At 34.3% G+C, this 72089-nt stretch overlaps 4 protein-coding genes across 4 annotated transcripts; 1 reads left to right on the top strand and 3 right to left on the bottom strand.

Moving 5' to 3' along the window:
- Positions 1–12011: 12011 nt before the first annotated feature.
- Positions 12012–15111, bottom strand: LOC111879062 (cullin-3A). The gene is made up of 2 exons (XM_023875540.3): positions 14560–15111; positions 12012–14159 (listed from the first exon to the last, which is right to left on the bottom strand). The coding sequence occupies exons 1-2, from the start codon at positions 14721–14723 to the stop codon at positions 12122–12124; spliced, it is 2202 nt and encodes a 733-aa protein (XP_023731308.1). The 5' UTR covers positions 14724–15111; the 3' UTR covers positions 12012–12121.
- A 22890-nt stretch (positions 15112–38001) lies between these two features.
- On the bottom strand, positions 38002–39204 carry LOC128132777 (uncharacterized). Its single transcript, XM_052769724.1, has one exon. The coding sequence runs from the start codon at positions 39202–39204 to the stop codon at positions 38002–38004; it is 1203 nt and encodes a 400-aa protein (XP_052625684.1).
- Positions 39205–40511: 1307 nt separating this feature from the next.
- LOC128132776 (uncharacterized) lies at positions 40512–41009 on the bottom strand. Its single transcript, XM_052769723.1, has one exon. The coding sequence runs from the start codon at positions 41007–41009 to the stop codon at positions 40512–40514; it is 498 nt and encodes a 165-aa protein (XP_052625683.1).
- An 18029-nt stretch (positions 41010–59038) lies between these two features.
- LOC111879082 (glycosyltransferase BC10) lies at positions 59039–60963 on the top strand (the record flags this gene model as incomplete). Its single annotated transcript, XM_023875559.1, has 7 exons — positions 59039–59148; positions 59623–59796; positions 59870–59965; positions 60031–60102; positions 60247–60324; positions 60420–60456; positions 60928–60963. Coding segments are annotated over exons 1-7 (603 nt in total), but the record flags the coding sequence as incomplete, so codon positions are not given.
- Between the last annotated feature and the right edge of the window lie 11126 nt (positions 60964–72089).

Here is a 72089-nt window from a genome sequence, read left to right as displayed (position 1 = left end):
GAAATGAACTTGTCTTTTACAAAATCTCGAAAATATGAGAGCTTATGAGAATTTCAAAGTGTTTAAAGGTGTTTTTATTGATTCAAGTTGCTCACACTTGATTTAAAGTGTAAATAGGCTTAACAGACACCTTCAGAGACAATTAAAAAGAGTTTAGAACCCTTCAAACTCGACATCAAGGTCTAAAAACAAAAATCTTAAGAATGGTGTGCATAAGAGGCTTTTAAGTCGTTTAAAGCTTGTTTACTTGGTTCCAACAGTCTAACCAAGATCTCAAATCTTTAAGGGATTATAAAACATCTTCATCATGATAAGTAAGGGTCTAGGACTTGTCTTGAGCGACTGAAACAGGTTGGAGCCATAAATCCTGAAACTTGGGATTTTCCGGCAAGATAGAGGTCGCCGGAGGCGGCTCCGACCTCCTCAACTACAGGGAAGGTTCGAGGGACAAGTTGAAAGTGAGTGGAATCTAGCTCATACCGTGGGATTTTCGGAAAAACATGGAAAATAGCTTAGCAGCCCTCACCTTGTAACATCCCAAAAATACTAAGTAGAAATTTTTATTTTTAATTCAACCAAACCATCAATCATTCATTTCATAAATCAATAAAAGTGTGAAAATATAGAAAATAGTTATCAGAGTATAAATCAAGATCATCAAATGTAGAACACTGGTGGATACAGTGTGATCATGTCGGGTCCTTACCTTTCGAACCAGAGGTACCTGAAACCATAAACATAAATTGTAAGCACAAAGCATAGCAAGTTCCCCCAAAATACCACATGCCATACATACATCGGCCACCACCCGACATCAGGTCCCGCCCGATACATAGCTATCAGTAACATGTGGCGGGCCTCGCTCAACACATTCATCAGGCCCCGCCCGGTATACATAAAAACACATGCAAGAGCCACACATATAGCTAGCATCCTATAAACATAAACTAATGGGATGACATTGGTGCATTCGACCCACAAATACTATGAAGAGAATCGCCTCAATCTGAAGAGAACTGAATCTCACACACACTGCTGCCACAAAAGTTCCTCAAACTGATCATATCAAAACAAACCCTAATTAATAATTAGGGTATTAACCCATAATCAAGGTCCAATTCATATTCTCTATCATTAAGGGTAAAAGACCATTTTACCCTTCCAAGGCTAAACCCACCCAACTTGGCCCAAAGCCCAAAAATGACTTATTCCTTCTTCTGGGAGTACGACATGCGTACTCTTTCACTACGCCCTACGTACCGAGTTTCTACAGAAAAGAAAACGAGGCAAGTCTTGTTACGCACTCAGTACTCTACGGTTATGCCTTGCTTAATCCTCTGCTTCGTAAACTTCTTTCTTAAGTCCTTAATTCATGAAGACTAAACGTACAACACTCAGATCTGACTCTTATGGACGTCTAAAGTCATAAAGTTCCTGACTTTAAGACTTTGCATGGCTTAATGGAGACCAAAACCAAACCCTAGTTCCTTAACATCTTCTAATGACTCCAAACCCTTTCATGGGTGAAAGCAACCTTCAAGATCCCATTTTTACGACTTCAAATGCTCAGAAATGACAAGATATGACAATCAAAAGCTCTGAGTAGCTTCTACTCACAAGAACCAAAACTATGGGACCAAAAGCATGGAAAACACTAAGCTAGTATAGATCTACACCAAGGAATCATAGAGGTTTAGGCTTTATACCTTCTGAGACTTGCAAATGGGATGGAAGTTCTAGATCTTATAGCTCCAAGCTCAATAATGCTTCTATAGTGGATTCCTTCTTCACAAAACACACAAAAACTCACTCAACATTCTCAAGATCTTCACAAAGTTGCTATGTTTTCGAAATGACTGCTTTTGGGAGAGTGGACTTTGAACATGAAGAGGCCTAAAGGGACTTAAGGTGCTTAAATAGGGTCTCAACCCTAAAATTTAGGGTTTTGGGATCAACGTGAGTACGCCCTACGTAATCATTATGTACTCCCAACGTACTCAAAAAGGTCCCCGCCATTCTTTAATGACTTACGCCCATCTTACGCCTTAAGTACGCCCAATGTAAGGGCCAAATTTGCAAGAAATTGTTATTTTAAGCTGAAAATGAAAATATCTAGAACACGGATGTTACACACCTTCTCCCTGAAAACCCTAAACTGCCAGCACCATAACACTCTCGATTTTGCATCGATATCAACGACAAATAGGGTGTCATTGATTAAAAAAGTCAAAGGGGAAGTATTTAAGGCTTTATAATCTATAACTTTCGAGGAGGGAATATATATTTGCTGGTGTGGAAGTAGAAATGAGACCTCAACAGCCTCCAGTGTGTCGCAAGTCCAGAACGCGTGAACAAGACAACCCAAATTTTGATCTTGTCAAAAATGGTCCCTCGGGTTTGGAATATTCATAGATCCTAAGCTCGATTCCCTTTAACAATAATGGTTTTCAAAAATTACAATCTAACCCTATACTAAATATATCCAATTAGTTTTTAATAAAGTGTTTTATTATTATTATTGTTATTATTATTTATTATTATTATTATTATTATTGTTGTTGTTGTTGTTGTTGTTGTTGTTGTTGTTGTTGTTGTTGTTGTTGTTGTTGTTGTTGTTAATCAATCTTTTAATTTAATGAATCTCATTTCAACTAATCTAATTCATCTCATTCGGTCTATAAATGTGTTTTACTTATTAAGTCCACTTATTTCACCTTACAAGTTTTCCTTGAATGAAATCATTATCCAAATTATTTAATAACCCTATTTTAAAATAGCTAGAAAGGAAACGAGGTGTTACACATATGGACCTAAATCAGAGCCGATGACATTTATAAGGAAGGTTTTCGGGTCCCATTTACGATGTAACGTCTCAAAATTTTCATTTTAATAATAATAAAACCATCATCCAAAATGTTTTCATAAAACCATAGTGAAATTGAGTATGTCAATAATCATCCAAATACGTCAAGTCAACAAAATGCAAAACAATATGGTGTGTGTGCGATGCGATCATCCCGAGCTCTTCCCCTTCGATCCGGAAGTAACTGAAACATAAAATGAAAACCGTAAGCATGAAGCTTAGTGAGTTCCCTAAAATACCTAATACCATACATATCAAACATACAACAGTCCATGCCCAAAAACCATCGGGTCCCGCCCGACATCAAGCCTCGCTCGAAACTGATCTGTCAGTAAATTACATACAGTACACTTATCAAGCCTTGCCTGACATCAGACCTCGTCCGATATACATATCACATACTACACATGCATGTGTCACACAAAAAACTAGCATCCTAATCATAATAAATCATGAGACGACATTGGTGCCTTCAACCCGTCAAACACAATGAGGAGACTCACCTCAAATGGCTGAAAATCAGATAAATGCTCGGACTGTTGATTTGAAAAATCGCCACACTAAACAATCAAACAATATCCTAATTAACAATTAGGTCAAATTCATAACCGGGGTCCACGACCCAACACCCTCGATCTCAAGGGTGAAAGACTATTCTACCTTTTCCCCTTATTGAGCCCAACTAGCTTTACCCAATAACCCTATAATGGTCCAAGGCCCAACATTGGCCCAACCCATAACCTAAGGTCTAACTGTGACCCAACAGATATAAAGCCCAAAATCCAGCTAAGGCATAAAGTCCAATGGGAGTCCAAGTCCAAAAAAAGGCCCAAAACAAAAGAGGCCCAACCATAGCGTACACCCTATGTACTCTTCGTACGCACCGTGTACGCGCGATGACCCATCCTACAGCTTGCTGACTCAGTACACACAACGTACTATGGAGTACGCTTGACATACCGACCAGAGTCCCAAATTCCAACTTAAGGTCTTATTCCCTTAAGGCCATTTCGTTCAACTTCAGATCTAAGTCTTGTGGAATGTCTTAATCCATAAAGTCATGAACTTGGAGCCTTTGCATGGCTCAAAAGAACCCAAACCTTACTTTAGCATTCTACTTTCACCAAATGGACCTAAACACATACATGGTTGATCCACAAACCATCAAGCTGCTAACTTTATGGATTAGGGACCTCAAAAACATCAAGAGAAGAAACTCCTAACTTCTGGAGTGGAAGAAAACCACTAGATCTCATCATATGACCAAAAAGGGACCAAAACTTCATAAAGACTAGATCTAACCATATAAGGAGCAAGTTCGAAGCTTTATACCTCAATGAAGCTGGAAATGGCGTGTGAAATCTGTATCTACAAGTTCTTCTTTGATCAAGGCTCCATATTCCAAGATCTTCTTCCTCAAATCTCACCAACACACACTAAAAACACACACAAGATGTTCAAATCTCTTCAAGAGGGGTTAGGGTTTCGAAATGGGACTCAAAAGGCTATGAAGGCTGAGAAATGAGAGGATCATGGGTCATTAAGTTGTTTATATAGGGTCCAAGCCCTAAAAATTTAGGGTTTGACCCCTGTATGCATACGCCCCATGTATGAAAAGTACGCCCTGCATACTCCCAAGATTTTTGAAATTGGTAAAACTGCCCCTAGGGACCAAATTTGCAAAATATTTACATACCAAGGGTCAAATATGAAAATACCTTGAATCGGGTGTTACATACGAATAAAAATATATCACCCGCTCATCCTTTCTAAAACATGGTACAATAAAATTCCATTGTCAAATTTAAAGAACACTTCATCATTGATAAATATATCCAATTCCCATATTTTTCCACATGTTAAATGCATGGTAGTTGAAAATATGAAAGTATAAGTGTTTTCCGACAAAATAACCATATAAAGTGCGTGAGTATAAAGTACTACCTCTTTCTAAAAATTCCAAAGGAATAACCAAAGATTTATCATCAATCCAAATTAAGTCGAATAAATTCAAGTTTTAAAGTTAGGAATCGATAACCTTATCATTTGTAGTGTTATTAAAAACCGTATGATCTCTCAGAAAAAACAAAAGTGTTGATATTAACATGTTTATAAAATATTACACATATTATATTTTCATGAGTGACATTTTATTAGAAAAATTCATTAGAATATTTTATTTGATATTAAAAATACCTAAAACTAAAGCGTTATAATTTTTCCATTTTTTCGAAATTTGTTTCTGTTTTTATATTTTTTTGTAAGAGATAATGACTTAAAAGGTTAATATATACTTTTTGATTTGTACACATTTGGTCACTAAGTTTTTTTCTATCAATATTTGACCATTTAACTTGTTTTTTTTTTTGTCCATATTCAGTCATTTTAAAAGGCTACTCCAGGTTAAGTCAGAAAAAATGACTTAATAGGGTAATATATTTTTCAGTTTACACACATTTAGTCCTTAATGTTTTATACACATTTAGTCCTTATGACCAGTTTTTTACAATTTTTTCTTACGACATCCTACGTGGGATAATCATTAATGAGGTGTTCTCATACGTGACTCTTCTGTAACGCTCATAAGATAAGGCTAGATGATTAAAGAATAATTGGATAATTATTCATCACGGTGAGAAATAGTTGTTTTCAATAAAAGATTATTTACGAAAAATAATCTAAACGAAAGTCGTAGTAGTCGTAAAACCGAAAGCATGCATAAAAAGAACACCTAAATCTGACTTCGCATGAACAAGTTATGATTTTTAAAAGTCTCGACACAACAATATGCCACATAGAAACCGAGATTAAGATAAGTCGATTGTTAGAAAAAATAATCTACACAAGAGTTGAAGATCTCGTCAAGACAGTCGAGAACAAAGGTTGTATGAAAAAGTTATGATTTTTATACGGACTTTAACAGTCCAAGCCTATAAAATATTACTTTAAAAATAAACTGAGAATTAGCCGAAAAAGTCTAAAGAAAAGCTATAGATCTCATCGATAGCTACGCGTGGATATAAATAACGTTGAAAACGGAGCTCGTATGAGAAGTTACGAAATTTAGAAAATTCACATTTTGCATGGCGCGTGCATACATACAACGCACACTTCTAAAGGGTTCTATGTTGAACCAGTCCGAGCATGCCATGTGTCCCAAGGCGAGAGGAATGACATGTCTTGAGTGCATGACACGCACCTTGAAATGCCCGACGCGCATATGCAAAATCCGCCTATATATAACATGCAACCCTCATTCATTCCTCACACCTCCAACTCTTTCTCTCTGAACTCTCTAGAGCCAAAATCTTGATATTTCCTTAGGATTTAGGGTATTCAGCTAGGCTATGAAGTATTTAAGATCCTGATAAGTATAATCTCTCGAGTCGGAGTTCTGATAATGCTATCTCTCGGTTTTCACTAGAAAATCTATATAAGTTAAGCTACACTTATATTGATTTTTATGTAACTTATATTTATATTCATAATCGTTGTTATGAATTTATAAATAAGATATGTCAGTGATTCCTAGTCATATTACTGATTGATATACTTACGAGGATGATGTCTACTCTACATTTAGTGAGGTGTTTAAAGTGTGATTTCCAAACAGTATATTATGTATACTAAACAGACCATACCTCGGATATGATCTTACCTGGTTACTCCTTATCAACTATAGATCAGTAGACATTAGGATCATTGAGGAATCTAAACTATCATTAGTTACGAGGAATATTAGACTAAAACCTAGTGATAATTAAACCTATGTCATATCAAGGGAAAAGCTAAGTGCTAAGGCGAAACGCTGTCCAAATTTTGAGGCATCCACTTTTAACAAGTGAGTGCATAGTTACTTTCAACTTACACATAGATATCAAGTATTCAATTTGATTAGATTCCCTATGTGCTTGTTATTCGTGTACCTGATATTTGTGCTAAATGAGATAATGATTTCTACTCGTAATAAATTATATATATGTATTTTATTATACTGATATTGTATCGGGTAAAAAGGGTAGAGAGAGAAAGAGATGAGATAATAGAGAAAGACTATGCCACAGATAAAATAGTGATGAGATACCATACCAGAGATAATATAATGGTGACAGACCATACCAGAGATAATATAATGGTGAGAGACCATGCCCAACTAAGAGTAGTCATCTAGTAGAGTATTGATGACGACTATAAATTTTTCTAGACAGTCTAGTGGAACACTAGTAGATTCGCAATCTGTAGGTGTTAATGAATCATACTATCCGGGAGTATGGACTGTGTCTTCATTCAAGTACTCTATCCCCCTCACGATAGCCTTACTGACATATATTGCTAAGGAATCCCTGAGGCAGTGTTGTTTACTCGTTACATAGATCCTTTAGGATAGGTCCCTTGAGATTATAATTTTAGGATCAAAGAGTGAGAATAACGGTAATGAGTAATTGGGATTAATCTATTTGGTATGATATATTTACTTAAAACAATATAATAAAAATATTACGGGATGGAAACCTTATGTGCTCACCAGACTCCAAGCATGACCCACTCAATTTCTTTGTATCACAGCTAGCGGTACAAAGGTAGACACATAGTGATTTACAGAAAGATTCAAGAAGATATAAGTCATAGTATAATAAGATATTGTAAGACCTGTAATGACTATGTTTATGTTTATGTTTTTTTGTATAAGTTATGACATCCTAAGTTTTAATAATCAATGAAAAACATTTATTCGAAAATACTTTTTTATGGGACAAATTCTATAGTTATAAATAAATTCTGTTTTAAAATAAGCATAACTAAAGATGTATATTTTGGTTGTAATATTTGGGAATTTCACATCTTCCAAGACAAAATATTTGTTATGAAAATAGATGTAACCAAAGACGAAGACCTCTTCTGGTTGGTGAAAACTAGGGCACTAATATTATTTGACCGATTTGTGAATTATGTTACTGATATAAGTGAAAGACGAGTTGAGATCATTAATGATTGTTCTATGTAGGATGTCGTGAGTAAAATCTGAAGAAATCGATCATAAAGACTAAATGTGTACAAAACTAAAAAATATATTACCATATTAAGTCATTATTTCAGCTTAACCTGAAGTAGCTGGTTATAAGGATCACATATGAATAAAAAAACAAATTAAATGGTAAAATGTAGAAAAAAAAACGTAATATATATATATATATATATATATATATATATATATATATATATATATATATATATATATATATATATATATATATATATATATATATATATATATATAAAGACACTCAGTTGACTAAGTATGTATAACTAAAAAATGTCTATTTTTGTAACATATATATTAAAATAATATTTCAACTAAAAAATTATAATGTTTTGATTTATATTAATGTGTACATTACTTGTTAATTATTACAAATTATAAAAAACAACTCGTACGGTCGTACCTTTAATTTATCAGAATTAAAGAAAAAAGTTTTTTTCTTTTAATGATCGACTGATTTGTCCTCTATTTCTATTTATAAATCTATATATTTATTTCTTAGAACTTTAATGTCGATATTTGTTTTTTGGTCAAAGGTATGGGGGTAATTTGGGAATTGAATAATAGATGTGACATGAGTGAATAATATCTATAATATATACTTATATTATTGCTAATCTGAACTTTAAAGGCAAGTAGTATAGGACTTGTGGTCTTATTATTTAGGGGTAAATTTAATATTAGCATGGATACTTGAACCTTGCCACATTTCCATTTTTGGTTGGATGATGTGGGTGGCAACAAGATTTCATTATTATTTTATGATATTTAAATATAATTTTTATGACATGGATTTGGAATGATTAACAAGATAAGATTAGATCTAATCATACAAAACACCCATAATATATTATTCTTTTTGGGAAATTAGTTTCTCAAATTTAATCGCGAGTCATTTACTTATTATAACTGCTACACAAGTATATCTAATTTTTTATATGACACGATAAAGTAAAAAAATTAAATCAAGTTATATATATATATATATATATATATATATATATATATATATATATATATATATATATATATATATATATATATATATATATATATATATATATATATATATATAGGGTAAAGTGAATATACCTAACAACCTTATATAAACTTAGGTACCTAACCTCATCAAACTACGTCATTTTGCATTAAATTTTCATTGCAATCATCCAAGGTTCTTAAAGTTCATCCCTAAACTTGATTTACTTCAAAAAAATTTGGAAATTCATCATTATATTTCTCTTACATTCTTTCATTTGTAGCGGTAGGATATGAAGCCCATCAGGTGGTATTCGATAGAAAGACGTGATGTAAAAAAAAGATATTGTTGAAATTTCAAAGATTTTGGAAGTAATCAAATTATGGGGTTGAAGTTTAAGAACCTTAGACAATTACAATGTAAATATGATAGAAATCGATGTAGTATTATGGAGTTAGGTACCTAAGCTTATATAAGGTTGTTAGGTATATTCACTTTACCCATATATATATATATATATATATATATATATATATATATATATATATATATAATAATAATAATAATAATAAAATGAGACACTTCGTCAAATGAATAATTAGATCGAAAGTTATTATAAAAAAAATAATAATAACTAGATGGGGAACCCCCGTGTTGCGGGGGTCGAACGTGACAATTTTTTCCGTTGTTTGTTCTTTGAAAATGTTTATAGTTTGAGTTGCTCATTCCTTCCCTCTTTAACTGATCTATAAATAAATAAATAAATAAATAAGTAAATAAGAAATAAAAAACATCAATTAATCTGTAAGTAAAACTAATAAACTGACAATTAAACGAAAACATAGGAACCTATAATGCTACAAATAACCAACAGAAGTAGATGGATCAAAAAAGACAAAAAGAAAGCAACTTTAAAATGACCCAAATATAGTTGAGGGACCATTTCTGCCAAAAAAATATTAATATGACTAAATACTAATAATATGTAATAAAAGGCGAGAGTTATGAAAAATTCAAACGAAAGTGAAATGGTTGTTTGTGAACAAAAACATAAAGGTGAAGGGTGAATGTTGTAACATTAATTGAAAAAAGAAATTTCAACCAATAATTTTTCATAACTTTAATATATAATAATAATAATAATAATAATAATAATAGAAAAAAATAAAAGTTATAGACTAGATGATTTGAGTTACTAATGGAATTGGTGTAATTATATGGAATAAGTTTGTCCTTCTGAAAAGTTAACATTTTTGTATAGTGCTTGCTTTTGAATTGGTTATTGGCTAAAGATAATCTTGATGGAAAGGAATGGTTGTTCCTTTTATTTTATTTTTTTGTCCGATTTGTGGGATGGAAAATGAAGAGCTTGAATATCAAATGTGAATTGGCTAATAAAGTTTGAGAACAGTTGGTGGATAAGGTTCTCATAAATGTTATTGGTGTTTTCACTTGGATGAAGGCTCTAAGGATTTCGAAGTACAAAAAGATGACAATGGAAGCTATCATTTTTTTCACCTTTGGTGGATGTCTTGACAATAATATCGTCTTTGGGAATAAAAAGATTAAGAAAAATATGATAGTGTTGATTTTTGAGCCGTTTGTATATAGAAACAATAGTTTGCTATCAAATGGATTGATTTGATGCAAAATGCAATGCGTGTCATCTTGATGTAATTGTTTATTTTCTTTAGTCTCTTGCTTAGCTTCTTAATATAAATCTTTCAACCGTTACAAATGAGTTTTATTGACAACGATATTGTTTTTGTGTTCTTATACCTATTATAGGTTAATTTTACAAAATCATAATCAATTACAATTAATTTGATTTTTGAGCTACTAATATTTCATATGCAGTAGATAAATTAATAGACTCATTACACAATTAAAATGAATTTCAAATGGGTAAACTGAGATTGAATTTCATCCGATGTTTATTATGGCATTTAGTATGATAGAATTTATCCACTTATGTTTATATCGTGTTGACATGACATGCTCTATCGGATTTTTTTTATAGCATCCGGAAAACTTACTCATCTTTTTATATGTATCTATTTTGATAAATTGTCTAACTCGTTCATATTACACCTCTGAATAGTTCTATAAGAACTATATTAAAAAAAATGTACATAACAAAATTATAAAGATATAAGCATATTTATAATAATATAAAATTTTAATATGTTAAAGAGAAACATGAATATACACTATACAATTACAGAATTGTTGTACCCATTTGTTTAGGGCCATTTTTGATTAGGAACAGCTCAAGGTCCAAAATAGAAAAGAGATCACTTTACTGTTTGTGGCTCAACCCAATTAAAAGACTGATCCTGCACACCTTTTCAAACGAGTTAATGCTGGCTTCAACTTCATATTTAAATTGAGAAATTTATAATTTTCCTTCTTAATAAATAAATGTTTTTTTTACCATGTCCTCTTCTTTTTCATTTGGACACATGTCATTTTTTATATTTTTTGAATTTTCTATTTTTCACTTGTAATTTTATTATAATATAATTTTTATTTTATTAAATTAAAATTTCACATTTAATATGTAAGGTAATATATATGTAAGGTATTTATTAAAAATGATTTATATATGTAATGTATTCAATGTATTAAAGTCTCATTAATTTAATAATTTAAATTTTTTCTTATTTTTCTTATAAATTCAAACTTCTTAAATTGTTAAAATTTCATATTTAATTTTTTTTAAATAAAACCATGTAATACATGGGTCTCACACCTAGTTTTTTAATAACTTAACTAAAAAAATGTATAAGGTTTTGTCTACACGTATGTGGAATCGTCTTCGTGATTTTGTGCTAGTAAATTATATGCCATTTTGAATATATTATCTTCCAAAATCCTCTAGAACTTTATGGTTTTTAATCTCGCTTTCTTGTGTTCAAAACATCCCTTCATTTTTCGCTCGTATATTATCATTATATTTTTGCGCATTGCAAGTGTCGCCTCTTTACTCCTTCCAAGTTTTGAGTTATAATCGATCTCTTAACCAATATTGCTCCGTTTTCTTCATACTCATGAGTTATCATTACAAAAATTTGCTGAAATATATGTTACCGAAATTGTCAATTGACAATGTGTTTTTAAATTGTAAGTACTAAAAATAAATCATAAAAAATACCCATTAAAACTAGCAAGCTAACAAACGTAATATTTTCATCACCAAACACAAGGTACACAATTCCAACTAAAAAAAAAAAAATCATCAAGCAAGATACTGATATAACTTCCTATCCGAAGCATCTCTCTCCAAAAAATCCCTTTCAATAAGCGACTCAATCCGCTTCTTAATCTCTCCAGGATTTGCCAAAAACCTCGATTGCAACTGCTGAATCACTTCAGCAATTATATTATTATGATCCAACACTCTTCTCGCTTTCATTATCCTCACAATCGCCGCCTCTATTTGCGGTTTCCGGTCCTCCTCCACCCTCTGCCGCGTCTCCATTTTCTCCGGCTCCTCCTTCACCGCCACCACCGTCCCAATCTTCACTTTATAAAACTTACTCGCAAACTTCTCGTTCACAAAAAACACATCATCTTCCAAAATCTCCTTACTCATCGGCTCCTTCCGAATTACGTTTTTACCCTTCACACACGCCATCGACTGCAAACACCGTTTCAAATCCACCGAGGGTATTTCCGTCATTTGCTCCACCTCCTTGTAACTCAACCGCTCCGACTTATTGAACAACATCAACACACACATTTGGTATGTCGATACGGTCAACTCATGTTTTTGACTTTTACCGAAGTTCGCTTTGAGATCCGCGGTCCCCATGTTTGTTTGCCACGTCAGACGGCGCCCCGTGTGGGTCCCGAGGTAGTACGACTTGAATTTCTCGCAAATGGACGTGAGTTCACTCGGGAGGTTGCAACTCGCACCCGGTTGACTCGGCCATGAACCCGTGGTCAAGACTTGAACCGTTAGGATCGGACCCGTGGGTAAGTCCGACCCGTGGGTCGCGTAGAAACCTTGAACTGTGTCTTGTGAGGTTTTCATGTCGGTGAACATTCCTTCTAGTTTTGAAGTGAATTGGTATCCGCATTCGGTTTTAAGCTTTAAAACTAAACTTTTTTCAGCATCATCTGATGAATCTTTTCCTGATAAAAGTCTTTTAGCTAAATGTTGTTTGTAATATTTTTCGAATAAATCTTTTTCATGTAAATAACGAAATAACATCATTACTTTATCAAGAAGAATCTCAACATCTTCTTCACTAACTCCCTTCAACCCTTTTCTCAACTTATCATCCACAAACAACGAAATAAATTCGGGTGATCTTGGGTTCAAATTTATAAAAAATTCAAACGAAGAATTCAACGAATTTTGGAACGTTTTATCATTGTTGAATGAAAACCCGATGATTTTATCGAATTTATCCTTTTCATTTAATAAACTTTGCACGAATTCAACCGGATCTTTTAACTTTTCGGGATCAGTTACGAGGTTTTTCCCGGTGTCACGAAGATACGATGTCATCAATTCACGTATTGTATCGAGACCATGTGGGACCCGATGAAACAAAGTGTAAATTCTTTTTAAGTCGTCGTATTTGTCATTGACCAACATGTTGACCAAACCCGAATTCTCCATGTGAACTAATCTTGTCATGTGATTCGCGATCATTTCCTTTTCGACGACATTCGTTATCTTGATTTCGGTTTTTGGATCCAAATAATGCGACACTCGATCGATTTCTTCATTCAATCGTCTTTCTGCTTTCTGTAAATAATCCCCACATTCACAACATTCGATGAATTCCTGACTCTCGACCCGGTAAAAACCCGCGGATACTTCAAGAAATGGGGTTTCTAGATCCAATTTGTAAACAGAAGGTCCTAAATCTGTTAACATTTTGACTATGTTTCTCATGAGCCCACGGTTTATAATTTGACCCGTTCTTTCTGTGTGTATGAGTTGAAGAAGTGTGGTTTGAAGGCGGGTTTGGATTCCGGTGAGGTGGATCACATTATCCCGCCATAGATTCAGACCGAGTTCATGAACAGGGGTTTTATGGCTACTGGGGACATAAGTTCTATCCATGTACATTAATATGTCACGAATCATTTGGAGGGCTTTGTTGTGATCAGTCCATTTGTTGTTAAGTTCTTCCAAGAATGTTTCCCCATGGGTGTCTTGTATGGATTTTGACATGGAGGTTAGGTGGTGAGTCATGGTGGATACTAGTCCTGTGTAGAGTTTTTCCCCAAATTTGTGTAATACCATGTTGTATGCGTTTCTGAATTGGCATCAGGTTTTGACATCAGAAAACTTATTGGAGTATATGATCTAGAGTGTGAGAATCAGTAAGGAAAATTATGAAAAAGATAAAAGGTTATAAACAATGGATAGAGAATTCAATTGATGTATAGATTTGATATTCTTAAAAAATGGAGGACAATCAAAACAGTTGAACCCTAGCAAGATGACTATTGTTTCTGTTAATGTATTCGGTTTCTAGTAGATCATTATTCTAACACCATTAAAGCATTTATAATACATACTTACCTAGGAAGATTTATAGAGATGATTCTACTGGAAGCATTGAATAAAATGGAATGAGAAATCAAATGATGAACAAAACGAGACAACTTTCAGATTAGCATGTAATGATTCGGAAATTAACAGAGGAAACAAACCTGTAAAGCTCTTCGAAGCTAAGTCCACTGGCATTATGATTATAAATCTCATTGATGGCATGCTCGAGTAACCTCCATGTTTTATCAGCATACTTTGGATCAACAACAACTTTGTGCTTAAACGCCTCTATCTGAAAATTCCTCTTCTTGTGATTACTATTCATGTTAACGCGTTCGTAATCTCCAAACTTAAACCTCAAACTCGACAAACCCTTTATAAACAGCTGTTCAATCGATTAGAAAAATTAGACGTAGCGCATCAATCTACAGGTGTTTGGGATAGAATCTGGAGCTTAAAATAGAGATTTGGTGAGGGGATTGAATCTAAATTAAGGCGTTTTAGATAGGAAAGGCGATGAGAAGATGATTCGTTGTGTTTTAGGGTTTATGAAGGGAAGAATAAAGCGAGTGAAAGGTAAGATTGACAAGTACGTGAGACTCAAAATTGGGAAACAGCCATTGGAGGGCAAACACAAAACCCCGTAGCAAGGAAAATCTGTAGTATCGTTCCGATGGTTGCCTGCGATTTACTCTTGTCGGTGAAATTATAAAAAATGTCGCTATCAATAAAAATGAACGAGTATATTGCAGTTGCGCACAGCTGTTGCTTTTTTTTTTTGCATTTTAAAAATTGTAGTTTTTAATCATTTCACTAAAAAACAAATTATTTTGTGAAATTCTTATTATTTTATAAAAAAAAATAATAACACTTATTACATCCTAATAGCCTCATTAGACCGAGTTTTACAACACTTTTACATTTTAATAAAGTTTGAACATTGAATTGGATTAGAATTTAAATCAGTGTCAAGGTTAACATTCAACATGGTGGTAATGTCTCATGGGTAGATATATCCGAAATTCGATATTAAAATTTAAAAATATGATCCGGATTTTAAAATAAAATAAAATATGAAAAAAATAGTTTTTGGATAGATCCAACTTTTGTGTAACCTTAGCTCTGATTGTTCTAAATGCAACTCCGTGGGTTAATAGTGATAGCCCAAACTTATATACAAACATACCTTCCGGGTCCGGCCACTACTCCCACCAATGGCCCGTTTCATCGTGGATCCATCAAATAAGTAAAACATATAGACGATCTTACAATCTTCAAAATAATAATAATAATAATAATAATAATAATAATAATAATAATAATAATAATAATAATAAATAAAAATAAAACAAATTATTTTCAAATAATTGCGATTATAGGTTTTCAAGAAGTTGAAATTAGCCAAAAGATATAAATTAGACTATATGGTTTGCTTGGTTAGATCTCCAAAACTTTTTTTTTCCAACGGAATTATTATTAGTCATAGCTTTAAAAGAAACAAATCAGGACAAAAAAAAAAAACAAAACAAAACGATTAGAAGATGTTAAAGGGATTACAACACCAATCAACCCACTTACAATCGCCATAATTAGCCCTATATTTAACCAACTAAACATAATATTGAGAATGTTATACGCCAAGTTCATCGAAGATATTCACGTCTTATTGAAATTTTTGTCGTTCCTTGCTTTCTAACCATACCATAGGAAACCATAAATAATAGCAAGAAGGATTTTTCATGTTTTCGAACACCGACCCCAATGAGCAGTAAAAAGTATAAGCTCCCTAACTGAATTGAAGAGATGAAAAGAAATATTGCACCAGTTTAAAATCCATCTCAGAGTATCCATCATAAAGCAAAACCCTTTAAAATATGGTTTGTCTCTTGTCCACATGTCGCACATATGACAAGAAGTGTTCGAAACATGAATTCTTCTCCTCGCAAGGGTTGTCGACAAGGGAATTCTGTCTAACAAGCTCGCCAAACAAAACAAATAACTTTCAAGGGCACCACATGAATCCATATGGTAGGGTTACTCATTGGACGAGTCACCTTTGAATCAATCAAGACTCTAAGGTCATGCACGTAGAAGATCCCATCGGTGGGCAACTTTGAGAACAAAGAGTATGTGTCACTCGAAAGATGGACCGAAGAGACGATATCATTAAGATTATATAGCTCCATAGTTTCTAAAAGGGTCCATGTTAAACTTCTTCCAAGTCCACGTAGGGTTGCTTTGCGAAAGCCTCTCAAAGATGAAACATTTTTTTTTCCTTTTGTACAACTAAAAAAGAAAAGGGAATTTTGAAGCCATATACCCATTCTCGTACTAGTTGCCATACCATAACATAGTATTGGAACCATACCCAATACATAAACCAAAGATAAAATGCAACAAGATAACTAAATCCTCCAATTCTTGGAGAATCTTCACAATATCATACCAAATTCTAGAAAGGGTCTTCATACCCAACAACTTGAACGACTTCCTGGTCAGGTTATGAACGCCACAAACCACACGACTCCAAATGGCAGTAGGTTGTGTCTTGTATCTCCATAACCACTTAAAGAGATCCAATTCAAAGCAAACAGAGAGCCAACACCGAAGCCTCTAGATTATTTAGCACCAAGGACGATATCCCAAGCAACCCTACATATTTTGCCTTTTTCTTCACTGCCGCCCTAGAGAAATCTTATTCTAAGTTTTTCAAGATAATCTAGATTTAGGAGCCTTGAATAAATAGAGATAGTAAGTTGGAAGACTACCGAACACAACTTTTGTTAATATTAACCGACCTCCAAATGAAAGCATGTTAGCCTTCCACACATATAGTCTCTTTTGAACTCCCTCAATGATCAACCGCCAATTCTGTCTCAGCGACATATTAGCACCAAGCGGAACTCTTAGGTACTTAAAAGGAAAGGAAGTAGCATCACATCCAAAAATACATGCATAACTAGTGATTTCATTATCAGAGACACCGATCTCGTAAACCTAAGACTTGTGAAAGTTAACTTTTAATTCGGACGTAGCATGGAAACATCTAAGAACCCGGACCAGGTTTTCAAAGTTGGAACAAGTCCATTCTCCTACAAAGAGAGCATCATCAACAAAAATAAATGAGAAATCACAGGGCCCTCCTTTGGAATCTTGACATCTTGGAAAAGCGACAATTGACAAGCGGATTTCATGGCAACATTGAGACCCTCCATTACAATAATAAACAAGAATTTGGAGAGATGGTCTCCTTGTTTTACACCTTTGGTAATGGGTAATTCTTTAGTTTCGGATCCATTTATCAATATCGAGGTTGTAGAAGAGGATAAACAACCTTTTATCTAGAAAATCCATTTCTCACAAATCCCATTTGAGACATGATCAAAACCAAGTAATTCCAATTAAGTGAATCAAAAGCATTTTTGAAGTCGTCCTTGAATAAAAATGTCTTATTCTTACACTTCTTAGCCAACGTGCACACTTCATTCAAGATCACGGGACCATCAAGGATATTTCGACCTTTGATAAAGGTAGTTTAAACTTCATCAACCACCGAGTCAACGGAAGCAAGGGCTTTGACAATAATTGTATACATGCATCGAATGAGGCTAATATGAAGGAACAACAAAGACCGTAGAGTGGAAAGTTTCATTTTCTATTTTGAACAACAAAGACCGTAGAGTGGAATGTTTTTCACATTTACAATGCACTATGACATGTCAAATATACAAAAAGAAAAAAATCATGATCTTAGAGAGGCTACAACATTTAACATAAAGAGGGGGGGTAATCAAAACTATTCATATTATAAAATTTAATCTGTCAAATGTAAATGCAGATGGAAGAAGATAAAGAGAGAAAATGAGTGCTTCTGAAAGTTAGAGTGATTGATTGCTTATATAGAGACCTCGCCACAAACTAATTGATGTGACTTTTTGTGGTTGCCACAAACTAATTGATGTGACCTTTTGGTGGTGACCAAAGATTGTGAGATTAGGGTTTTAGTTTTTTATGATTGGGGCTAACTTTTTATTAAAATATTTGTGAGGTTTTATAAAAGTTTTAATAGAATAGAAAATGGTTAGGATTTGTAGTAATTTTGGATTAGAAGATATTTTTTAATTATTTAATCTAATGTTAATTAGGATTTGTTAAGTATTTATTTGAAGATTTTATTATTTTGATAGGTTTTTCGTCATTCATGCAATCAACTTATCAAATGGTCCCTTTGATTCATGAGATAAAAAATATGTAGCAAGGTACAATTTTTTGAGTTGTGAATGTTAGATAGTTAAGCTTGTTTACATATACAAAATTAATATCTTAAATTTAATATATAGATTTTATTTAGGGATGCAATGGTACCACTGTTGCCCTAGTTAGCACCGTTGTTGGTGATAATAGACTAGGTTTTACTTATAATCTTGTAATCCAATTTGTGGGAATATTTGTTACTCAAAGCTTTGCTTTTTCTTTTGTCTTGTGTATATATATTTTTATGGCAGAACAATATTATACTAGAATGAAACAAAATTACAAAGATGAAATAACAATATTCAGGTTTTCCACCAGTTAACAACAATATGACTCAAACAAAATGCTCTTTTGAGATCTATAGCTCCAAAAATATTGTTGTTTTGAAAATACCATATTAACCATATTTATTTTAATACAGTTGCATCAAAACATTGTCTTTGTTGAACATTGATCAACACATTATATCCTTAAGAAAGCCATTAACTGATCCTCCTTATAGGTGAATTTTATGACTTGTATTACAATCAAATGAAGCAAAAGAGGAAAACAACATATAATTCCCAACGCAAATGTATCACAAGTTTTAGGTAAGCACTTTTACCTTGTTGACCTTGACAAAGTTGGACACATTGTTTTAAGCATATAAGTATTGTCGGTCACAAGTCACCCAACCTAAATGATGAAAAATCACGCCTCAATTTCCCCTCCCCTTTTGTCATTTCAACATATTATCGATCACCAACATCAAGATTGGAAATAGTTTCTAATAATTCAAAAACATGTTCACACATTCGATGAATAATTGAATATGCAATACATGACATAAATATAACTTACACAAAGCAAAAAGAGAGACAGAACCTGATCAAGAAAAAATAATCACCTATGAAAAAACTCCTCGCCCATAGGACGGCTACTAGAAACAACCTGATGGCGGCTACCTCCCAAAGAGCACATTTAGTTAAAAAATATTTTACTTCAAAAACATTGTATTTGTTGAACATTGATCACTACACTATTTACTTAAGAAAATCTTTGTCGAGCATTGTTGATCATATAATATTGGATATAGTTTATTAGTTGGCAATAGTTTATCTAGATTACTTTATTAGCTGTTATTAGCTGTCATTAGTTTATTATTTATTTATCTCTTTGTAACCTATATAAAGTCATTTTTTGGCGTATTGAATAAAGAAGTGCATTATTCCAATTATGTATTATTGTTTTTTAGATGGTATCAGAGCGGTTGTTTACAACCCTAAATCATACCTGCTTCCGTTAAAACATGACGGGAGAACCAAAAGACAAAGACAAGAATGGAGATGGATCCAACAGCGGGTTCGATCACAACTCTCCCTTTTTTCTTCATCCATCCGACATACCGAAATAGCTTCCTGTCAATGAAGTACTTACCGATGCAAACTATTCTGATTGGAGGCAGGAGATGGAGAATTTCCTGTTTGCCAAAAATAAATTTGAATTCGTTGATGGTACAATTCAGAAACTAGAAAAGGGAACGAAAGAATACATGCCTTGGATGCGATGTGACGCTATGATCAAGGGCTGGCTCACCACTGCAATGGAGAAGGGCATACGCGATAGTGTGAAATATGCTAACACGGCTGCACAAATCTGGAACGACCTTCATGAATGTTTTGGAAAAGAGAGTTCGCCAAGAGCATATGAGTTGAAACAGAAGATTGTAGCTACACGTCAAGATGGTAACTCTGTTTCAGTTTATTACACAAAATTACGTACACTGTGGGATGAAATATCCTCAATTCTCCCTTTTCCAAAATGTTCCTGTAAAGATTGCTCCTGTGAAATTGGTAAACAATTAGTTGAATTCCAAGAAAAGGAACGTTTGTATCAATTTCTAATGGGTTTAGATTCACAATTTTCGGTAATTAAAACACAGATTCTGGCAACAAAACCCATCCCGTCGATGGGGGTGGTGTATCACCTAGTCGCCGAGGATGAAAGACAGAGGGCTCTATCTGATGACAAGAAAACTCCACCTGAACCGGCTGCGTTCAAGACTTTTCAGAAGGGAGGTGACCCTAAACCGATGAATAAAGAAACGAATCCTAAATGGGCAAACAAGGAAGTGAAAGATAAAAGGGACGAATATTGTACCTTCTGCAACAAGAGTGTTCACAAGCGAGATGGTTGTTTCAGATTGGTGGGATACCCGGATTGGTGGCCTGGTAAGAAAACAACAGACAAACCCAAAACCATGGTGGCTCATACAGGAATAGAAGAAAGTCCAATACATGAGTTAACTAAAGAACAGTACCAAATGTTCGTGAAACATTTCAGTTCCTCAAAGGTTGATGATGAGACAATTCGAAGTGCTAACATGGCTGGTAAGGATGACTGGGTTGTTGATTCAGGTTGTACGGAACACATTACTCACACTCCTCAATTACTTACAAACAAAATTGCTACTCCCTTTGAACCACCTGTCTTTGTACCTAATGGGGACTCTATACCTGTTAAAGAAAAGGGAGACTGTATCCTCCCAGGGGAGTAAAAATTAGTGGGGTTTTATGTGTCCCAGATTTCAAGTGCAATCTCCTCTCTGTTAGTCGTATTAGCAATGATTTACAACGTGCTGTAACTTTTTTCCCTGATTTTTGTGTTATGCAGAAGCTCAACACAGGGAACTTGATTGGTGCGGGTAGACGCCAAGGGGGACTTTACCGGATGGGGATGACTCAAGACAGAAGAGCCATGACAACCATGACGGACACTTGGCACAGAAGGTTAGGCCATGCCTCAAAAGAAAAGATTGCAAGAATTGATTTTCTTAAGAACAATTCAGTTAGTTTGAGTGAAAAGATTTGTGATTCTTGTGCTAAGGCTAAATTAGTCAGAACACCTTTTCCTATTAGTTGTAATAAAATCAATCATATTTTTGAGCTAGTTCATTGTGACATTTGGGGAGGTTACAGAATACCTTCATACACGAATGCAAATTATTTTCTTACTTTAGTAGATGACTACAGTCAGACTGTTTGGGTTTTTCTTATTAAGCACAAGAATGATGCTAATGCATGCTTGATTAATTTTCATAAAATGGTGAAAGTCCAGTTTGATAAAAACATTAAAAGGTTTCGTTGTGACAATGGAGGTGAGTTCACTTCCAACTTTATGCGCGAATTTTACAACAAAGAAGGTATTCTACTTGAAACTACTTGCCCACACACACCACAACAAAATGGTGTTGTGGAGAGAAAACACCGACATTTATTGGAAACAGCTTGGGCAATTAGGTTCCAAGCAAATGTTTCAAAGAAATTTTGGAGTGAGTGCATTCTTACAGCTGCTTATATAATTAATAGGTTACCTTCAAAAACTATCAAAAATAAGACACCTTACGAAATTATTTGGAATACAAAACCCCCATATGACCACATGAAAGTGTTTGGCTGTCTTGCTTATCATAAAAATACAAATACAAAGGGGGATAAATTTGAGCAAAGAGGAAAACCAGGGGTATTTATGGGATATCCACAGGGTACAAAAGGGTACAAAATTTATGATATAGAGTCCAAGAAAATAATAGTTAGTCGGGATGTGATTTTTGATGAAAACAAATTTCCATTCCAAAACATTCATTCGGGACCTCAGCTAGAAATTGGCGAGCCAACTAGAATATTGAATGATCTTTGTGAGCTTATACACACTGATGAACCTGAATTAAATTTGAGCCAAGAAAGGGGAATTAATATAGACTCGGCTACTCAAGATCAAAGTGCATCAGATCATGGGAGTCCAAATGCAACAGGCTCATCAGTTCCGACCAGCACAGTCCCCTCGAGTCCACCTGCAATAATCAATCAGAACCCATCTGAAGGCCCAGAACAGCATGAAAGCATGAGCCCAATTATCGAAAACTTGCAAAATGAGTTTGAGACTCCAGCCAAGTCCATACGAACTCGAGTGCAACCCCAAAGATTTAAAGATTTTCTCGTGAATCTTCCCCCTTCGGTTAGTCACCAACAACCCGACACCAATCAAGAATCCTCCACGGTACATCCTATATCAAAATTTATTTCTTATAAAAATTTCTCTAACAAACATAGATGTTTCCTTGCGGCCATTACTTCAAACAATGAGTTTGTTTCCTTTTCTCAAGCTGCTAAAGATCCTCGATGGCGTGATGCTATGAAGACTGAAATAAAAGCACTTACATCCAATAATACTTGGGAATTGGTGGAACTACCAAAAGGAAAAAGGGAGATTGATTGCAAGTGGGTTTACAAGATCAAATTCAATCCTGACGGGACCGTGGAAAGGTACAAAGCGCGGCTAGTTGCAAAAGGGTTCACACAAATGGAGGGAATCGACTATCATGACACTTTTGCTCCGGTAGCAAAACTCGTAACTGCTCGTACTCTCTTGGCTGTTGTGACTAAGAAAGATTGGTTCATTCATCAGCTTGATGTGAACAATGCTTTCTTGCATGGCGATTTGGACGAGGAGGTCTATATGAAGCTTCCGCAAGGGTTTGCTACAGAAAATGACACTCGTGTATGCTGTCTCAAAAGGTCTCTTTACGGGCTTAAACAGGCTTCACGAAATTGGTATCACAAATTCATGGTTTTTTTGTTAAGTAATGGGTTCTCTCAGTCAAAAGCCGACCATTCTTTGTTCATTTGGGACAAAAATGGTACTTACATTGCTATCCTCATTTATGTGGATGATGTTATAATTACCGGAAACAATATTGAACGAATTCAGCAAATTAAGGCTCAATTAGATAATGCTTTCAGTATCAAAGATTTGGGCCAATAAAAGTATTTCCTTGGCATAGAAGTTGCTAAGACTGAAAATGGGCTCGTTTTGAGCCAAAGGAAGTATGTGCTCGATATTCTTCAAGATAGTGGCATGCTTGGTTGCAAACCAAGCAAATTTCCTATTGAACAGAATGTGAAGCTTGACCGGGGTGAGAATGAAGAAAAGGTTGATTCAAGACAATATAGATGGCTTGTAGGTAGGTTGTTATATCTTCAAGCTACGAGACCGGATATCACTTATTCGGTGAATATTCTAAGTCAATTTGTTGCTGATCCAAGACGCAACCATTTGGATGCTTTACATCGAGTCCTACGCTACTTAAAAGGTACTGTTGGACAGGGAGTGCTCTTCCCTAAAGCTGGACATCCACATTTGACGGCCTTTTGCGACTCTGATTGGCTTGGTTGTCCTTACACAAGGCGCTCCCATACCGGTTATCTCATTATGCTTGGCGGAGCTCCTATTTCATGGAAAACGAAGAAGCAGTCACTGGTTTCACGGTCATCTGTAGAGGCAGAATATCGAGCTATGGCATCTACAGTTAGTGAAATACTTTGGATTCGTTGGCTTTTAAAGGATTTACAAGTTCACATTACATCTCCTACATATTTGTTTTGTGACAATCAGGCAGCCCGACACATTGCCAACAACCCTGTGTTTCATGAAAGGACGAAACATGTTGAGATGGACTGTTTCTTTGTCCGTGAGCGTGTTCTTTCTAAGGAAATAATGCCTTTAAAGATTGATAGCAAATTACAAGTTGTTGATTTACTCACTAAAGGCCTTGGTTCAGATCAATTTTACTTTTTACTTGACAAGATGGGCGTTATTGACTTGCATGCTCCATCTTGAGGGGGAGTATTGGATATAGTTTATTAGCTGTCAATAGTTTATCTAGATTACTTTATTAGCTGTTATTAGCTGTCATTAGTTTATTATTTATTTATCTCTTTGTAACCTATATAAAGTCATTTTTGGCGTATTGAATAAAGAAGTGCATTATTCCAATTATGTATTATTGTTTTTTAGATATAATCTGCCTAAGGTTGTGTTTCATTAAACTCGAATATGACGAGGAACAATATTAACTAATACTAATAAGTGCCGTATGATGAAAGATTAAGCGTTCTAAATATAGTTATTCACTACAAAGATAATATAGAGTGAACTTATATTTCAAGATAACCATATTATTCTGGATTCAATAAAACTACTGCTTATTCCACTAAAAAGTTTGAGATATGGGAAAGGAATATTTTGACTTATAAATTACACTATCCTTTCTCACTGATCAACAAAATTTGTTACACAAAATTTTCAGAATTATGAACTACTAACCTACTTTTTTTTTTGTAATAATGAACTACATTGATTTCTCAAGTCCATGCATATTACAAAAAGAAAAAGAAATAACACTAATATTAAGTTTTGACAGTTTTCTCGCATTATTGTTTTCATATGTGAAAGTTACGTGACCTATTTGAGAGAGATAATGATGTTAGGGATTTGGAATGACTCCGATAGTGGTTGTGGTGTTGTTCAATTTGACACTTGATATGATGGTGATTCATATTTTCAGAATAATGTTGTCAAGTCAGATCAATGCATTCATATCGACATATACTTTTCAAACATCTAAGCTCTTAGAACATGTTTTTAAAGATCTCTTAAGACCAGGATCGTAATAAGCGTCTGATATTTTAGATGAATCTATGTTCAAAGCTGATGTGAAGATTAAAGGAGTAGACTTGTCTGATGAAGAAGACCCGTTGGAATAACAGGTACGATGATGTATTGATCAAGAAAAAAAATCCTCATGTAAGTTTAGTTAATCCATAATCTCCGGTTGATGGTATATATTCACAAACATACTAGAAACCACGAACCCTCTATGCACAGATCATGGTTTGCATTTACAATGGGATATGACACAATCTTTTGCATAGGAAATGAAGATGTTAATAAATAATACTTGTGAAAGAAACCAATGATTCATTATTTTGCAGTAATAAGTTACATGGGAAACAACACATCATAAATAACCCTTACAAAAAGCACAAAAAGCAAGAGTTATTATGGAGACCGTGCTAAATTTTAAATAACTGTAAATCTAAATTCAAAAGGTAAGCTTTTTCATTTTATAATCCTAAACAAGAATGTTTATAAAAGGTCGTTCAGTTTCTTCTTCTTCTTCTAAATGGCTTCATCATTGTTTGGATCAAGCAACCAAAGAGGGACGAGGTTGATACGGATTGGTGAAACATAAAGCTATCATTGTGATGTCAACACTCTATTACCCTACAGACTCCCTTGAACAACGGAATAAGGTTTTTCAGATTTCAAAATTTAAAGTTTTGTGTAACTAATATCTTTGTATGAACTGTAATGGACTCATATTTTACATTGTATTTATATAATACATGAGAAAATACTGACAATATTTTAGATAGATAGACAAAGAACTAACTTTACAAAACTACAAATATTTTCTTGTTAAATTCATAAAAAAATTGAAATATATATAACAGAAATTGAAGGATAGTTGGAATTCAAGATGAAGCACAAAAACCATAGTTTGAAATTAAAAGATAAAAAACAATTGGATATAAGTTGATGAAGAACTTTATTTTGAAGTATAAAAACATGAGTTTTCAAATATTATATTACTTAGTGGTTTTCACAATTTCACAATGTTAACTGTGATATTTATTTTATTTGTGAAACTATTAGTGACGATTGTCATAATTAAATGATTTTTGGAAAATTTATCATCTTAATAAATAATACTAGAGAGAAAATAGTAATCAAACATGACCAAGATTTCATTATAATAGAAAACGAACTGTTACATTACAAATGATAAAACAAATCGACAATTTATACAAATAGGTTATAAAAAACGCAAACTCTTAGGAGGTGAAAAGTGGAAACACTTGGGAGGCATTGAGCCTAGGGGGAGTGGTCACACCCACCCCACCGAAAAAAGTGCTGCCACATGTGCGTCACGTCAGCTTCACACCCAACCCACCATCAACCCACTACACATAGGAAATGGTCATCACTCCACAATATATATTTTTTATGTTAAACTAAATAAAAAACCTAATTAATAAAAACATAGAAAATAATAATAATAATAATAATAATAATAATAATAATAATAATAATATAAAAGTCTAGGGTGAAATTTGTAACTTTTATAACCACTTTTGAGAAAAAATTAGGAAAAAATTTGTTCCGCTTTTGATCCAAACTCCAGGGACCAAAGTTGACAATTGTTGAAAAGTGTGTCTTCTTCCTTGGTGATTAAACACCTGCAACATAAATTGTAAAGATTTTTATTTTATTTTCCTATTGCTTCCAACGACTAAAATTGAGTCAACCAATCAAAGCCTTCGTCTTCATCCGTCTTCCGGCTCACGTCACACACAAACCACCCATTCCTGGGGCGGTGTTCACGCGTGGGGAGGTGCGCCACCTCAGCCCAAGACGCGTGAAGAAGCCCCATACCGGTTAGCCTGATGCACTAAATACACAAGTCTTTCCACCATCTACTAGAGATCACTTTTTACATATATTTTTAACATTTTTAATGCATTGGTGTAAACGGTGTCTTGATCATTCTATACTAAAGACTAGAAAATCATAAATATTATTTGTGCATCTTTTCTCAGTGCTAACATGCTCCAATACGAAGAGTCAAATGCTTAGTCATTGAGTATACTTTTAAATCAACGGTGTGAGTTTTCTATTGATGATAATTCAAACTAAGATTACTGATACATTAATTTTCGTAAACTATTTGTTTGCCTTCTCTTGCCGGAACAATAAATTATAGCGAGTTATTTACCAAAATAATCAAGGATTGCCCACAAGTATTTTAAGTTGTTTGTTTGTATTCTCTACAACTAAATTTAAACAATACAAAACAACATTATTTATGATTTAGCGAAACCGAAGAGATGTATATTATGTAAAACAAAGATAAATTATCAATTTATTTGCATATAATGATGATATATCACTACAAGAAAATTTCAATTTAGCTACGGAAAATTTTTGTAGCAAAAGACTGAAATTCCGTAGCTAAACTTAAATAACTACGGAATTTGCTACGTAATTTATCAATTAGACTCCGTAGCTTTATTTCTTGTAGAAAACTGTTTAACTACGAAATTTTATTTCCATAGCAATTTTGCTATGACAATTTTTACAACATCTATTTCGTTGCATTTGAATTCCATAGTGAATTCCGTAACTATTTTTCCATAGCTTTTTGTTCCGTAGCAAATTCATAACCTTTTGTTCCGTAGCAAATTCCGTAACTACTTGTTATGTAGCAAATTCCGTAGCCATATGTTCCGTAGCCATATGTTCCGTAGCAAATTCCGTAACTACTTGTTCCGTAACAAATTTCGTAGCCATATGTTCTGTAGCAAATTCCGTATCCATCAGTTCCGTAGCAAATTCCGTAACTACTTGTTCCGTAACAAATTCCGTAGTCATCTGTTTTGTAGAAAATTTCGTAGCCATTTGTTCAACAATAATTTGATCCGCAACAATAGGTTCCAAAGCAAATTCAGTATGATAAAAATATTCAACAAAATCCAATTTTCCAGTTATAATATTCATAGAAATATATAAAACTGTTTTTAAATATAAATTTAATAGTTACATCAAATTTATAGATATATTATCACGTCAAAATTCTTCTACAAGGTTGTCTAATCATCAAAACTGAATATTAATTACAAATACAGTCAAACAGTTTAGATTTGAACCGCCACGTACACACAAACAACCACATATGCTCAACCAAAATGGCAAAACCTGCAAAATCAAATTTACAATCAACTTGATTAAAATTCAGTATGTTGTATGAAATCCCAATTTGTTTTGCTTTGAGGGTTTCCCTAGTTTTTGACCAACTAGAAATATAAAATTTGAAATGTATAAAATTGTTGAAGATAGAAATCATTAGTGTGCATCCTACTAGACATCTTCCATAATGAAAACTGAATAGATATAAGTACAAATGACTTATCTTTGCCATTGCTTCTAGGAGACCATTGTGATGCAATGAAAACTGCATAAATGATGGTTGAGTCCAGATAAAAGTAAACAAAATACCTGTAACATTACCAACAACCATCAATTCAAGTAAAAAAAAATCTTTCATCAATAGTTGAAATCACAAATTTTATACCTACATCAAAAAGACTACAAATATTTTGCTTTCATACACATACACATGAATAAATGTTTTTACCTTCAAATAATAGTAAAAATTTACAACATATGAATTAGATTATAAATCTTAACCTCAACAAATAGTAAAATATATAAGATACAAATTAGATTGCAAATCAATGAACCATAACCACAAAATAAATGAATAATAGTAAAAGCAAATATAAAATACATTTAACTGGGAGTATGATTTTGTAAATATTATCATAACCTCAAATAATAGTAAAAAAATAAGATACCAATTAGATTATAAATAAAAAAAATAATGAAACTCACAATATCTTATTGAGAGAAATCAAAGTTCTTGATTGCATCTGTTCCAGCAATAACTACCTGTTAATCATTAAAGAAAAAGAGAACATAAATAAGAATATTCAAACATTAATAGATGTTGACATGGTTAACAAAATCAATAGATTCAAAATCTTTTCCATCAATGAGAATATCCAATATCATAAACATTAATTATAGGTTTAATCAACTATTGCAACTAGAAGAACATGGCTTAATCTAAAAAATCAATCAGGTATACCTTGTCTTATGGGAGGATGGAGGCACCATGTTTTGTTCTAAATATATGTTCTTGGATTGCTTTTTGAATCCTACATATTATCAATAAAAAATATTATTATTACTACTATAATTATCATTAAAGGAGAGATTGTAATAAGCATAAAATTGTAAGCTAGGCTCTCCCTTCACCTTGTATAAGAGGAAGCAACTTAGCATTGTCAATTGTAAAACGATTAAAACAAGAGCCCATTAACAAATGCCATCACCCCAAACTAATTATGCAACTTATAAATGATTAAATGATAAATACAACTGAAAAGTGTACCAAATGTTTTCTTCCTGTAAGGCTTTTTCACTAGTGTTACTACAACTGAGTTCTCTCAATCAGACAATTCTGCTTCATAATTAACATCAGCATCAGAGCTTACATCTTCTACAGACATCATCTGCTTTCGACTTCTTTTACCATTTTCCATAGAATTAAACTCTTCAACTTTGTGAACTTCATATCTGTCTTTTAACAACTCCTCACAATAATTTGATCTTTTTGGTTCTTGTATTTCCTCTTTCTCTTTTGATGCCTCATCAATGTACTCAAAACTTGCCACCTAATCATATTGATATACATAATAAATATTAAAAAGTTCAAATCTTTAGTGTAGAGGTCAATAATGTCGATTTATAGTGCGGAAAATGAAAACCTTAAATGCTTTCAAAAAGGCATCTTCTTATGCATCATCCATTGCAACATTTTCTTCTTCAATGTAATCACGGTTAATCAATCTATCAAAGTGTCAACGGTTAAAAATGTTAAAAGAAGATATAAAAAACCATTTAGAATTATTTCTTTTTTATTTAACAAGCTTAATCGGAACAACTATAAATATAGATCAGTAAATATCTTGCATTATTTACCTATCTATTGCAGCATCATCGTATTGGATTTGTCTTGATTTCATAGCATCATCATTCTTATCAGCAAATAATTCCTTTGATCCATACGTGATAATGTCATCCAACTTTTCTTACATTGTAATAAATCATAACCAGATTACATAACAACTTCTTAATCAATGTAATATATTTTGTCTACATGCATATGAACATCAAATTATTATAAACATGTACCTGATTGATGTTTTTATTTTAAGCCTCCCAACAACCAAATGCTCCAACACCATCTTCTTCTTGGTCATCCTCATCATCCTTCTTAAATTGCTCCTCTTTTTATAAGTCTAAAATATTATAACATGAAAATGGCAGTTATCAGAATTTACAGAAACACCCTTATGTTAACCAGCCAAAACACAACATGGTCTCCTATGATAATTTCTAACCTTATTTTTCTGTCCAAGACGATGAGCTCTAGCCATTGCTAGTTGCAGATCAGCATGTGGATTGCAATCACTATTATAAAAATATATCAAGATAGAAACATGCAACTACAACAACAAATAACTACTAAAAAATTACAACTTCACCTGTCATAAATAAACAGGCTAACCTAACTTTGAATAAGAGTAAACCCCCACCCACACCACATAATCTACACACAACTTGCATCTCGTTTTGATGACAATCAATGAAACTCAAGTATACTATATGTTAAAAAAATCATCCAAGTCTTAAAACTCCAACTCAACAGTTTATTGTACTGCACATTAACATTCATAAGTATAATGCATTAGACAATAATATTATGTCCATTAATTGTAGTTTTTAACAACTTTTGGTGATAGAGTTAAACTGATCAAATCAATGAAATTATCATATTCAACTGTAGTTTAACAAATTCATAAAATTCATAAAAAAATGTGAAATTATCGACTAATAAATACAATATTAATGCTAAAGTCTCCGCTAAATCAACAAACATTGTAAAATTGATCAAATCAGATAATTTAGGTGGGGATAATTCAACTTATGACCTAAGATTTATGGTATCCAATTCTCAAAGAGGGAATCAATCATTTTAATTAACCCATAATTTAGAGTAATTGCAGAATCTAGATTGGCTGATTATGAAGAATTCAAAATGTAAACAACAAAAGAAATATCATAGAGGAGGTTGTTATGGAAAACCATAAGTCCTAAGTCCCTGAAATACTATGTTATCTATTCATGAAATGAAGCCACCAAAACCCGAATTTAACTCTCGATCAAGCTTATATGTATATAGATATCATAGAATCAAAGAGAAATAAAAGGATAATCAGATTCAAGTTAACTGGTGGTGAGAAACTACAGTTGATGTGCTTCTTCAAAGAATTAAAAGGATAATCAGATTCAACTGTATTTTAACAAATTCATAAAATTCATAAAAAATTGAAATTATACATAACAGAGAAGAATGTTACCTCGTATGGACGAAGAAGATCGAGAAAAATCTACCGATTGATGGAGCAGGCGGCGAACGACAAAGCAAACGAGAGTAAGAGGAGCTCCTTATAGAGTGAAGTCTGATCGATAATGGTGTAAGTGGAGATTGGGGGAAAATGAGGAATGAGGAATATGGAATTAGGTCAAAATAATGAGTAAAGAGAAAAAGTCCAGCCGAGAAAATAATCCAGACGTGATGGGGAGGCTGAGTAATGGTGGCAGGTTGAGAGAGGGAGAGATGCGATCGGCAGGACAGGTCATGAGATCGACAATCTTCTGCACTTTGATCGGGATAATTTGATCGATAATTTGACCTATTTGCCCTTACTGAGAGTACTTATTTCTCAATTTTCTGCAGTTTGAACCTTCTAATTGAATACTGCCCAATGGTACCTTCCAATTGAATATTGCATGTTTTTTTACCCTAGCAAGATATGCCCTTTACTTGTATTATTAGTAAATCAATAAGTGAAAGGATTTAATTTTAAACCATTATCGTACTGTGTGTTTTCTATTTTTTAAAATTAAAAAAAAATACAATTACAAATATTAAAAAAAAACATTAAGGATTTTTGAAGATTTTTCTTTTAATATCAACAAATAGAAATTTCTTTTATATTGACTTTTAATGTGAAAATATATTTGTTCAAATTTAAAATTGATTAGAATTTATTTTAGTAGTATAAATCTTTTTAATAAATATGTCAAAGTAGGAACAAACAGAATATGCTCAGAGTTAAAAATTATAAATACAAACATCAATATCATATATATTTGAGATCACTATAATCAATTATTAGTTACTATGATATAATTATATAAGGAAGATAGATAATTCTTGATTCACATGTTTACGTAATCATATAGAAAATACTTGAGGTTATCTTTTTTTTCTTTTTTTTTCTTTTTGTGTTTGTCGTTTTGTGCTATCAATAATTTTTTTTTTAGTTCTCGATAAAATTCAACCAATTGGAATGATTAACATGAAAAAAAGAATTATTGCATGATATTTAAATGAACATTGGTGTTTCTTGAATTTGTCCTATTTATGAATCAAATGAACATATGACATTTTGGTTTTGATATGTAGATATCCTCATTTAATCAAATAAAAAAATATTAATATTGAACATTTTTCATAGATACACATTAAATTTAATATTAAAAATATATCCATTTTTAAGAAACACGTTTACATTATAAAAACGAAATTTAATAATGAAAAAACTGCATCAAATTCATAGTGTCATGCATTTGGCCACATGGACTTAAAATTCAATAATGAAAAAATGCATCAAACACTCATACAACCATATTTGTATCAGATTACACCCTTATTCACATGATTCCCTTCCAGCCATTCCACCCCATTCATTTGCAGCCATTCAACCCATGTTCACATGATTACATTCCAGTCCTATATGATTCCATTCCAATCGAATCTAATAAGACAGAAAGATATATTGAATGGGACAACATTAAAACGAACACAAAAATTAAAAGGAATATCAATAACAGAAGCAGTATGAAGAAAACTCAAACTATTCATGTTTTTCTATTAGCTTCAATCTTGTTTTTCTTTTTAGTTATATAACATTTGTCATGAAAACTAATAATAATAATAATAATATGTTGCCTTATTGGACCACTTGGCACCTTGAAGATGAAAATTGAAGAAGAAACATGTAAGAATTAGATTTAAAAGTGCTTTTTAGAGAAAATACTAGTATATAATGTAATCTTATGTAATAAAATTTACTTTGTATGTTTCTTCCAGATGTCTGCGTGTAGGGGTGGCAATTGTTGACACGACACGAAAAAATACACGACATGAAACGAAATTGGGACGAAATTGAAATTCGAATTCGTGTTCGTGTCGTGTTGCTGTCAAGAGTAAAAAACACGATGTCGTGTCGTGTCGTGTTCGTGTTCAAAATTCAACACGAAATTGACACGATTTAACATTTATTTGTCGTGTTTTTCGTGTTTCTTGTGTTTTTCGTGTTATGTATGATTAAATATTAATTAAATAAACTAATTGTTATATTATGTTATCTTTGTCCTGTCGTTTTGTGTTTGTCGTTTTTTAATTGGTTCGTTTTCGTGGTAATTAAAAAAACACGACATCGTGTCGTGTCGTGCTCGTGTTACAAAAACATTGTCGTGTCGTGTCGTGTCAAACAGAAACATGACACGATGACCCGATTTGCCACCCCTATCTGTGTGTGATGGAGCCTTAACTACAGTTGCAAAAAATCAAACAAAATCATCAATTGGTTAGCAAAATATTCCAGTTTGGAGACATCACTAAATCAAAGAAGACCATTAAAGGTAGCAAAAAAATCATTCAGAGCAGCATATGACTTGCAGACCTGAGTTCACACACCTAATTACTAACAACGAAAAGGCAAGTTCACACACCTGAGTGAGTCAAAGTCTAGTTTAGCAAGCAAATATTAAAACAAACCATTGATGGGATGTCAAACCCACCAAGCAAATTACACCCTTTGATTGCTAAATAAACGTAATATAATGGTAAAAAAGGGTATCGATCCTCGGGGAAATGGTTGTATTCAATCACCAATGCAATTCAATAGAACTAATGAAATTAAACTAATTAACTACAATTAAACTAAAAGGGGGGGGGGGGGGGTTGATTACTTGACAACTAAAATACTTGAATAACTAAAAACCTTGCAATTAAGCAAGTTGATGAGATGCTCACAGGTTGGAAATAATTGGTTAACTAAGGCAATTCAACACAATGAACATTTGTGTGTTTATCATTAGGATCTAATACAAAGCTTATCCTTCATCCCAAATTGGTTATAGCAATCATGAAGCATAATATGCCAAGATTCCTCATAGGTAGTATGGAGGTTGGGGAAGCCCACAACACACCTTCTTAATTAAGATCAAGGGTCAAATGAAGCAATTAATCCCAAGAAATCAATTAGCCATAAGAATAAAGGAATCCCCAATTCCTAGAGGATGTCAAATGCTTACACATCCATAAAGGAGTTATGATTCATAAACTAGAGATGATTTCTACCATCATAAAGCCTTTGTTCTAGATAAATTCGATGATCCAATTCAAAATCAATGAAATAAATCAACCATCGCTCAATCAAATACTAAGCTCATGATCAAAGCATCAATTAAGCATAAGATTGCAAACTAGAATCATAAACATGGAATAAATTGATAATCAACATAAATCCTTCAAAACCCACAAACATTCATTGGTTTTCAGCCAAAGTCAACCAAATAAGAGTATTAGCCACTCATGACAACAAAGTAACAAGAACAATAATCTAATTGCATAAAGAAACTACCTAAGATTTGGAAATATGAAAGGAAATGGTTTCTAGCTCCCAAAATCGCCTCTTGCAGGTCTCAAATGGAGGAAAAATGTGAATAAGCCTCTAGATCTGATCCCTAAGAGTTATGGTGAGCCAAATGACCAAAATGCCCAAACTGGGCAGTTGTGCGGGTACCCACGCGACGAAAATTCCACCCGCGCAAATGTTGCTTTGTTGCCATTGGTCTACCAAGCCACTCCACCCTTCCACTACCAAAGATTCCTTTGGTCCCCCCCTTGTCCATGTAATTTGAAATGCACCAATCATCATTTAGCCACCAAATGGATGCTCCAAGCCCAAAATTAGAAATTTATGATCCATCTTCACAAGCCCAAATAATCCAAGCCAATAACTTTCAAAGCCCAATTCTTCTTCTTTGATTCCGCCAAGCCCAATAATGCCTCGGGAGCCCACTAAGCCCGTCTCCAATCAACCCGCAACCGCAACAAGCACCGAAAAACCTACAAAATATCTCATGCAACATAACAAGCACCCGGTATGATCCATAATAAAGAAAAATAAATAAATTACAATGCATTAATGATAAGAAGATCTAAAAATCTAAAATAAACTAATAAAAATAAGGAAATAAAATAAGCTATCAAATCACCCCAAGCTTAAACCTAACTTGTCCTCAAGTTATAACAAGACTAAAAATGAGCTCGGGATGAACTATCTAAAAAGGAAAAAAGAAAGATACCATAGAACTTGGTCAACATCAGTCAACATGGTCAGAATTAGTCCTTCAATGGACCCTACGCATCTTCAAAATGTTCCCCGCTTTAGAACCATAAACCACATTCTTAACCACTTGATGGGCGAATAGATCACGACTGGATGCAGTCACGGTGTGCAAGACAAAGGAAACTGTGATGTGCCCAGTGGGGGAACTTTAAATCACCAATGTAGACCATAGTGCACGAAGGAAAGGCGCCTCTTCACACACTATGATTCCTATATTTTTCAGGCCAAAGTGTATAATAACGAAATAGGGTTTTGCAGCACGACCTCCGGGCAAACATTCGGTTTCAGAGGCTTCTCCCTTGTACTGTCCTTTACAGTCTACCGTCTCATCGTCGGGGCCTTTTTCTCACCAAAAATCAAAAAATAAAATAAAATAATAAAAACTCTACTTAACCTAAATTTAAACCTAACAACCTAAATCTTCAATCTTGAACTTCTGTTATTGGATCTTCAATCACATTTTCTGCTTGACTTTTTTTTTTTTTGCAAACTAGATATATAACATAAGTCTTGAACTTGGAACCTTGTTCTTCTTTTTGTGTTGCTCTTTTTCTTCATTTTTCTTCTTGTTTTTGTTGCTTTTCTTGAATCATCTTTTAGAGGCTCTTATTGTCTTCACTTTTTCAAATTTCTTCAATTTTTTGTGTTGCTTCTTGGAAGGTCTAAGGAATTTCACCAAGTAACATAGGACTCCAATAGTGAAAATTGAGTGATAGATAGAGGCTGATATGAACACCTAATGATCATTGACAATGTGCCAAGATCAACTAAAAAGGGTGGGGAATGACTCAAAAATAGGTGTTACCGAAAAGACTTGGTCCCAAAAGATGTGAATTGGGGGACCCACTTCAAAGTTCATCAAGCACCTCAATGCAAGGTGTGATAAACAAAATCTATCTAACTATCTACTCTAGACCCCTAGAAAAATGATAACCTATCCTAAAAAGGTGCTGAGAATCTAACTAAGCAAGGCTCGGACAAGACTCGGGAGTACTAAGGGGTACTCCCTCCAAAACCAAGATGCGAGTCTTCAATATCTTCAATGTCTTCAAAATACCTTACTGGGCTAGTCTTTGCTCGCACACATTGGCATGACCAACCACATCCCTCCGCACCTAGACCCAATCAAGCTACTTGTATCTGACCCCCACACAAGCGGTCTCAAAGTGGTCCGTGAGGCTCAAAACGTGTCCCATTTATAAAATACAAGGAATTCCATATCAAGACCCGGGACCAATCTATGATTCAATACTTATGACTCGGCGTTATGGTACCTGTAGGGATAAGAAGACAAGAGAGAACAAAAATGCATGAACTTAAACTAGAATGCATCTAAAAAGTATGAAAATTAGAAAAGAAAGAAAGAAAATATGCAATATTTTTGAATTTTTTATGCAATTTTTATGAGTGACCTAAATGACTAACTCTAAATGCAACTATATACAACCTAAATGCAATAAAAATAAAAGATTAGATTACCTCACCCCAAGCTTAAAATTAAGCATTTTCCTCAATGCTTAGGATGAGAGTAAGGAAGGATCATACCGGGATCAAGGTGGAGGAGGCCCGCGAGGACGGTATGGAAGCAACACATGGGTCGCATAATGATGCTTGGATGGAGTTCTTGGCCGCCTAAATACACATGGATGAAAGCTTGGTCGCGCAAAGGACGCATATGAAATGGCTCGAAATTTTCTTACGAAATTACATATTTGCGCGGGTACCCTCGCAAACTTTACGCGGGTGGGGGGCAGCCGCGCGCACATGTCAGAATACATCCCATGTTGGGGTAATTTGGAACTCGGAATCTGCGCGGCTGGGGGTCAATCGCGCAACGGCTGCGCGGGCACCCGCGCGCAACAATCAGAGAGCACCCCATGTTGGTGTAATTTGGAACTCAGGACCTGCGCGGCTGGGGTCGGTCGCGCAAAGTCTGCGCAGGCACCCGCGCAAAAGTCAAATTTTTGGAATTTTTCAAACTTCACCAAAATCATTGGAAGACTTCTATATGCTTATTTTTAGGCCAACTTCAAGTTTAGAAACATCCAAAACTTCAAGCGGAGATTATTTATTCACAATGCATTTATTTAACGTCTTTGCCAAGACATAGTCCCGCTTCCGTCAACCTTCCTAAATCGGTGTTTCCATTGTTACGTTGTCGAATTCTCCCGTGTCAAAGCCTTCATAAAATAGTTTCAAATGGTGCCCATTCACTTTGAAGATTTGGTTTGTTTCCAAACTCTTGATTTCAACCACACTAGGATCAAACACTTTTATAACAATAAAAGGTCCATGTCATCGAGATCGCAATTTTCCCAGGAATAGCTTTAAGCGTGAATGATAAAGAAGAACTTTTTGACCCGGAATAAAGTGTTTTTGGGTTATGTGCTTGTCATGAAATGCCATTTTCTTCTCTTTGAACCTTTTGAACATTTTAATTATCTTCTTCTTGACCACTTCCATCATTGGAGGATCCAATCTTCTTTGAGGTTCCCTCTTAGGATTACAATCATATTCCATGATTACCTTGTTTGTGCATACATTAGGGCTTATCCTGTTTATTGGCTCAAGCACATCAACCCAATACAATGGAGAAATGTTACTAGGGTACCTCATTCCTTCAAAGATGTTGAAGTGAATGGTTTCTCCATCAAACTCCATAGTTATCTTTCCTTTATGGACATCAATGATTGTGTGAGCGGTATGCATGAAAGGTATTCGAAGGAGGATCATAGATGATTTGGAAGGAGTCTTCTCTTCAAGATCAATGACATAAAAATCCGCCGAAAAAACAAGTTGATTAACTTGTACTAACACATCCTCCAACACTCCTCTTGGAGACACACTTGACTTGTCTGCTAATTGAATGATTACTCCAGTTTCTTCCAAAGGTCCAACATTGAGAGATTGAAAAACCGAATATGGCATCACATTGATCGAGGCTCCAAGATCTAACATAGCACTTTCGACATGCAAATCACCAATGGTACAAGGGATAGAAAATATTCCCGGACCCTTGCATTTGGGAGGTAACTTCTTTTGGATAACTGCAGACACATTTGCATTGACTTGAATCTTTTCATTTGCCTTGAGTTTTCTCTTCTTGGTGCATAAATCCTTGAGGAATTTTGCATAACTTGGAATTTGCTTAATGGCATTCAATAGTGGAATGTTGATTTGGACCTTGCGAAAAGTTTCAAATAATTCATTTTCTTCCTCTATCTTCATGGAAAAGGCTAACCGGGAGGGGAAGGGAGGTGGTATGACCAATGGTTTGATGGGTTTGTTGGAAGAGTCGGGTTGATCAACGTTTGGCACAACCGGTTCCTTTGGGGGAGCTACAACTTTTGAAGGTTCAACCATGATGACTTCATCTTCTTCTTCTCTTGAAACTCTTTTAGGGTTGCTTTCTCCGAGTGTTTTCCCCCTTCTTAAAGTTATTGCACTCACATTGGGGTTCTTCTCGGTTTGAGATGGAAGTTTTCCCCTTTGTTCCATCTTGTTGAGAGCGGTGGCCAAGTCTCCGATTTGTGCTTGAATGTTTGAGAAGGTATGCTTGGTCTCTTGTTGAAACTGGCTTTGGCTTTGAGCAAGAGAAGTAACGAGTTCTTAAAGGCTCATTTGATGGTTACCACTTGATTGGCCTTGTTGTGGAGGTTGTTGGTAATTTGGAGAGTTATAAGAAGTTTGTGGATATGGAGGTTTTTGAGAGGGGTATTGTGGATGTTGAGGTCTCATCAAAAGATTTGGTGGATTTTGCTTTGGTGGATAAGGGTTGTTTTGGTTATTCCTCCAATTTGGGTTGAAATTGTTTTGAAATCCCATGGGTCTTGGTTGATCTTGATATCCGCCCATTGCATTCACATCTTCTGGTTCACTTCCAAGTGTGGGAAACTTATCCGTATAATGGCCCGTCATTGCACAAATACCACATACCATCAATTGTTGACCACTTCCCACCACCATTTGACTTAACACATTCGTCAAATCCAAGAGCTTTGATTCCAAGTGTTGAGTGTTGCTAACTTCACCAACCACTTGTGTAGAATTTCTCTTCATGTCATTTCGAGTCCCAAAATTCCTTTGATTTTGAGAAATGGTACCAAAAAGTAATCAGATCTCGTGAGGGGTTTTGTTGAAGATGTCACCACCACTTGAAGCATCAATCATCCTCCGATCTTTTTCATTCATACCCTCATAAAATTGTTGAAGAAGTAGTTGTTCGGGTATATTGTGTTGAGGACAACTTGTACACAAATTGTTGAAGCGCTCCCAAAAATCATGAAATGTTTCATTTTCCCCTTGACAAATCCCCAAAATGTCACTTCTTTGACTTGAAATGCGGGAGGTGGGATAGAATTTGCTATTGAAGGCCTTGAGTAACTCTTCCCATGTGTGAATAGATCCCGGTGGTAAGTTGAATAACCACTCTCTAGCTTTATATTCCAAGGTGAGCGGGAATGTGGTTAACTTGAAATCATCCAATGTCACATTGTCGGGCAACATGCTAACACATATCATGTGAAAGGACTTCAAATGCCTTTGAGGATCTTCTCTATCCAAACCATGGAACTTGGTAAGTTGATGTATGAAACTTGACTTCAATTCAATTCCTCGGCGGTTTGCGGGATAAACAATAGCAAGAGGTGTATCAACTCTTGAAGAGGATTGGATGGAAAGGGGTGATTGGGATATTGTTGCAAGTAATTGGGTGGTTGATGGTAAGGTGGATATGGGTATTGTTGGGGATTGTAGATTGGTGGTGGATAAGGTTGGTAGTTAGGGTATTGGTTGTAAGGAGGTTGTTATTGTGGGTACATTGGGTTTTGGTACATTTGAGGGTGTTGGTAATTGGGTTGATTTGGGTAATGTACTTGTTGAACTTGAAAAGCATTGTTTTGAGGTTGATTGTTTTGGTGGAAGTTTTGGTTTTGCGATTGTGGTGGTTGATAATTGGGTTGGTTTTGAGGATGGGCTTGATTCCAAGGTGGCATATCAATGAGAGGTTCTTGTGGTTGTTGTCTTGGTTGATGGGGTGGGGTATTAGCATCTTGATTGATTGGGTTTGCATTGGGATTGTGAGGTGGAATGTGATTCATGGCTATGTGGTTTTCAAACGGAATGTCTTCAAAGGAATGACCAACAATTGGAGAATTCGGCTCGGTATCGGTATCACTTGAAGAGGAAGAAACTTGAACTAGTTGTTGTTGCTTTGCTTGTTTGGCTAACTTTTTCAACCTTTTTGCTTCTCTTTCAATTTCCGGATTGTAGAGTAGTTCACCGGTTCTTGTAGACCTAGGCATAAATAATCAAATAACAACAACCAATGTCCGTGGCAACGACGCCAAAACTTGATGGGATGTCAAACCCACCAAGCAAATTACACCCTTTGATTGCTAAATAAACGTAATATAATGGTAAAAAGGGGTACCGATCCTCGGGGAAATGATTGTATTCAATCACCAATGCAATTCAATAGAACTAGTGAAATTAAACTAATTAACTACAATTAAACTAAAAGGGGGGGGGGGGTTTGATTACTTGTAAACTAAAATACTTGAATAACTAAAAACCTTGCAATTAAGCAAGTTGATGAGATGCTCAAAGGTTGGAAATAATTGGTTAGCTAAGGCAATTCAACACAATGAACATTTGTGTGTTTATCATTAGGATCTAATACAAAGCTTATCCTTCATCCCAAATTGGTTATAGCAATCATGAAGCATAATATGCCAAGATTCCTCATAGGTAGTATGGAGGTTGGGGAAGCCCACAACACACCTTCTTAATTAAGATCAAGGGTCAATTGAAGCAATTAATGCCAAGAAATCAATTAGCCATAAGAATGAAGGAATCCCCAATTCCTAGAGGATGTCAAATGCTTACACATCCATAAAGGAGTTATGATTCATAAACTAGAGATGATTTCTACCATCATAAAGCCTTTGTTCTAGATAAATTCAATGATCCAATTCAAAATCAATGAAATAAATCCACCATTGCGCAATCAAATACTAAGCTCATGATCAAAGCATCAGTTAAGCATAAGAATTGCAAACTAGAATCATAAACATGGAATAAATTGATAATCAACATAAATCCTTCAAAACCCACAAACATTCATTGGTTTTCAGCCAAAGTTAACCAAATAAGAGTATTAGCCACTCATGACAACAAAGTAACAAGAACAATAATCTAATTGCATAAAGAAACTACCTAAGATTTGGAAATATGAAAGGAAATGGTTTCTAGCTCCCAAAATCGCCTCTTGCAGGTCTCCAATGGAGGAAATACGTGAATGAGCCTCTAGATCTTATCCCTAAGAGTTATGGTGAGCCAAATGACCAAAATGCCCAAACTAGGCAGTTACGCGGGTACCCGCGCGGCGAAAATTCCACCCGCGCAAATGTTGCTGTGTTGCCATTGGTCCACCAAGCCACTCCACCCTTCCACTACCAAAGATTCCTTTGGTCCCCCCCCCCCCTTGTCCATGTAATTTGAAATGCACCAATCATCATTTAGCCACCAAATGGATGCTCCAAGCCCAAAATTAGAAATTTATGATCCATCTTCACAAGCCCAAATAATCCAAGCCAATAAATTTCAAAGCCCAATTCTTCTTCTTTGATTCCGCCATGCCCAATAATGCCTCGGGAGCCCACTAAGCCCGTCTCCAATCAACCCGCAACCGCAACAAGCACCGAAAAACCTACAAAATATCTCATGCAACATAACAAGCACCCGGTATGATCCATAATAAAGAAAAATAAATAAATTACAATGCATTAATGATAAGAAGATCTAAAAATCTAAAATAAACTAATAAAAATAAGGAAATAAAATAAGCTTTCAACCATCAAAAATACTTGGATAAAGAACCTACAATACTTGGGACATGAATGATTACAGTCACAAGAGATTTGAAAAGTCAAATACCGTTTCTAAGCTATATATATCCAATACGTGCATTTTTTTCATATGCTAGTAACCAACCACAACATTGTTTCTAAGCATAAGGGAAACCAAATATCATTTGAAAAGTTCTTCAATAGCTTCTCAGAATTCAAATTATCAAGGTCATCAATGTTGCAGAATTTGAATTTCATCTCTGATCAGTTAGAGCTCACTTCATCACTTGTTAGACATTGATCTTTCACATGTCCAATCAGTCAAGACTCAATCAAGAATCACTAATTCCCAAAGATATTACCATTCTGTACAATGCAGAGGCATTTGCCTCGACATAATCACTGATTCCGGAGTAGACTCATAGACTCATGGAAGAGGAATAGAATCAATGAAACCAATTTCACAGAAAGGCATTTAGAATCTTCAAATAAAATCTTCGTGAACAACAACAAACAAACAAACAACGACCTCCCACAGAATCTATGCAAAAAATACCATGATAGAACACATCAGCAAAAATACCTCTTGAAATCGGAATGTTGTGAGCAGCAACGACCGACATGATGGGTGGCTGAGCAACGGCGGCGGCATGTTGAGAGAGGAAGAGATGCAATCGGATCGGCGATGGGTTTGAACGGGATACCTCTAATTTGGGGATGAAGTATATTTGGGTTAAGTGGATTTACTAATTTGCCCTTAATAAAACATTGAAACATATGGCTCAAGTGCAATTCATTAAACCATTTTTTTACGTTATAAGAAAATTAGAAAATATATGTCATCAAAATCTAAAAATTACAGCTAAAATATTTATAATGTAGAAATTGTATTCTAATTAAATTTTCAAAATAATTAAAAATAATAATTTATTTTTGTTGTTGAGTTTTCAAAGATAATTGTGTATTTTCAGTATATTTTTTTCCAATAATCTTTTATATTTTGCTACGGAATCATATTTCGTAACTACTTTACTACAGAATTTTTCGTAGCCAAATACCTACGGATTTTGATTTCGTAGTTATTTTGTAAATTCACCTTTTTGTAACAAGTTTCATAATAGATTAGCTACACAATTTTACTTTGTAGCAAATTTTCCTAGCTAAATAACTACGGATCTCAATTCCATAGCTAACTAGCTACGTATTTTTATTTCGTAGCCAATTATGTAGCCAACTAGCTACATACATGAATTTTGTAACAAGTTTCGTAGAGAACTAACTACAACCAAAAAACTTGTAGCAATATTGATAGTAAACTAGCTACGAATTTTAATTCCGTAGCAACTATTCAAGATTTAGCTACGGAATGCAATTCCGTACCCAATTCGTTACAACCAACCATTTTGTAACATATTCCGTAGTAAAATAACTATGAATTTAAATCCCGTAACAACTTTACGTAGCTATTTAAGATTTAGCTACATAATGCAATTCCGTAACCATTTACGTAGCAAAATAGCTACGACAAGTCCTTCCGTAGCATATTCCGTAGTAAAATAGCAACGGATTTTAATTTCATAGTAACTTTTCATAGCTCTTTAGAATTTTTCTTGTACTGCATGTTATATTAAAATCTTCATGACTTTTCTGACAAACATTGTTTATGGAAGTTTTGGCAATATTTATTGTATTGTACTGGTTTTACTCCTTCCTCAACATCTAGTCACCTACTATATATTTAGAATTAACTGAGTACTTATTGAGCTCATTCAAGGGCTGATTTTGTAACCGATTGGACGTAAATATATTCGTAAAGAATAAATTGTGCTTACGAAAACATATGGAGGTTAATAAATAATAACCCGGGAATCTACATATTGCTAGCTTGCTTTAAATAGTTCGCAGTGTTAGTGATTGTTTTTAAGTTAATAAATTTTAGTGGTTATCGTGAAATGATATGAAGTATGAACCCGTTTTTACGGTCATTAAGGTGATATTTGTCATTAAGGTGATATTTTTGTGAATAAGTGGAACCAAATGATAAAAGAAACCCATGGAAGTATAGAAAATGTGTCGGAAGGTACCCACTACAAAATTTAATTATAAATTTGGTATCATTAATACCAAATTTTATGTAAAATGATTATTATGCATTTATACTATCGGGTTTATTTTACATTAAATTTTTTTTAATGAAAATAAATACATAATATACAGGCATTTTGGTAAATCAGACAACTTGTTTAAAATGTATTGTTCTAAATTTAAAATTTATAATCTGTTTAACATAAACTTGCATCGTACAACTTGTGCATCACAAACACTAGCATTATTCATATAATATTGGTGTGAAATTTCAACAATAATAATAGAAGTGTGAATATGACTAGACACTACATTTAACATGGTTGGTTCAATTATGCATGTAGAAATGTTGATTGTATGCTATGAGATGCGCAACACCATCTATTGAAAAGGTTGTTATTTCAAAGATGTTATATTGGTTTATTTAATTAATAGAGTTAGCTTTATAACTATGTTATGGTAGATTGTATATGTTATCCGATTTAATATATTTTGGGATTTACTTAATGTGTTATGTAAAATTGTAAATCATTTTAGGAATGGTGGATGGTATGACTTCGTCCATAGATTGGTTCCGGGAATTAAAAGGGACAAGTATGAGTCACTCCTATTTACATTTACATGATACGATGAAAGGTTGTCTATCGAACATATCATAATGTTACACGATGGAAGTTGTCCATTGTGTCTAATCTAACAAGACCAATTGGTGTGTTACCTTCTCTACTACACAACTTTTGTCTCTGTGAATCTAACATTCTATAAACATTATCCGTTTGATGATCAGGGGGTGAGACTCCATTGTATTTGCAGAGAACATGTTAATTTGCAAATGGATATTTGTTTATAATCACGTTATGGTTTTCTTTATGTTATTATTTGTTTGATAAGTAATACACTTATGAACACAGTTCATTCAACGCATCAGAGAAAAAACATACGATAGCTATTAGTGAGTGCCTAGCGAGATGCCAACAACTTTCATGTCGTAGTGACATGCTCATGGCTTCCTAAAATGACATTGTTCTTGCATCAACCAAGACATAATCCATTTGTGTTTGGCTTAGTCGGGTTTGGTGATTTGCTCACGAGATCCTCACAAGTTGCAATGTGGTGTACATAATTTCCACGACAATATTGTCGTGACCACATCGAAATTTGTGACCAAGGGGCCTTTAATAGATATGTTTGCTCATTTAAGAACCAATTCTTCCCATTTCTATCCAATGCCTATTTTGTTAAAGATATTTTTGATTTGGATCTTCATTCGTATACCTGTAAGTATTTGTAATTCATGTTTATTGATTACTATACATGTTACTATCTCTCCATGGATACATGGCCCAACTGTTGAACCTAATTATATGCCTGCATCTCAACTTTATTTGTTTGTTGTTTTCTTATTATTCCATGTACACTAAACGTTGTTATTGTTTGTTCACATACTATTTGTTTCCATATTCGTTTTGGGTTGTACTTGATTTTTAGGACCGGGTGTTTTAGATTTTGGTTGGTGGGTTTCATTTATCTATTTGGAATCATTGATAGATTTTTGTTATTCTAAAGAAATGTAACACAATAACAAACATGAATTTACACAACATCAACAGTTCTTATATTTTATTAAGAACCAGTTGGTCTAAAAGATACTTACATTTGAAAGATACTTACATAACAACCTCAATACAAAAACACTCTGCTCTCAATACAACAATCCTTACTACAATTCTCAACTAATCTACTCACATCTAACCTAGATATGAATACATAAATCTAATAGATGAATAAACCCTAAACATGTTAGAAACCCTAGAAGACGATTGAGAGTAGAGGTGGCAATCGTGTCGTGTCATGTCAGGTTCATGTCGTGTCGAAACACTAAATGGGTTAAAATTGCACGACCCTAACCCGACCCACTTAATTAACGTGTCGTGTCGTGTCAACCCGTTTATTTTCGTGTTGAGTTTGTGTCGGGTTTCGAGTTAGGGCTATACCTTGAAATATGTCGTGTCATGTGAGGTTAAAAGAAAGAGCATGTTGAAAGAGTAGGAGTTGGGTAGGCGGAAAGGAAAAACTTATAGTTTGGAGGTAGAATAGATGAAGTCATAGCAAGTTTAGATGACAAAACTAAAAGAGTGAGAGTTGGGGAGGCGGATGACAAGGTCATGAGGATGTGAGAGTGGTGAAAGAGACTGGGTAGTTTGGGAGAGAATGGAAAAACTGAAATGCAGTCTTGATCTAGACAGCTAAGTCATTTCAACATTACAAAACAATTCAATTCGAAGGTTTTCTTTTGTTTATGGTTTTGGTTTTGTATCTTTCTAGATTATTTAAACAATTCAAAAAACGTGCATATAAATAAACGGGTCATTTTTGAGTCATATTCGAGTTGAAACTCTCAACCCTAACCTTACCCATTTAATTTTCGTGTCGTGTCGTGTCAACCCGTTTATTTAAACGGGTTGAAATATCTTACCCAAACCCGTTTATTTCGTGTCGGGTTTCGTGGCGTGTCAATTTTTGCCACCTCTAATTAAGAGAGACACTTTAGAGTGTGTGTGTGTGTAAAATAATCGTGTACAAATGAATTTACACACACATAAACACACAAAAAAATATATACTACGAGTACATGAATCGGTTCAAACCCGGGTAAGCACCACCCGACTAATAAATGGATAAAACTCGCGTGTCATTATACCACTTTCTCCTTTAGTTAGCCACGATCCAGAAGTATTCTAGTAAATACAATAATAGTCCTCCTGCAAATATTATTCACACAACATATTTCCAGTATATACAACATATACCCATGAATGTAAAAAATATAACAAACGAAGGATACTGAAAAAGGATATACTACGAATTTCCCAATGATAAGTTCGAACTTATACAACTATTCTCAATAGCCACCCCCTCAAACTAATCATCGGAAAACCAACATTTTTTTTTTGAAATGGATCTATACGATGCATACGGCTGCAAAAATTATCATGTTGCACGGACCCTAAGGCTACATTATGATTTGAATCAGCTTTTAAAACTCAAACAATCCCTTTTAAAACTTAGTCTCTTATAAAGTGGGTATCTAACGTAAATGTTTTTTTTCATGGAATATAGGATTTAACACCAATTTTATAACTGATTCACTATCACAAAAAATTGGAGCATGAATCAAATCCTTTATTCCAAGATCACACAAATTTTTTTAAATCCAAATTATCTCACAATACACAGTTCCTAGAGCACGATACTATGATTTAGTGGAAGAATAAGAAACAATTTCATGTTTCTTAATCTTAGATGAAATTAAAGTACTTCCCAAAAACACAATATAACCTATTACATAACACCTAGAAACCAAACATTTTTTTCCAACAAGCATCCACAAATTTTTTTTAAAGAAACACAAGCAGATTTAACCACATAAATACCATTCCTAGGATTAGACGTTAAGTAACGAAGTAATTTTAAAGCAATATTCAAATGAGATTCCGGGGATTATGCATAAATTGACTCAATACTTAACTTGTATATGAAATATCAGGTCTTGTAATTGAGGTCTTGTAATTGTCAAGTAAATAAGCTTCCCAATTAACTTATAAAACAAGGTTATATTTTGTAAAGAAGAATCATATTTATCAATTCCATCACCTTTAAACTTTAATCACAACATTGGAATCTAAAGGAGATTTAAGAGGCTTGCATCCCAACAACTCATGTAGTAATTCAAAACAATATTTTATTTGAGATAAACAAATCCCATTATTAATATCAAAAACTTCAACATCTATTTTTTTTAACTTTCCTAGATCCTTTATCAAAAAATTTGTTTTTAAATTTTTTTTAACTAATTTATTTCTTCCAAATTATTACCAGTCAAAATGATGTCATTAACATAAACCAGCAAAACAAAAACATAATCATTTTCCGATTTAAAAATTAAAGAAAAATCATTAACACTTTGAACACACCCAAACTCAAATAAAGATACACAAATCTTTTCATTTCAATTCTGTGGGGCTTGTTTAAGCCCATATAATGGTTTTAAAAGCTTACAAACTTAATTATCTACCTTAGTATGATCTCTAAGGGGTAAACTCATATAAACATCTTCCTTAAGATCATCATATAGAAAAACATTGTTAATATAAAGTTGAAACAACAACCAATTCCGATAAAAAAGAGTAGTTATAATCCTAATAGTTACCATTTTGCAACTGGAGAAAATGTCTCCTCATAGTATATATACTCTCTCTGATTATACCCTTTAGCCACTAACCTAGCTTTAAACCTTTCAACCTCTCCATTTGAGTTGCATTTAATTTTAAAAACCTATTTACACCCAATTGGATTTCTACCTGGTCGCAAATAAAAAATAATCCAAGTTTTACTTTTGTATAATGCTTCCATCTCTTCATTCATTGCCGGTACCCAATTAGGATCTAAAGAAACCTCATAGTATAAATGTGTTAGGTTTTGATACGAAATAAAAGTTTGTTTTTCGCAAAAACTGGCAACGAAAGACTTTAAAATTAACAAGTTTATTTTTAGTTCATAACATAACCGAACCATCTTGGATCCATTTATAGAGGTTAGAATGAAATAAAACCAATCATATGATGTTTTAGAGATAACCTTTGAAGTCTTTGAACCCACTTTGTTTTGGGGTGTTGATGAAGATAACAAAAGATCAAAGTGTATGATCCTCTCTACATGTATCCACCATCAAGTGTAAGGCACTTGGAATGCTAGTTCCTTCTTGTATTCTTGAGTGTCTAAAGCCTTTAAGTGCATAACTCACTTAAGCACTAAAGGGAACAACTCAAGAGGTCCTCTAAACACCAAACTAACTTCAAAAGAGAGAGGAAGAAGAGAAAGAGAACCCACTGTTCTAGAGAGAAAAGAGAGGAAGAAGAAGAGCTTCACTCATGAAAAAATGCAAGCATCATGCATCTCTTATATAGCCCATGAAAAGTAAGGCATAACCATTAAAATAATCTAAAGTAATGGTAGCCTTTAGAAGCCTGGGAGACAAAAGGTGGAAGGTTGAAAAAGAAACCTCCTACACCATCATTATGCCTTTTAAGACTTGAAAAGTTCAAGGTCACTCAAACCCTATTGGCTAGCAAACACCAATATTGAAGGTATGTGTGTGCACATGTCTTGGAGATGAACTCACACATTGACAAGCTAGGAATGTTAGGAGTCATTGTGTCGAGGAAGTTGGCTATTGACTTGGTTTTTCAGTCACTTCCCGAGTCGTATAGTCAATTTTTTAAAGACTACTATATGACAGACCGCAACATGACCCTTGTTGATCTTACCTATTTGCTAATTGATGCTGAATCAACAATGATTTGACGCACTGGTAATGCAAATTTGGTTGGAAGATCTACTTTCCAAACTTCCATGGACATTGGCAATTGCAACATTTGAAGTCCAGAAAAGTCTTCTCTTCCCAGTGGAAAGGGATCGGCCATGGTTAAGCCGTTTGACCAAATGGTAAAGGGAAAGGCTAAGTCTGAGATTGCCCCGTGTACCATTTCAAAAGAATTTGTTTGTTTCTACTGCAAACAGAAGGGGCATTGGTTGCGAAGCTATCGTATCTACCTGAAGGACCACAAGGATTGTAAACTCAAAATGTTTGACTCTGCTTCAGGATCGAAGAAAATAAAGGAAGGTTAAAGGAAGAGCAAGTTGAGTCTGGTCGCGAATCGGATTTTTGAGCTGCTACTTGGGAGTTGTGATAGATTGCTTGGAAATATGTAGTAACATAGTTTTCATTTGTAATTGCATTGTAAGGACAAGTTTTTCCCACATTTTATAAATAAATAAAATTTTGATTTTATCTTATATTTATATCTCCATGCAATGGAATTTGTGAAAATTGATGTTTGTATGTTTCTATGTTGAAAATGGATTTAATTCTTTCGTTTGTGGTAGTGTCGAGAATTTACCAAATAACGAAAGATTCTTATCACCCAAGTTTCAATTGGGCAGAAACTTGGAATCATGCAACTTGTATTGTATGATGAATGAGAACCTTCATATTTGGGAAATTAAGACTAATTCCTTGTTCGCATGTATATGTGAGTCAAGCGAAGGACTAGGGGATCAGGTACACTTGGTTGTGTACTGGATCAGGTCCACCACAAAGAATGATAAGACTATTCGTCATGATTTACTAAAAGCTTAGTGAATATGATTATGCTTACAAGATTATGTATAATTCTAAATCATTGAAAAAGTTTCAATGTATAGTAGAACGAATAAGAAGAATCATTTAGGCAGAAAGATAAAAGTTTCTCCAATCTGAAAGGAAAGGAGAGTAATTTGGTATCACGTTTCATGATTACCTTAATGATTATGAAAACCATATAAAAATTGATCCTCTAAGGACACCTTAGTGAACTTGTATGGCTAAGAAGAGGAATCGGGAATTGTTGAAATGGTTAAATCGAAAAGGTGAATCATACTTCGTTCCAAAATCGAGTCTTAGAGTTATGAGTGACATGTTCCAAGTAGGTTTATAACACATCATAAAATGCGGAGCAGAAAAGTTTTCTTACTCAAGCACATTTTAGATTAGTAGTTGTGATGTCTTAGATAAGACAAAGACCAAATGAGACCAATTATATGAAGGGTCATTCTTGATAAGAAACCGCACTAACTCTTGAATATTTGTTTGTCAAGGAAAGTTTCTTGACAGAGAATCTTATATGTCAAGAGGTCAGTGGGAGTCTTAAAGACCTTGAAAAGCTTCAAGAACTAATCAAGAATAAACCTATCGTTTATCACTAGCACACGACTTGAGGTTTGTAACCTATTGTGTTGACACATTCTTGTTTCTATGCTCATTCAAGTTAAAGTTGACTATGCTTGTGAGTTCTATGAGTTCTCAATTGATTGCATAAGGCATTAACCCGTAAGTGTGAGCTGCTCAACAACTTGGAAGACATGGTAGGCCCTTATGCTACCATGTAGCAAGAAATTAAGATTGAACAAGTTCAATTCATATGAGATTAAACATGTCATAGACCTTGTCTTATGATAGATTCACATGGATAGGAACACATACACCACTAAATCTAAGTGACATAAGGTTTCTCTCAAATTCATGAAAATGATTGTGAGGTAACGATTTCACAAGTAAATTTTAAGAAGATAGCAGTTGTGTTAATTGCGTTCTCAAATCTGATTATGATTACGACATCCCTCTTCATAGATCGAATTGTGAGAAATGACAAATAGTTTGAACATTCAGCACTTACTGCCGTAAGTTCTAAAATAGGTTAGACATACATATGAGTTTTCTTATAAAAGGTGTATGAGCTTAGATAAAGGCTTATTGAAGCATTTCGTATCAGAAATTTGAACTTTGGTATGAAAGTCAATAAGTATTGATTTCTAGAAGTCTAACTGATTTCTGGGTACATGTCAAAACTAGTGGGAGCATAAGTGTTATGTTGTTAAGAATATAACTATCATGATAGTGGGAGCATGATATGCGAAGTTCTGCAAGTTAGCAATACTAGTTATAGGAAACAAAGGTTACAAATTTGCAAAGTTGCAAAATTTGAAAAGTTGTTTCGCTATAATAAGGGAGAGGATACTTATACTTTCTTTCGAATCTAAAAGTTTGGATTGAAGTATTAATTAGACTTAGTCATGGATATATATATATATATATATATATATATATATATATATATATATATATATATATATATATATGATTACCATATTGAAAAATTTCAACATTGGAAATTCTATATATGAAAATATTATAGCAAAAGAATGGTCAAGTATCATGTCTTTATGTAAGACATTATGATTCGTGTCTCATATGCTTCAGATATAGGATCAATTGCATATGCTATAATATTCACGTGTTCTAATTTTCCAAATGCCTAGGGAATTAAGAGGGAAAAGGGACTAGAACCAAATATGACTAAAGTTATTAAACAACTATCAAGGACGATCTAAGATTCGCTAAGGATTGATCGCTTGTAGTTGGAAGTATAGTAATGGATGGACCATATTGACATTATTATGAATAGACAAAATTCTATTTATAATGAGTTGTCATATGGCATTTATGGAAATGTTTCCATAATGGGAGATGTATGGAAATATTTCCATAATGGCAGATGGATATTAAGAATCTATGTGTAGGTTGGAAACTTTTATGCAAGAAAGATGTTCAAAGGAATGTACTTTGAATTTGAAACTTTTCTTCCTTGGAATTGTTTTGTTATCAATCTCCAAAGGAATACTTTGTAATATCGTTGGCAAAGTCTCTGTGACTTTTGTACCACGACATTACAAAAGGATCATTGCATGATAGTAGTAAGAATTAAATGTTCTTACACTAAGGATTTGGAATTGTGAAATGAGCATCATTGAAGTGTTTTCAACTGATCTATTTCACAAAGTAAGGACCATAGGTAAACATAGTGTGCATGCTTGGAGCATGGGATAACTATTGTTTTAATTCAAGTATTAAGTTGATAGATTGAAACATTATACAATGAATAATATGTAATCAATATGGTGATTAAATAAAAGGTGTTTTATTTATATTCAAAAACTTTGAGACCATATTGAATTCAGTTATTCTTGTGTTTCACTTTTCATGTTTTGACTTCCCGAATAATAAGATTATTCAAACCATCCACAGTCGATCATACCTTGGAAGTAGGTATTGAGGTAAGACTGTCATGAATCTGACTGTAGATTGTCTAAATGTTTTAGACATAGCACAATTTTGTTGTGGTGTTGATGAGTACTCCTGTAATAAGATTTGAGTATTGGATTAAACTCACGCTCATCTGAATCACTTCATGGATTTTATCATGAGTGATTGGTGAGACGATAATATCTTATATTCTTGAAACGGAGACATATAGTTGTAGTTTACAAATCGGTTGCACATTGTTAATATGTAAACGCACCAGTAACTTGGTGTTATAAAACATATTATTGTGTGTGATTTGATGAGTAAATAGAGCAAACATATGAGTCGAAGTTCATCCGTTCCTTTTCCCCTTAGAGGGACAAAAGCGATATATGTGGGCCCCTCGATGATTTAGTGATGACAACCCTAAGCGCTTGGCTAAGCCTAGACTGATTTGATTTGTTTAATTAGTCGGACGTCATAAATCGGAAATCAGGAAACAACATATGGACATAGAGAATGATTGTAATCCATGTCTCAGTCCATACGATATCTAGAATGGAGGAATATATGATCCTTTATCTAATGGACGCGTCATTGACTATGTCAGATTTCAACAACGGCTTTTAAGAGCTACGGTTGCTAGTCGAGTTTTGGAGTCGTACCGAAAATAATACTTATTAGACTTATCTAAGTGGGAGACTGTTGGATTAGGTGTTTAAGCCCATAACTATAATTGGTATGTATTTGACTCGAGAGTAGCATGGTCCATTTTGGGTTGCATTCACCAGAACAATCTGATAGGATGGATGTTTGAGAAAAAGGTTATTTGTGATTTATTAATATATTATAAGTATAATATATTAATTATGAAATCATATTATTTAATTAGTATTGATCAAGAATTAATTTAGCGATCAAAAGAGACTAATTAAATTAACGGAGACTAATTATGTAAATCAGTGATACATATGGTTTCGGCTATTGATCCATGATGGGCTAAGTTTATGTAAGAGTCCATGAAGAGTTAGTCCATATGGATTATGGATCATAAGCCTAAGTGTAAGAATTAGGGTTACATATGACTCTTGGATTCTACACTATATATATATATATATATATATATATATATATATATATATATATATGTAACCTCTTGGCCTAAAATTGGATACACTACTGATCTTAGAGACACTATAGCCGATTTTGAGTGTCTCATAAACTCTCTCTCACGTTCTCCAATTGTAAGCGGTGTTTTGTGAATCATTTGAGGCATCACACTTGAGGTTCTAAGCTCTTAAAGGCCAAATAAAACAAACTACAACAAAGAGGTAATCTTCTTACTAGTTTTATGATTCGAATATCAAATTGTATGCTAGTTGTAGGCTTTATGCTTTGGATAATTTTATTGCATGTATAACTAGAGAAAACTTAGATCCAAAGCATTAGGGTTGTATGTGCACCATAGGGATGTTAGAGTACATAAAACCCAATAGATACATACTCGTCACAACATCGGGAGCTGCATGTGCCTCCTCTGATATCAGCCGAAAGGCTCTGATATTCGCCACAGGCGCCTCTGACCGGCCCTGACAACCATCGGTAATCCTCAATATCGCAGGAGTGGGTGCTGCCACCTGTCCTGCTACTACTAAACTCGGGCACTTTGACCTCTTATGGCCCCTCTGGTTGCACTGGAAGCAAATCAGACCAGAGATTTTGGTGGTGTGGTGGTGGTAGTAGTACAATCCCTGATGACATGATCAGTTCGACCGCACTTAAAGCAGCCCGAACTACCCGCCATGTACGCCCCCTCGTGCATCTTGTTGCATTTGCTACAACGGCTGCGACCCTACTGGCTCCTCAATTTGTGATCCGATACATTGGGCTTTTTGGTCAAACTCCCTGTCTGAACCCCCCACCCCCATGGTTTCCTCTTCCTCTCCATCTCCAAATCCAACTCTCTCTCCTAAGCCCTCACTATCATATCCTCTAGCGTCTTGCAGCTGGATCGGCTAATAAATTGCCAGATATTGCTCTGAAGCATCTCATGGTACCGGGCCTTTTTCATCTCCTTGTCCGCCACATATTGTGGAATGACAAAGGTCCTCTCCTTGAACATGGCAGTGATCTCAGTCACTGTCTCAGTCATCTGCTGGAGATCCTGAAACTCTCGCGCAAGCTGCTACACCTCAGTTACAAGTGCGAACTCGGACCTGAACCTAATCGTAGAGTCACTCCAGGTCATAGTAGCAAGGGAAACATCACCAATAGCATGTCCAATCTCCTCCCACCAATCTCTCACCCTGTTTTTCAGGAGGCAAGAAGCAAGTTGGACCTTGTCCCCCTCGGGACAGTGGCTGGTGCGAAAGGAATTGGTGACATCCGCTAACCACCTGCTGCAAGCAATGGGGTCCCTAGCCCAATGGTAGTCTGGAGCTCCACAAGCTCAGAACTCCCTGAATGCCATCGTGTGCGCCCCCATCATGGCCACCATTTAGGTATAGAATGCACCCAACCTTTTATCAAGAATCTCAAAATGCCCTTCTTGACCGTACCGAAGATCACAGGAGTCTGGTCAATGATACTGTGCGTGATCTCAGATGAGATGAACTCCCTCATCTGATCATCAAGCTGCCTAGCTCCAGAGCCTGAGCCTGTTCCCTTGTCGGCGCCAGAACTGCCAATTGGTCTAGTGCGTAGCGTCACCATACTAAAAATACACCATAAAAATCATCAGAATACTCATCATAACTTGAGGGATCTCACACACTACAAGTTCCCTCGGTTCATCTCATCCCTCCTTGACTCGAGTACGAATCCTCTACTTTCAGTACTACGGGCCCATACTACCTTCCACATCTATCCGTACTTTCCTCAAGAATTGCCTTGACTCCACCAAGTCCCATTCACTACTACTGTTTTCCGCGCTAATCACATCTTAGGCTTACCCTAGGGTAATATTTGACCCACTCTCCGCCATCAGCTGCATAAGAAGTCCCTGCTACCTTTACCTTAACTAGCTCACGAATACCATTACATATTTCTAAGACGAAATAATTCTTCAAATGAGAGGTCTCTCCCTACGACGGTTAGACTCAAATAAGAGCTGCGAAATAAGGCTAAACCTAACCTTCTGAAATCATTTAGTCCTTATAATATATAACTTAGCGTATTCGTTTACTAGTTAGTTAAAGGCAACTAGGACTCCTAAAAGCACAAAGCAAGCAACATTCAAGCATTGAGTAACCGAAACCAAGCATATCCTAATCAGGCCATCATATCACTAACTAATTAGAACTAGCATGCAGTTCAATAAACTCATACAGTAGGCATACAAGACATCCTTCCTAGATCCTTAGCCCTAATATAGCATGCAATTCACATATTTACAATTCATATCATAACACAAACGTGTATGGTTAATTTAGGAGAGCTTACTCGAGCTCGGCTGATTGCATAGACCACACCCTTTTTTCTCTTTTAAAAATACTTTTTATAAAAATGATTTTCTTTTGAAAACTTCCATACCAAGTCCTCAGTTTGAGTTCAGACACACCCAAGAGTGTGCCCGAATCCCTCAAACCAAGGCTTTGATACCAACTTGTAAAATCCCAAAAATCATGACCAAAAGTTTCATTTTTAATTACTAAATAAAACCATAGTTATCAAAATCATTTCATCAGAACATAAGTCATAGTATCTCAAAACATCATAAACGGTATATCCATATCAAAACATCTGTCAAATATATCAAAGTAAACATCCCAGGCTGAAACATCATGGTGTGTGCAATGCAGTCATCCCGAGCTCTTCCCTTTGCTACCAGAAGTACCTGAAACCAAAATTGAAAACTGTAAGCACGAAGCTTAGTGAGTCTCCCCAAACTGCCACATACCATGAACATAATCACATAATCACATATAACATATTGTGGGCCCCGACCGACACCGGACAATGCCCAACATTGGTCTCCGCTCAGCATCAAGCAAAGCTCGGTATACATATAAACATATCAACAAATACACATAAAAAAATCACATAACATAGACATATAAACATTCCTCGGGCCCCGCCTGGCATCAGACCGGAATCTGGAAGCAAACAAACATTCCGTGTGCCCCGCCTGGCATCAGACCGTAATTTGGAAACATACAAATATAGACACATGCAAGAATCACGAAGACATCAAGCATACAAACATTTCTCTGGCATCTCCCGACATCGAACCAAAATCTGGAAATCATATAAGCATACATCGGGCACCGCCCGACATCGGACATTAGTCCATAACATACTAACATAAATATACTGACCGACATTGGTGCTTTCGACCCATCTATACAGGAGGAAACTCCCCTCGCAAAGCTGAATGCAGAATCTCACGGTAAGAAATCTCTTGCGGCTCTTCTGACGACTCCCCGAGTTATCAGTACAAAATAACACCCAATCAGAATCCTTGAATCTAACCTTGGGATAAAAGTCTATTGGGCCCCCGACCTAAGTAGTCCATGACTAAGGCCCGAACCCTCACACAAAGACCAATCACTAGTTAGCATTTCCAATCCCACTAGTGGCTCACTAATGGCCTAATTTTCCTAAATTGGGCCCAACTCCTCAAATGGACCTTCCCTTAAGCCTAACATATTCTTAGCCCAAAATAGTTGATTTTTGATGGCGCACTATGGCCCAAAATAGCAAAGTCCAAGGAATGGCCCAAACCGAGGCCCAAATGACGCAAAGCCCAATCTAGTGAGTACGTGGGGCGTACTCCTTTGTACGCCAAGCGTATAGGCTGCATGGCTTGTACGTTGCGTGTATGGGCTTCTACACTCAGTGTACTTCCCTGTTAAGCCATAATCTCAAAAAGAGCTTAACCCCTTAAGACCTAAAGCTCCAAACATATATCTAAGTCTAATAAAGTGTCTTAACACTTAAAGTTGATTACTTGGTGACTTGAAAACCCCCAAATGGACCCAAACTTGAAATATGACAACCTACTTGCATAGAAATGACTAATACTCATGCATGACCACATCAAGACCTTCAAGATGGTAACTTTTCTGTCTTTGGGACTCAAACAACACTAAGGGTGGCAACCATAAGCCTAGAAACGGATTTGGAAACATAAAGCATGCATGAGGCAAGTTTTGAGCTTTTTGCCTCAACTGAGTGCTAAATGATGATGATGTCTTAGATCCTTAAGCTCAAGCTACACAAATTCTTCTTCACCAACTTCCTCTTTCTCCTTCCAAGCTCCAAGCTACTAAAATGGACTTCACAAGATCAAGATCACACAAAGATGAAGAAGATTAGATTTCTTGGGTTTCTGAGTTAAGGAGGTTGGGGTATGGGACGTAATGACATATATATATATATATATATATATATATATATATATATATATATATATATATATAGCGAGAGAGAGAGCTAGGTTCATTTGTTTAAACTAATTATTGTGTTATTGCATGCATAAATGTGGGCCAATCAAAATTAAATAAAAAATTAAATAATTAAATAAATAAATAAGGGTAATAAAGCAATTTTATAAATAACTTCCACAAATACTTCCTAAAACTATGCTAGTTATTTTGACTTTGACCTAATTTCTTCTCATTCTTATATACACGGCCGTTCACTGTTAAAAACCCTATTCCACCATAAAAAAACCTTCCACCGATCCCCATCAATAATTGAAATCGATTTCTGAATCTGAATGTACCCATTCATCTTCAACTGCTCATTAGATCAAGCTAAGGGATCAGTATATCAATGGGGGCAATTGACGGGATCTTTGTCGACAAATAAGCAGAAGCAGCTCACGAGGTAAGGTGGCATCAATCTTCGATGATCTGCCCTAGGCCTTCTTGATCTCATCTCCGACCATGTCCCTCCAGGTCACCGTCATCACCAACCCTTGAACCACATCCACCGAGTTCCTCCGTTAACCCTTACATACATGATTTTTGTTGTCGTACTAACGCGTCTTCTCAATCACTGCCCCAACGTTGCACATTGCATCCCTACGTACTCTGTTCTCTCTTCTTGATCATCTCTATTTAACAGAAAATAGAGACGCCAGAATGATTTTGAGATTCACGCAGTACACACGTTCTCACATCTCCATTGAAGTGCCCATAAAGTTTAGTACCCATTAAGTTTTCCCTAATTCTTCAGGAAGCTACATCTATGGTCTATATACACATCACCATGAATTTACCCTAAGAAGCGGAGATACTAGAAGAAACTATGATGAAAAGAGCACCACCTATTTCATCTTCATTGTTTTCAAAATCCCAGAAACTATGATGAAAAGAGCACCACCTGTTTCATCTATTTAACATATGTGCAGAATGTTGATGCAGCGAATTACTCAATTTATGCTCATTCGGAGCCTGGTTTCATATTCGATGAGACCACCACAAGGTCCAGCTTCTTCTACAATCGACAGTTAAGCAACAGCATCAAGGTAATCAAAGATTCCTCTTTGTATTTCTTTCCTAATGTTCTATAAATTCTTTATCTTTATAATCATCAAATCAATAGATTGGGGTGAATCAACCATGATTGAAGCCGAAAGATTGCTTCTTCAAGCAGCTCTTGAAAATCCAGCAAACCAGAGATTTCTTCTCTTATCAGACAGGTAAGTATATCCTTAAAAGACTGTTGCAAATCAGAGTAAATTACCATTTTACCCTTTTCCTACAGCTGTGTTCCCTTGTACAATTTTACCTATATTTACAACTATCTCATGGGCTCTTCTAAAAGTTTTGTGGACAGGTAAGTGGGCAACCATCTCTTGTAATAATCCCTTATTTTAAAATTTAAATTAAACCTCTCTTTTTTTTTCATTCTATAAAGGGTATATAAGTAATTTTACTCTGGTCTGTGTATTGATCTTGGGTTTATGTTCTTGTGTTTAAGCTTTCTTGATATGAAAGAAGGTCGCTATAATCCTAGGATGTCTTCTATTATACCAATGAGGAAATGGCGAAAAGGCTCACAGGTTATTTATATTTTCATTTTTAATATTATTATAAAACTGTATGCAAATGTACATATTTTTACAATTTTATTGGTTTTTTAAAATGAAAATTTCAATGGAATGCTTTAATTCGAAGCCATGCAAAAGTTGTTGCATATGATGACGTCATATTAAAAAATATTTTTAATGGAGTCTGATGTATGATGATAAAAGAGGCAAATTTGGTCTAAAAGCTTGAACTCTATCCTAAAGTTATGGGTTCTGAACATGTCAATTGCTCTAAAAGGTACAATTTGTTCTTGACCAGTTTTTTGGCTGCATTTTATGAATTGATTCATATTTCCATTTATATTTTTTTTCTAATTTAACACTTCATTTATGTGGACAATGCAGGATCTTGACAAGGTTGAATTCTGAAAAGGTATCAAGTATGTTTATGTAGATGATTCAATGAAAAATATTAGTGAGATTCCAGTTCTATTAGAATGGAATCATGAATACCAATTATGTTGGAATGGAATCATGAATTCCAATTCTGTTGGAATCACAGAAGTTGATGCTTGAAGAACGGACCAGAAAATTGAAACGGACCACATTATTCTTTTAGAATGTATTAGTAGTTGTTAGATTTTGATGTTTTCTTTCCCGTTTTGAAAGATTTTTTAATTTATTCTTTAACAATAAATGTATTTCTTAGCAATTGTTACATGTATTCTATAAGACTTAATATATATATATTTTTTTTAATTCTTCGATTGCTGGTTCGAGAATTTGTTATTCTACAAGAAAAATATGTTCAAGAATATTTTTATTATTTTATGGTTCAAGAATTTTTTTATTTTTGAATATATTCAAATATATTCTATCAGAATGTCCGAATTAAAAACCTAATAATTCGTAAAATCAGATTTTTAAAATTAATAGAATCTATGATCCCTTAAAATATGCAAACTTCCTTTATTAAATCTATGTTAATTGACTAAAATACCCTTCTAGTTAAACTAGATGATATTTTTCGATTATTTTTAATTTGATAATATGTATTAATCACTTTCTTAAAATAAGTAAAATGATTGGCCCATATTTATGCATACAATAACACAATAATTAGTTTGAATAGAATAACCTAGGCATATATATATAGGGTTAGGTTATTTTGTTTCTAGTAACTATTGTGTGCCAGAATGCACAGATCTAGACCATCGGATGGAATATAATCTAAGGTAATGATCTGAGGGTCTATGATAGTAGAATAGGATAACATATACCATATAATCACACAAATTTCAGCATAAGGGCATTTTAGTCAATTAACCTATATTAAAAAAGGAAATTTTCGGATTTTTAGGGATAATTATTTCCTTTATTTTTAAAAATCTGAATATTTTAAATTAATTCAAAATTAGAAATTCGATTTTGTTCTATCAGAATGGTAGAATGTTAACCATAAACTAGTAAATATATTCATCGATTATATTCTGTCAGAATGACAGAATGTAAACCATAAACTACTAAATACATTCTAAAAAGAATACACAAAATCAATTCTTAAACTAATAATATCCAAATAATTACATTGTATGATTATGATTAATTGAATAATAACAACATTCTGAAAGAAAAAAGAAAAAAAACATCACAATCTAACAAAAACACTAATCTATACTAATAGAATATTATTTTTTAGCAACACTTTATACATTGTAGCATAACAAATTCTGGTATAATACACTCTCGTTCTCTATGTTTTCTTCCTTCTCCACATCAATGTTAGCCTCTTCAAAACCCAAATCCACAAAGAAAACATAATCAAGTTTCAAAAATTAAAAAATTCAATGCATTCTAAGAGAATAAAAACTATAAATTCTGATAGAATGTACTTGTTGTTGACAATTATTCTCAAACATTCTAACAAAATACATCTATATAAACTATAATTTCTTGTTGTTGACAATTATTCTCAAACATTCTAACAGAATACATCTATATAACTATAATTTCTACAAATAGAATATAACTATAACTATATTGTTCTAGTTATCATATAAGCATCTTAAGAATAACATCTAGGTTCAATAGAAAATTGAAGAACAAACACATACACAATTGGCCTTTGTAATCAGTTTTCATTTCACATTCAAAGGTAAACTACACATTCAAAGGTATTTCATTCAAAATCAGTTCTCATTTCACATTCAACTTCAAATCAAAATAATCGACAACAAGGAAAATTCATATCATGAACCAGAAAACAGATACCAAAAAATCGACAGCTCCTTTGTCAAAAAAAGAGAAACATGAAATACAAATCTTAACATATTAGATTTTAATCTCTACATTTTATATATGGAATCAATTCAGTATACGATCTTTTGAGTTCCAATTCAATTCAGTATAAATATCGATTGAAAATTCAGAGAACCAAAAAGTTAATCTAACAGATACAGAAAACAGGGAAAAAATGAAGATCGACAGAAGCACAAATCGACAGCAAGGAAAAAAACACAAATGAAAGCAGACAGAGAAAGATGAATGCAGACAGTAGGAACAAACACGAACCTGTGCGGTCGAAGGAAAAATCGACAGCTCCGGTGTTACGGTGGGCTGCGACGATCTCCGGTTGGTGGCGAGGAGATGGCTAACGGCGGCGAGCAGGGGAAGATCGCTTGAGGAGTCAACGACAGGAGCAAACGATCATCGTTGGAGGAGGTGTATGTGATATGTTGTATAAGGTTATTAGGTCAAATATATTTACTTTATTTCCATAATTGTAGGATTTCAATTAAATGATTTCCTTAATTAAAAGTACGAAAGGTCCAAAATACCCCTTATTGATTTATTTAATTATTTATTATTTCTTGAATTCTCATTAATGCATTTAGGCACACAATATTTGTTGAAAACATTTGAACCTAACTCTCTCTCTCTCTCTCTATATATATATATATATATATATATATATATATATATATATATATGGGTAAAGTGAATATACCTAACAACCTTATATAAGCTTAGGTACCTAACCATATTATACTACATTGTTTTGCATTATATTTCCATTGCAATCCTCTAAGGTTCTTAAACTTCAACCTTTAACTTGATTTACTTCCAATATTTTCAGACATTCACTATTATATTCCTCCTACACCATTTGATTTGTAACGGTAGTATATGAAGCCCACCAGGTGGTCTCCGATAGAAAGACGTCATTTGAAGGAAGATAACGGTGAAAGTCCAAAGATTTTGGAAGCAATAAAGTTATGAGGTTGAATTTTAAGAACTTTGGGTGATTACAATGCAAATATGATACAAAATTACGTAGTATGATGTGGTTAGGTACCTAAGCTTATATAAGGTTGTTAGGTATATTCACTTTTCCCTATATATATATATATATATATATATATATATATATATATATATATATATATATATATATATATATATATATAGCTTAAACCTTAAAAATTAGGGTTTTGAGTCAGCTCGCATACGCTATGTGTATGTGCATCACCCCCGCATATCCAATGTTCCTACTACGCTCCGCGTACACCAAGCATACACCCAGCTTACGGCTTCGGCCAGCCCAACTCAATAAAGGTCAACTCATGATCCAGTATTAATTCTCATAGTCAAACAATTAATTACAATATTAAATAATTTAGCATTACCTCTGTAACATCCGGATTCCCAGGTATAATATTTTATTCCTTTAATTTTGGAAGTTGTGAGAGGATTCGGCGAGTTGGTGTTTAAACTCGCCGAGTATGGTCGCGGATTCGTATCCGGGTTCACAGCCGGACTCGGCGAGTCCACGCTGTCTAACGAAACCCCAATTTCCTGGGTTTGGGACCTATTTAAAGGCCCTTAGGACCGTCATTTACGGCTACCAAACCCCAGAGAGAAACCCTAAGAGATCTAGAGCGCTTATGAGGCAGGAGAGGCCATTCTTGATCTTTTGTGGGAGTTTTTGCAAGAAGGAGGTGACCAAGGCAAGAGGAGGCTGAAGGAGGGGCGATTTTGGTGACTTCAGAGTTCATAGAGTCCATATTGAGGTATTTATTCGGACCATCTTCAGTTTTGGTGTTGATTCTTAGAGATAGGGTTTTCTAATCCCTTTAGAGGATGGATAAGTGGAGCAATTGGTCCCTTCTCAAGTCTATGCTTTGGATCTGGAGCCAAAGAGGTCCAGAGACCTTAACCCTTGGAGCTTTATGAGTTATTTTGGGAGCCATGAGCTTAGGATGTCATTTTTGGGGCTAAATCACCAAGTTAGACCATTTAGATGATATGTGAGTGTCAAGGTCTGAAATTTACGTGATTATCATGCTTGGGAAGGCCAGATCTATGAATTAAAGGAACAGATCTGACCTCAGGAGGTCTATGGAGTTTGTGCATGGCATGAACTCGTTGAGTCCGAAGATCAGACTTGACGAGTAGGATGAGGGTTTCCCGTAAATCACTCAATGAGTAGACTTGCCGAGTTGGGGAAAATAACTCGGTGAGTCAGGGAGGGTTAGGGGACTGGAGTTCAAGGCGGAACTCGTCGAGTTGTTCTTGAGACTCGACGAGTTGAGTCGGGGTGGCCCCGCGATTCATGCCAGGTGTGACTCGTCGAGTAAGGGGAAGGACTCGACGTGCCAAGAGGGACTAAGAGAGTCAATAGACACGTGTAGACTCGCCGAGTTGCCTAAGTGCACTCGACGAGTCGGGTCAAAGTTTAACCGTTGACTTTTGTTGACTTTTAGGGTTTGGTCAACAGTGAGGCCTTTAAGCCAAGTGAGGGGTAAAATGGTCTTTTACCCTTCTGAGGGTGTTAAGAAAGGTTTGAGTATAGTTATATTTATGAGAGTATTTACTTTATGTGATTAGGCGGAGACTGGATCACATTTCTACCGAGTCAGAGACTTACCGAGACACCTGAGGTGAGTCTTCTCACTATACGTTACCTAGAGTGGTATTATGGGTTGACCAAAGGGTCTTATGTGTTACGTATGAGATTATGTGCTATATGATATATGTATGTTGTATGATGTTATAGACCGGACCGGAGGGTCCAACGAGCTATGACCGGACCAGAGGGTCCAACGAGCTACGGGACTGGAGAGACACATCGACCGGAGGGTCGTATTATAGCCTCGAGTGGCGTATGTGTTGTATGCGGTATTTTGGGGAACTCACTAAGCATTTATGCTTACAGTTGTTGTGTTATGTGTTTCAGGTACTAGCGAGGACCGTGGGAAGGCGCCGGCGTGACTCGTACACACTAGAGAGAGAGTTTGATTTTATGATCTTGGGATATGTTATGTTTCAAAAACTAAAATTGGAAATATTTGAGAATGTTTTTATATGAACTTGGTGGATGAAAAATGAAAATTTTGTTTTGAAATTTACGTTGTTACAACCTCAAGTCACAGATGTTACATTAGAAGCATAAAAAGATATGATTTCAAGTTTACAATGGATTAATACAAATTAAAAACCAAGTAATTTAAATTGTTTGTTACTTGTGTTAATTCGTAAAGCAATCACGGATTTCATAAATCAACTAACTTAACTATCAACCTAATTCAAGTGGATTTTCATAAAAAAAGAATAAATTCAAGTAATTTAATTCAAATAGTAATTGAATCACTGGATTAAAAAATAATTCAAAATTCAATCCAATGAATCAATCAAACATAATTGAACATTGAACTAGAAACTTGAACAAGTAGGATATTCATTCATTCATGGTTGAAATTGTATAAACACGTGCTTTTCGAAATTCAATTAATAAAAATACTAAAAAGGTTGCTTCCAAATGTAAGTGACTTTAAATCGACTTGCTATCCAACTCTAGGTATGTAAGTGACTTAGCAGTGTCGAGCCTCATGTTGATCCACTTTTTCTCAATTATAAGCATGGCTCGGCCGAGTTGTCTCAAAGGCATAAAGTGACTCAGTTGGGGAATCCTCTGGGTGGCTCAAACTTCAAAAATTCTAACTTTCTCGGTCTTGTTCCAATCTTCCTGAAATTTTAATTGAACCAGAACATTCCAGCATCACACTAAGCATGATCCATTATTCAAACATCCTTAAAATCAACAAAAAAAATGTGCAAATATCATAGTTCCACCAATCCACATATAATGTCCCAAAAAAATCAAAATACATAAGTTATAAAACCTAAATCATGAAATAAACACACTAAATCATGCATAAAATGCAAATAACATGGGTCCCTCAAGAAGTTCATATGTGCTTCTTACTTAACGGAAACCTCGACACGTCAAATAGTATGTTCCTGATACTTACAACCCATGAACTCTCTACAGTATAGTAGATGCTTCCTAAAGGAATCTAAGCACGATGGAAGTGTACAACTTAGAAAATGAAGGTCAAATTAGCAGATGCTTAAAAGTTGCATCACTTCTCTATATTTTTCGAAAATCATTGTATCGTTCGATTTTTTGTGTTCATTGTAAACATGAATCCAAATACAAAGATTATAAATATTATATCGTTTTGTTTTTCGTCTTTATTGTAAACATGAATCTAGATACAATTATTACAAATATACATTTCTACAAAACATTTTGAGATAGTTTGTTGGTGATTTATGCTATCAATGTTATTTAAGTGTAATGTCTTTAGATTAATTTGTTAACCAATGTGATATTGACAAATATTGAACATGTAAGGGTGGTAAGAGTGTACACTTGTTTGACTTTGTCTTGATTCAAAATACACTGTCATTTAAAGGAGAAACCCCTGAACCACAGGGCGCTGGGCAGTGCCCATGTTAGCAGGGTCCTAAGGGTGGCAACCCCTGACAGGATCCAAGGGGCAAAGCCCCTGGCTTGGGTCAAATTTGAGAAAATTATTGTTTTTCGGAAAATGCATAAAAATCCAAATTTGAAAAAATTGACTTGGTTTTTTACTCTTATCTTGAAAGTGTTTTTCTAATAGTTTTTTTTTTATAGTTAACTGAAGGTTATAAAACTACTTTATAACAGGTTTTCTGTTAGTTTTTTGTCATTATTCTGGTACACATAGGATCATAATTTCATTCATTAATTGTTCTTGAACATTGCTTAGTTTTATCCAATTGAGATTTTGAGAGTACTATCAATTTGATAGGACAATCACAACTCTTAATATTCCAAACAATCAATTTACCCCAAATTTCTAACATATTTGACAATATAGTGTTACATTTTAGCATATAAATAATAATGATTGCAAAAGTAAAATTCCCTCGTTCATCTTCATAGTAAAGCTTCTTTATTTCTACCCATAATCATGATTGTCTCAAGAGTCAACTTTCCGGTCGATTGCCATTGCCCCTTTGCCCTCGACGAGTCAAAACAATCCGCAAACTGTTTTGCTAATTTTTATTACTTATATAATCAATTAATTGTTTGCCGTTGCCTCTTTGCCCTCGACATTTGGAATGGAATAAGGTTGGAACAATGGAAAGCATGTCCACACGTCGAACAACGGTCTTTGGAGATCAGTTCATTTTTAGAAGCATCTAAACACTGAAGATGATCAAATAAATTGAAAAAAACTAATGGACACAATCATAAAAAAAACTATGGCTCATTTGGACAAAAAGAAATGATATAAGATTAAACAATAAAAGATATACCCCTTCAATGGTACTCTTCTAGTACATATTGGATTATCTCTTTTTTTACTGTTTAAAAACTCTTTGGTTTGGCCCTTACGAATTTTAAAATAGACTTGATCTTTACTATTTTGACAATATTTTATTGTCTTTTTTAATTTTAAAACGGTTTACACATATATTCATTATTATACTCTTAAATTTATACATCCCGTTTCATATGACTTGAACGTTCATCATTTGACTTAATGACATTTAAACGTCAACTCTTAATACCGTAATACGGTAAGACTAAAAGCTCTTTGATATAAGGTTTCATTGTTAATTACATTTCTTATATATATATATATATATATATATATATATATATATATATATATATATATATATATATATATATATATATATATATATATATATATATATATTCTTATGTCATTCAGAAATAAAAAAAGGTTTCATATCTAGAAAAGGAAGAATCTTCCTTCTATTAAAGTTCTTCCCCTTAATTTGTGGGATTTGTTTCACTGTTTATAAATGATCATCTCCATAGTGTGATAGTGTCTGTTCAAAGTAGGTTTATTTTTTAAAGTTCAAATGATTAAATGCAAATTAATCAATAATATTGAATGCCTGAATCATATTTCTTATATTTCTTTGAATCTTTTTGCCATCTCGCATACGATTATAAAATGGTAGCAATCATTAACAAGTAACAACACTACAACAGTGGTGTATTAGTTGATCGGTTAATTAATATTTAAGTAACGTCTTCAAAATATATTTTTGTGAATGGTAATAAATATTTTGAAGATATGGTTAATTTTTAAAGAAACAAGTCAAGTCATAATTATCTATTTAATACACACCTTTTGACTAATAATTCCCGAAAAAAAAAAGAAGAAAAAGGAAAAGGAAAAGAAAAAACCATCAATGATGAAGTTCACATTATCATATACCTGACTAAATTGAACTCCTAAAGATTGACCCCACAAACAATTTTTTTCGACATGAATTTTATTATTAATTTAAAAAAATTAATATATCTTCAGTATTTTATTATAAGAATTTTATAGTATAATAATTTCAATTGATAACTTTTTTGTAATTTTTTGAAGGATATCACCTATATCCTAGAGAGAGAGAGGTCTTGAACTTTCAAATTCAAGTAGAAAGAACAACATCAACATCTATATTGTTGGATATTGTTGGGCTATTAGTTTTTGGTATAACTTTTTTTTAAATTAATTAAATCTTTATATTATTAAGTAAATCATGCATTTTCTTTCACCATATATCATAAAAACTTTACAAATACAAATATTGTAAAAATAAATTTATCGTTTTTATTTTCGAGGTTTTTATGATATATTGTTAATCGAATACGTGATTTACTTAAAATTAATTTGATAAGGAAATATTCAAGATACAACAAGAATTCAGTTAACTTCAAAAAAAAAAAAATTCAACTTGTTTTAGAATCTTGTTCTAAATATGATTTCTTAAATCTGATCTTGTGTTTCTAGTTTATGTTCCAAATATGATTTTAGATTCAAAACCAATTCTTATTCGATTGTTGTTTGGATTAGATTTTGAATTTCCTATCTTCAATTAAGAAAAATCACCTAAATGATTCACACACAGTCAATGATTTTGCCAAATTGTGATTCAAGCTGTTGATTAAAAAAAAGTCAAAGATATGCAATGGGTCATTTAACATTACAAAAGCTTAAAGGAAAAGAAATAATTGTTTGTAATATTGTAAAAACTCATATGCTTATGAAAGTAAAAATGGAACGAATGTCTTGCATACTCACCATACGTATTAAGTCGTGCTATACACATGCAGAGCAAAAACAAAATTGATGATTTTCAAAGTCGATTATATGGGAAAAAATATAACACTCATGGAAATAGGGGGTCCATTTTAGCGACTCATCATTCAGTTATGATGATCCGCAAAGTAATCTTGCTACTAAGATCACGAAACCTGCTTAGTATTGTTGTTGAGCATAAAGAGTTTACAAATTTTTGTTGAGGCGTCAAAATTCGGTCAAAACTATCATTTTTGAGTTGCAAAAAATGTATATTTTAAGCTTCCAAAATTCTATAAAACAACTATGTTAGAAAATTCGACTACATTTATCATGAATGAGAACAGATCTTATGTCACTTGCCAAGAGCTCGTGTCATTTGCTAGGAAGTAAAGCTGAAAACAAGCAAAAACCAAAAGCACAGAAGACAGAATAATTATGTGGTTCGGTAAAAGTGACCTACGTCCATGAACATCCATGAACAGGAAGAGAGTATTATTTATTTATTAGCTCTCAAACTAAGGTTACAAGTATAGTTCAGATTCGCCTATCACTCCAGAATCAAAGACACAAAAACAATCATTTTTGAGTTGTAGACATCCCTATTTATAGTGAATGGATCAAACCTAAAACCCTAATGAGCCAAGTCCATTAGCCCATAGACCCATGAATGAAATCAACCAATCATTATTTACCATGTAGTCACTTCTGGAATTTGCAACCTCATGAACATCTTTCATGAACATCGTTCGTGAGCATCATTGATGAACATCTTCCATAAGCACCATCGATGAGCATCTTCCATGAGTATCATGATGAGCATCTTCCAAATGATGAACATCTTTCATTAGCATCTTACATGAACATCGTTGATGATTATCTTCCATGAGAATCATCGATGAGCATCTTCTATGAGCATCATCGATGAGCATCTTCCATGAGCATCGTCAATGAGCATCTTCCATTAGCATCATCCATGAGCATCATTCAAGAGCATCATCGATGAGCATCTTTGGACAATTTTGAGCATCAAAGCATACATGTCTCATCAAGGGACAGCATGACACATCAAGGAACATATGTGGCGCACCTTGCACCAGGATGGCGCATCAATGCTCTAAAGTGCTCCATTCCTTTCCTAGGTGCGCCATACCCCTTTTTAGAAGATACGTTCCTTTATATGATGATTAATTCCCTTCTCAGATGATTTGTTCCTTTGTTACATGCTCAGTGAAACCCAAGTGCTTCATTGAACTCAAATGCTCCATGAGAATGCTCCAAATGCTCAGGTCACATTTAATAATCTCCACCTTAACTTGAGTATCCTTTGATCTCCAACTCAAACAAGATCCGCCTTTCCCTTTCTATCATCCATCCCCGAAGGGATCTAACTCATGCGAACATCAACCAAGTCCAAGAAAAGCTTGAACTTTTCTCTAGGAAGCAAACTTGTCAACATGTTTTTTGGATTCGCCTTGGTATCATACTTTTGAATGTAAAACGTATCATAAAACACAGTAGGTTTCTCCACCTTCAAAATAAGACTCTAAATGAGATGAACCACCAATGATCTTCTTATCTCCAGATCACCTTCATGGTCTGAGTCGACTGATACAACCAAGTATGTATGTTGTACATTAGAACCATACAACAGACAAACATCAAGCATTCCCTTCAAGTGTCTAAAGATCCACTTAACCACTTTGCAATGAGCTTTCTCCCAATTGTCTCGAACCGCCAAAGAAGTACTAAAAAGTTTGGACTAATCACAATAGAATGACTACAAGACTTTCTCGATGTAGTAAGAAATGTATAACCATCTTGCTCTTCTATCCCTTTGAATCTCCATCTTGCTATCTTTTTTTTTCAGCTCCTAAGTCGTTCATCACAATCTCATTATCTAGAAGCTTCTTCAAGTTTCTTTCCGGACATCAAAATCACCAGACACTTCTTCCGTAAAAAAAATAATTCCTTACATCTAAACTTTTCAATGCCATCTTGTTGTTCCTCATTTATCGCAAAAGTATGTGGGATTTGTGTTGCAAACTCTACCTTATGGCTAGCACCCTGTTCATTCCTCGTAACACTTATACCACCTCCTCTCTGGTTACACATAGCAGATCCAAAGGTCATATCTCTGCTAATAACGAATTTTGGAGTCTTTCATTCTTCTATACAGCACAAACGATGACCTTTCCCTCCATATGCATATCCTAGAAATTTGCACTTTATTTCCTTCGCCTCCAATTTACCATCATTCACACAAGCATAAGCAGGGAATCAAAACATTCGTAGACCAAAATAATCAGAGGATTTTACAGACCGCACCTCTTGAGGAGTCTTTTAATCAATTG

This window comes from Lactuca sativa, chromosome 3 (assembly GCF_002870075.4).
Source record: "Lactuca sativa cultivar Salinas chromosome 3, Lsat_Salinas_v11, whole genome shotgun sequence".
Classification (NCBI taxonomy): Eukaryota; Viridiplantae; Streptophyta; class Magnoliopsida; order Asterales; family Asteraceae; genus Lactuca; species Lactuca sativa.
This window is presented reverse-complemented; position numbering and strand designations above follow the sequence as displayed.

What these genes read in the sequence shown, in the direction of transcription:
- LOC111879062 (XM_023875540.3), bottom strand. Translation starts at nt 14,723, where the DNA reads ATGAATAGTAATCACAAGAAGAGGAATTTTCAGATAGAGGCGTTTAAG. An exon ending in AGCTTCGAAGAGCTTTACAG is followed by an intron (nt 14,160 to 14,559) that starts GTTTGTTTCCTC and finishes ATGCCAATTCAG; the next exon opens with AAACGCATACAACATGGTAT.
- LOC128132777 (XM_052769724.1), bottom strand. Translation starts at nt 39,204, where the DNA reads ATGGAACAAAGGGGAAAACTTCCATCTCAAACCGAGAAGAACCCCAAT.
- LOC128132776 (XM_052769723.1), bottom strand. Translation starts at nt 41,009, where the DNA reads ATGCCTAGGTCTACAAGAACCGGTGAACTACTCTACAATCCGGAAATT.